Raw genomic sequence first — 72,089 nt, forward strand, 5'->3', positions numbered from 1 at the left:
TTTGTATTTTGAAAAGACTGCTTCAGATTTCAAGGCAATAATGCATGGGATGATCCCATAATGCATGCCCCCAAAAGTTATGCTAAAATATACAAAGTTAGTATGATACTGAGGCGGGCTGTAAAAAGAATGGGTGTCACATTTTCCAAGCTCAAGAGTAACTCAAACATAGATAATTAGTAGAAAAAATGTTCTTGCAGACACAAGCCCAACTACAGAAACAGAGCCTTACACATCTGATGGCTCATGATAGTAGATACTGACCTCACCTATATTTGAACATATTCACCTGATGATTTCTGTAGTGCTGTTTTACAGTCAACTTGTTCAAACATTCTCCACTTTATTGGTCTTTTGTAGTCCTCTTTTTTTTTGTTTGTCTCTGTATAATTTTTTCCTGCTGCGTACTGCGATGTGGCTCCAGCAAGTTACGTGAAGTTGAGACTATTTCAATTTAGGTAATATATGAAGCACAATCAAATACAAACAAACCACATATATGGTTTCTGACAGTTTAGGCTAGTAGTTTTCAGCTCAAATTAAAGTTAAGTAAGAAGCCTTAATTCATGTTTTTGTCTAACTAATCAGACTTAGTTCACTCTCTCCTGACTTTTTGTCTGCAATCCTTGTTATAGGAAAAAAAAATTTCTCATTAGTTAGGATAGTAGTAGTATATTACTAATGAATTACAATGTTTCCATTGCAAATAAATTCTAGGCAGACATGGGAAGAGAGAACACTTGTGCGGAGATGCCAGGGCTTTTAAAATTAAAGATTAGTTAGAAATGTTGGTTTGGGGTTTGGTTTTGTTTTTTTTTTTTTTTTCTCAAAAGTAATAGTTTTCCTTTTGATCTTTATAATTTCTTATTTCTAAGGTATTCTTATTTCATTCACATTCTTTCCCTTTGTACCACCTGTTTTTTCCATACATTGAAATACTGTTGTTAAATGTATTATACTGCTTAGATCCTCAGAGACTTCCTGGCTTTTGCTGTACTGACATATGCAAGCTCACAACACTACAAATAAAAGGAATTGCAAATAAAAGGGGAAGTTTTTGAAAGTTCTATAATTTATGACTACCTGGCTGCATTTTCAGTATCAAAACTATCTCCAGAATATCTTACTTTCTAGGGAAGTCATAAAGCACTGCTCCATGTTGAGTTTGTACTTAAAAAGAAGCTCATTTGCATTTTGCACCACAGGGAGTTACTTGTAAACTTCCACACAGCAAGGTGCGAACAGACTAGTGATAACAAACCATGAATTATACAAAGATGTAATTCAACTCATAGAATCACCCCAAAGCCTAAGTGCTTATCCGGTACTTATATTTGCACAAAACTTCTTTGATTATAAAAAATAGGCTACGTAATACATTTGTTTTATCAACACCTTTTAACTTAAGAGATGAGTTGAAATAGCATGAAAACTAGCCTTTGCCTGTGAAGGTGTGGTAAGGAAGAGGGCTAGGAGCTAGCCATAGTGAGTCAAATTCCAAAGTGCTTATCCCCTCTTTCTGGTGACCAGTGATATGACACAAGGAAATGGAATGAAGTTGTGCCAGGAGAAGTTCAGATTGGACATTATGAAAAGGTTCTTCACTGGGAGGCTGGTCAGTCACTGGAACAGGCTCCCAGGGTAAGTGGTCGGAGCAGGGAGGTCTGTCAGAGTTCACAGAGCAACTGGATGTTGCTCTTAGACATGTGATTTAGTTTTAGGTAGTCTTGCGAGGAGCAGAAAGTCGGACTCAATGGTCTTTATGGGTCCATTCCAACTTGAGATATTATATGATTCTATGAAAGAAGGCTTCATTCTGAATTGGACTCACAGAGCTGGGAGAGTTTTTCTAAAATCCAGTTCAGCCAGCAAAAACTATGCCTTTTCTAGTTCATCTAGATTTTATCTATTTCAGGTTTTCCAATTTGTTTTTATTAAATCCCAGTGAATTTTGCAGTGAAAAATAAGTTGTTTGTGTTGCACCTTTGGCAGATCCATCAGAAACAGAAAAAAGTCTTCCAGAAATTCACAAACCCCAAAATAAAAAAAATACCGGAACCCATTTAAACTTGTGATCTTACCCCACCAAGTTCATAATATGATCATAGAATAGTTTCAGGTGGAAGGGCACTCAGAACATCATATAGTTCAACCTCTTTCTCAAAGTCAGAAGAGGTTGCTCAGTGCTCCCGTCAGTCACATGGAAAAAAAGCTAAAGATGGGGATTTCACAGTCTCTCTGGGTAACCTGTACCAGTACTTAATGAAGATACATCAGAACTTGAGACAGTCCTGCCCTCCAGCACCTCAACTGTGCCCATTCAGTTTAATGCCACCTACAAACTTGAATACAGTCCATTATCCAGGTTTTTGATGATGTTAAAGAGTATTGACTCGAGAATCAGCTTATAAGGAATGTTACTCATAGCTGGTCACCAGTTAGGCTTTGAGCCATTAAATACTACCCCCCACCCCCCCCAAGCTGATAATCCAGCCAGTTTCCCACACCTGGAGTTGTTTTTCCAGTAAATACTGCAGAAGTTAAAGTCCACCATGCTATATGGGCCTGTGGTCTTAAGACTGCTTCCAACTGTTTAAAGAAGACTTATCCATCCATCCATCCATCCATCCATCCATCCATCCATCCATCCATCTATTTTTGACTGGTTGGTCAGCAGCAGACACTTACCAAGGTGGGGGTGTCCACAATGCTCCTCTTTTTGGCAATTCCCTTGCTTTTGACCCATAAATTCCTGACAGGCTTATTGACTGGTCCACAGGCTCCTTTGCATGGAGGATTTGTATAAACTCTCCTTCCCACCTCCCTATTTCAAGAGCTTGTATTTATCTAGCAGCACTCCAGTGTGATGTGGCTGATAGGAGAAATAATAAAACTAAATTATTTATTTAGTTATTTAGTCACTTATTTACTTATTATTTAAAATTACTTAAATAATAAAACTATTCGGTAGATTTAAATTTGTTCATTTCTTGAGTCATACATTACTTTTAAAGTGGCTATTTCATTAAGAAGTGTTTAACAGAAGGTGATTGTTTTAGTGTAGAATGAATTCAGAGAATAGGTCATGGAGAACTGCCAGAAGACAGGTGGACAAGGTATCAGAATAAAATACATACATCTTATAATTTTCTTATCAGATTTAAGATTTATTCTATCAGATTGTATCTGAGGTAATTTAAGCTGTTTTTAGAAGTGGGGTGCCAGTAACCCAAAAATAGAAGTCTCAATTTGAACTACAGACACTTGCGTTGCCCCTGAAGGAAACCAGAGCCAAAAACCAGAGTCAGTTCTAGGAATTCAGAGGTAACATCATACAAAGAGTTTCAACAGCAGAAACCTTATTTGGCTTGCTCCCCATGTCATTGGGTTCTTAGGGATAGTTCTTAGTGTTCATAAATTCTTTGCTCACAGTTAGGCAATCCTGAAATCTGTCTTCTGGTTTTAATAGTATATCAACTGAAAAAACATATTCACCTCCTCTACATGACCATTAATCTGATGCTTGAAAAGCATTGGAAGAGTATGACTGGAAATTTTTTTCTGGGAGAAAACTTTGGCTTTGCTCTGTGGTTAATGGTCAAATGATACCTCTCACTGACAAATGAGCAGATTTTATAAAAATCTTAAGGGATTCTTTGAAGGATAAATAGTTATTGGAGAAAATTGGCTTATTCCATTAAATAAAATTAAGGAATAGAAAAGGTAATATAACTGTTGATTCAACAGAATGATAAATGTGGCAATTGGGGGAAAAAATGAAACTATTTAAATTAAAGGGCAGCTCTGTCACAAGAAAAAATGAATATAAACTGGCCAGAAGGCAAGAAATACTTTAACCATCAAAGCAGAGTGGTCCAACACATCTTTCCGATAGGAGTAGCAGAGACAAAAATCCTGAGTTTCAAAAATGGAATTTGACCCTTTATAAAAAGATTAAAGGACAGTTACCTCTGTTGACTGAGGAAATTTCAATAATTTCTGCTAGAAAGTTGTAGGTAACAATCTGTTGTTACAATGAAATCCAGAATAGCTACCAGTATTCCATAATCACTAATAAACTTGTACAAAATAGAGACAATAAAATTAAAATTACTTAAATTAAATTAAGACAGCCCTGCCAAATTGTTTAACATGAATGAAAACAGTGTAAAGTTGTTATTTGTGGAAAGTGACTTGAGGCTTTGAATATGGCCTTCTTCTCCACCTCGGACTTTTGATAAACATATGTTGATTTTTGATTGAAAACCTGGAGTTCAAAAATGAATTAAGGATAGACTATTCAAAAATGTTATATTGAATGTTAACTTATTTTTGTTCATATCAATTTTTCTGACAAAAATAGTCATATGGGATTTCTGTTTTATTATTTTTTCTGCTGGCAAAAAACATTACAAATTATATGAAGAATGACTGGTTCTCAGAAGAAAGCAGACAAATAGAAATATTTTTTTAAATGCAGAGAAGTTAAAACATTGTCTTCCATAAACCTAGTATTAGCCCATGAACGTGTAAACATCACAAAAGGGTACTAAATGTATGAAATAGGAAGAAAAGCTTCACGGGCTGTATTGGCTCTATACTAGAACACAGGCTCACCATTGGTCCGCTCCTGACAATTTTTTAAAAAGCCTATGAATGAGTCATTTTCCTTCTCTTCACAATCTTGACAACCTCCATTCCCTTCCATTATGGCTGTAATTTCTTGCTGTAACTGAAATGCAATACATAAGTGAGAGGAGATGACTACCCATTATCATATCTTTCTTCAGATGGAGGCGAGTTTACTGCAGTTTGAAGTAAAATTAACCAGGTAGTAGACTTCTTGCATTTTCCCATTACATTTAGCTTCCTGAAGCTTGAGAAAATCTTAGAAAAGTGATTGAGAAGAAGTTTCTAGCACAAAGAAAAAAAATAATTTAATTGTTAAGGACTATGAACATATGGGCTAATACAAGGTTTTAAGATCCAGCTGTTTATGACTAACACGAACTGCGTCTATGTTACACGGTAATGTGATTACAATGAGCTTCCTACTGAAACAAAGCTTGGTCAGGGGTTACAAGAAACTCCAGCTACGAGGAAGCATTGTAATCTAATTGCACACTTTCTGTGTGCTTCCCACATTGTTTCTGCTGGTAACCAGTGACTTTCAGACAAATGGTGTTGGTAAGTATGTGTAGCAGCCACCCAGTATATCCACTACTGGCCCCATGTCATCATTTTTTACTGCTGTATTTCCACTGTGACAAAGCCGTTAATGAAGCCTTTAGGTACTAACAGGGTGCAGAAGAAGGGTAGAGCTTTCTCTAAGCTCAAAATTAACACATACCTACAGGTGTTATTGGCTTGAAAATAATACAATGTGCTAACAAAAGGAAATATGACAGTTCTGTATGGCAGACAGAGATTCAAATGCAACTTGCTGGCCACTGATTTTTTGTTTGGTTTCATTACAAGTTGAGCTCTGTGCATTTGATCCACAGAAAACATAAATCTGTTACAGAACATGCTTTCTAGCTGAAACAGCAGCTACTTCATCCATCTCTCAGGGTCCCTCAGGCAAACCAAGCTGGCATCTGACACATTTAAGAAAAGTGAAAAAAAGAATTAAAACACAGACATTAATAATTAATACAGACAGAGAGGAAAGATTAACAGTGGGAATGGAAAACCATTTCCTTTTAAATACAGATAAGGGATAACCATTGTGCTGTTAATGAACTGTCTTAGGTACACGGAACAGTATCTACCTATTCGCTTAAGTACTCAAATTACCTTAAGGTATTTATGTTATTTGAGTAACAACTTCTAAATTCACAGCAACACGAAACTGAACGGGACCCTTTGGATTGTGGAAATCCATGCCTTGATACCTGAGGCAACGATGATGGGTAATCCTTTTATGAAGTGATCAAAGTCCTCTTAAAAACTAATTTTATTGTTGTTATTTTCATCTGGGGAAGTTGCCTCTACAACTGCTACTGGATAGTTGTTCCAGAACCTCACTCCTTTGATGCAGTAGTGAAGTTTTCAGCATAATTTATTTCTAGCCAGTTTATAACCATCTGTTCCTGTGCCAACACTGTTAGCTCAAAATCCCTCTTTCCTCCTCCTGGTACTCACTTTTTTGACATGTTTAGAGAAGCAACAATCTTATACCTTTTTCCCAGATAAACCAGAGCAAGTTGTTCTGATTTTACATCTTGGTAGCTCTTCTTTGTGTCTTTTTCCTTTCAAATTTATGTTTTGCACCTGAGGAATGAGAACATGTACCCCATGCTCCAGACACTGCTGCCTTCTATTGCCTTGTACAATGGCATTTTATGAAATCCTCTTACCAAGCTTGCAATTCCATAGGGATCTTCCTGCAGAATTCTGAAATGAGGTTTCAGCTGCTTGGGTTTTCCAACTTCAGAAGTTCGTAGCTCTGAACTTTGGTTTCCTTTTCACAGTGTCAATTTTCATTCTTACACATTTGCTCCTAGTAGTCCCCTTTCCTTTGATTCTGTAATGAGAATTATAATGAGAGGTGAAGAAATCGCTTCATTTCAGGGCAGGTGGACATCACCTTTGTCTACTTACTGCATTCAAAAAATCTTTCTTTCTAGGGTACACAGAGTGGTCCATCTTCAACTGGAGGGTGAGGAGAACACTTTTGTCCAGTGAACTTCATAGCCAGCTGGTGGCAGTACTCACCTGACAAGAACTTCAAACCCACTCAAGTTGAAGAGGACATAGATGTCAAATGTCCCACTTTTGTAGCAAAGACATTGACCTTCAGACTGCTGAGCAAAAGGCCACATCCTGATATTTCTCCAAATGAAGACACTCTAGGATGGTTTTCAGGTTCCATATCTTAGGTTCAGAGATATCCTCAGAGTCAAGGAAGGGAAGTGAGTGCCTCTAAGAGGCAGAATTCAGACATGTCCTTCCCTTTGGCAATTGGTGGGTTGATGTGTTCTAGCACTCAGCAAACAGGCTGTTATGTTGAGTGGAGCTTTGCCTTCCTTAACTTACCTGTACAGAGCCAACATGACCATGTTAACCCTGGGAGTTCAGAGCTGGGTGCATAGGTCATAGGCACCATAATACCCCACAAGACACTGTGCTGAATGATTAAATCTTTGTAGTAAAAATGATGGAATATAGCTGCACAGAATAAGGCTCAATGCCTCTTGCTACAACTTTTAGAAGCATTTCCTTATTTTCCCTGTTCTTGCGTGGCAAACAAGATTTACAAGTCCTGCCTATTCCTCAACATGTACTGTTCTGATTGATAATAGCAGATACAAAAAAAATGTATGCCAGGCTGCCTATCTCATTCTCCCTTTGTTCTCACAAATACCATACTTTGTGCATAATTTCCAGTTGACTCACTATGAAACAATGTAGAAATAGGAATGTTGCCAATTTTAATGTTGTTTGCACATGACATAAAATTTTTATTTGAGTTTTGATTTTATTAATAAAATATTCAGTGCAGTTCCTCTTAGATGATACACTGGCAGCAGACTTGATACACAGTGGAGTTTATTTCAGTACAGTCAGAAATAATAACCTTTCCTTAAGAGAAGAAAGTGCTTTATGCCCACTTGCCTACTTCCCACTTACCTTATTTTTTCTCTTTAGGCTAAACCATGAAACTTCTGAAGTGTCCATTTACATGTTATTCACATAAGCTAAAGAACAGAATTTTGTTTCCAAGCACAAGAATCCTAATTGCCACATTTCAATAAAAGCTACCATGGTTGTTGTGAGAATCCCAGGATAAAGACGCTGTGCTGCATAGTCTGAGGCATGGCAGCTTGCAATAAATTACAAGTGAGCCAGATCCTCAGCTGGTATAAACTGCCAGGGCTCCACTGGTAGAGAGAGGATGACTTACACCAGCTGAGGATCTGGGGTTTGATCGTTATACGGTAAGGGCACTGCCTATTTGACATGCAAGTATGAGCTATCAGATTTGTCCTAAGGGAGGTTCATGCACGTCCTTTGTTTTCTACTGCCAAATTCCTTTGACATTCTAATTTGGGTCCCTGAGATAATTTATAACATAAATACTGCTGAAGATAAGGGAGCTTTGATTCCATTTTATATGTATAGCCCCTTCTTGGAGATAATTTAATTTCTAAAGCAGTAATAATAACATCTCCAATAATGATGCTTTCAGGGAACATGGCCTGTGATAAACTGTCACCAAATGAGGATGACAGTAGATCATCCTTCCAGATTATGCAGTGTTCATTTAAGACTGCAAGAAACTGAGATGTGTGCAAATGAAACTGTATTCTGCAATATTTGATTTATATATCTAAAGCAACAACTCCAAAAATACATTCAGAGGAAAACTCATTTTTCCAGAATCTAAACTGTTGTCCCCAGAACTGATCATAAAAATTGTAAAGTTTTCTTCATGTTTATGTTTATATTCTACTTATATATATTTATATTGAAGTGGTGCTTGGAAGCTCTTGCAGAAAGAAGCTCTCTGCTGCAACATAGATGCAAAGGCACAAAGTAAAACAAACTCTCTCATAAAGACCTTACTGCTTAAATTGCTGGGGAAGAAAAAGAGACCTTCGCTATGGAAACCGGGTATAGACAGATTAAGTGACTTGCTCCAGGTCATTCCTGAATAACAGTTCAATGCCTTAAGCATGAGGCCATTCTTTTGTTCCATTTTGGGTCAGGTATTTGTAAAATGAAGGTGTATCTTTCTTCTGCTTTTTCTACTTTTTTTCTTTTTTTTTTTTTTAAGCAATCTACACGAAACCAGAAAAGCAGAATATTTTCAGAAGAACCTGTGTTAGGTGTTCCAAAATATGTCTGTTTTGACAGGACTCGTTAAAGTGGCTTTCAAGCTCTTTTCAACCAATATCTCTTCTTGGAGAATAATAAACTTGTTGTCTAGTTGTTGCCTAAAAGCCTAAATCCAGAGGTAGATAAGTGCCAGCAACACTTCAAAACAACAAAACAAGAACAAAAAAATCTGACTTTCTTGGAATTGCACTTTATATATACTTAGAAATGCTTCAACACATTGGGCTTGAGTATCTGACTCGGGGCTGGCACCAATGCCTTTTCAGAGGCTAGAAACAAAATATTCTTTAGTTTAAGTTCTCCAAAGTGCTTAGTGTGGAGACATTCTCTGAGCATACTAAGGTGCAGACTCAGAAAAAGCAGTGGTGGCCAACCCTTTAATTTCCACCAGAAAAAGAAGTACCAGCTTTTTCACTCCAGGTTCAGTGCCCATCTCAGAATGTCTGAATCTGTGCATCTCATCCTTGACCACAGCATTACAGGTAAATGACTGGTCTTTTCTTTTAAGGAAATACCATAGTTTCCTCCCATGAGAAACCTTTATTTTGGTGGTTATGCTACTCTGGTAGTGGAAGAATGCAGGTTTGAACTCTTCTGTCTGTGGAAGGGGTAGAAACTGGGGGTTCTTGGTAGGTGGGGGTGGCCCAGTACTTTATAATGCAGGGTTGGTATACTAAAATACACTTTCAAAATATCAAAAGAAAAGCACTAGTCACTTACATGAAATAAAAATTCTTGCTGTATCTTTTTGGAGTAACTTTCTGCACTTTTGGACCATGGGTGGCTGGATACATCTAACCTCACAGCAGAGAGAAAGCCTGTACCCTTAACTACTTCTAAACAGCAGCATGAAGGTTTTGTGTAGCTCCTTCTTAAATCTGTATCTTTTCAGATTGCCTTTTTTTAGATTTCTTGCTGTACGGGGATATTAATGGTGTGAAATAAAGTGTCCTAAATTCCATTTTGGGAGCTGGGATTCCAAAAAAGGAGCAGTTGAGTCTTTTACTGAATTGCATTCCAAGGGCTCTTCTGTACTACTGACTTCTTAAACGTGGGTCAGGTTTCATGCAAGGGGACCTTCGGTGGCCAGCTGAGCCATTTTATGCTTTGTTCAAATGAACGAATATTTTCTCTTTTTGCAAAACAGGTGTGAAGTCTATAAAGCGGTGGGGGAACAGCTGGTAAAACACATGGGTCAAGTGCAGATATTGTGGTAGGTTTCCCCTAAGGAAAATGGCCAGTCAGCGCTGCTTGTACTTGCTGTCTTCAGGAATGTGCCAGTAAGCTCCAGTGAGACCTGCAGCAAGTAAGTGCAGAGCTACACATCATCCCGCACGAAAGGGTCTCCTGCCAAATTGCAGAGGAGACAGGCAGCCTTTTGTGTTAGTCCCCAAAACCAGGCAAGGCACTTTCTCACTCACTATAGCAACTGTCACTGCGAGAGTGATGACAGTGGGAACTAAACGGCCACAAGTGAAACTGAATCAGCTCCTCTGGAAGGAGAGCAGCATTCCTAGCATACTTCCAGGGCCTCAGGCCAACAAGGAAAAAGATCCTTTATCTCAATATTTCTCCCTTTGGCTACAGAACTAGCTGCACTAGTAAGCTAAGTCCTCTCCTTGTCCACACATCATTTTGACAGCTTGATGCTCTCTACTCCCTCTTCTTCCTCTCCACCACCAATTTTAGGAAAGCTTACTCTAGTTTGAAAGAATTCTGGAAAAAAAAAAAAAAACCAAAAAAAAAACCACAAAATAAATACTTTAAAATTCATGAGAATTCATGCCTGCCTCAGTGCCCAGACCATATGGAAAGGTGGTACCTCACCAATACTCCCAGAAACAGCCCTTTGAATGCCTGAAGGATGCTCTCTTTCTTGAATACAATTTTGATTGTGTGGCAGTAGTGGAAAGGTTTCACTAAGGAGAGGGTATATCTTCCTTCCATCCTTTCTTCTGTCCTTCCTTCCTCACTTCAGTCCTGCTCCAAGCTCTAAGGCCCAAATCACTGAAGGTTCTTACATAACCAAAAATTATTTGAAAATTTACTTCAGTATCAGCTTCTTCTTCAGGTATATGTCTAAAATGTACTAAGTGCAATGGCAGTTACTTAAATAAAAAGCTCTTAAAAATGTACAACTGCTCACAGACAAACCTGGTGGAGAAATTACATGGTCTGCCAGGTTTTCAAAATCAGTTTCACAGCATAGTCCTTGGGTCTCCTTTCGGCATACAATACACTCCCTGCTCAATACTCTGAAAGTGTAAGGACATCTGAAAGGATAACCTCAACTAGATTGAAGCCCATATGAAAATATCCTTGCTGTCCTCCTGTGCACAGAAACCTACTATAGGCAAGGCTCAGATCCAGCATGAGTCCGACAGCCCTGAGTGAAGAAGAAAACTTTTTCTTTCCCTCATCTTTGGTTGATGTGAAAGAGAGGGGGAAAGAAACAGTCAGTCATGCCTAATTTATATCTCTCATTCTTTAGAATTAGCAGTGACCAGCAAATTAAGCTGGACTGATATGCAGGTAGAAGGGATGAAGTGTCTTTTGAAGCAAGGGGAGTAAAGACCTAAAGCTCTGAAGACTCTAAAGGCACATTTAGGAGAACAGGGCAGGCAGCTGTGAGAGGGATAGCTAAGATGGGCATGGAGAATGGCTCTTGAATTACCAGGATTACCCACATACACTAGGGCTTCAAGGAAATACTGGTAGGATGGGCATCAAATAGATTCCTTGTGAACTATTTTGAGGTTTCCTAACTACATAAATAAACTTGAGCTCCCCATAGTTTTTTTTGTTTCTGTTCTTTCTTTTCAGTCTAGTTCTTCTTTCCAATATACTCAAGTGTACTTCTACACAAGGAAGAACCACTTAGGAAAAATGAAAAGAAAAGGCGCTTTTTTTTTTTTCTTTTTTTCCCCCCCATAATGGTGTGTGAGTATTCTTGAGACCAGATTGTGAAAATAAACACAGTGCTGGCTGCTGCCAGTACCAGCTAGCAGAAAGGTTGCACCTCTTGGTTTTAGTTTGCATAGACAGGAAAAAGAGATGGCAGCTGGTACATGAAATGCCTGTGATGTGGGAGACGTTTGTTCCATTTCCGTGGATGTACGCCCTTTTTTCCGTGTGTCTCTCTCAAGCATCAGTAATAAAATCTCCTGTATACATCCTTAGATAGTAGCAATATGCATAAGTATAGGATCCAAACAATAACCAGAGCAAAGATTAAGTGGCAAACCTGGTTTGAAACTCTGTTCCCTATTTCTTCTTCTCACATTATCTCATTTTTTGCCCTTATCTTTCACCTATGGCAACCTTTACTGAACATAATTGTCCTTGACTGATTAACACTATATCCAACCACCTCCTATCACATAGTGATCTCTACCTCTATCTCTCTCTCCTTAAATTCATCACAATATCAGATAATTGAATGTAGAAAGCTGAGATCCTCCAGCTTTTCCACTGAAATGTGCATACTCATTGTAATGTTTGCCAGGGCTGATGTTGGTAGAACAGGCTGTGAATTATTCTTGGCTGAGAGATAATAGGAGATTTAATTAGGTTAGAACGATTTGGGAAATAACCTTATTTGTGTAGCAAAGAAAGTAGAGAGACACTCAAAAGAACAAAGCTATAAATTACCACATTAGCAATAGCTTTTGAATCATTGATAATTACCTCTGCATGTTTTCAGCCCTTTTAGTTAGCAAGCTGGAGTTAATTTTTGCAAAGGTTTAATTTAACTCCAGCTTTTGACCTTAATGTTTGGGCAAGTGGTCCTTACAGACTTTACTTTTAGTTCAGGATATAATTATGTTACAGGCAAATAAGTCTGTAAGTAGGGTAAACTGCCTTATAAACTTACTATTCATTAGTTATTCTGCAGTAAATTAGTTCCTACATACTCTTCCTTACAGTCAGCGTAGAGAAGACTATGTCTTCATGAAAGTATCTTAAGCTGCATCATATTTCCTTAGAGTAAGACTGTAAATGGGCAGCTAATACAAAGAAAAAAATGTCTTGTAAATTCACCTTTGTGGTCTTGTATTAGTTTGTTTGTGGATCCAGTGCTTTCTGTTGACCTCCCAGGGTTTTAAGTAAATGCTTAAGCTGCCTCATTTTATTTCGTATGAAACAGGAAAAATCAATTCAACTGTTTTTCAGTAAATGACCAGAAATTCTTCCTGTGCATGGAACGCTTGAGTCTATCGTACCTGAAAATTATCAGCTCTTTCAGTGCCATTTTGTCAGAACTGTGGTCATCAGTCCCTTCCCTCCCACCTCAACACATGAACTAGATCTCTCAAATTACCCAGAAATGGTGCACGAGTGGAGCATGTTGTATGAAAACTTTTCAACTCCTGAACTTGATTTTTCCTTTAGTATAAAATAACCTGAATTTGATTACTTTCTTGGACAGAAGTTTAAAGGTTGAAGGAGAAACAGGAAGAAATGTTTGCATTTTCAGTCAGTGGAATTCTTTGGAGAAAATTATCTAACAATGCTAGATTTGTAAATAGGGTTTTGGAAGTTATTATTTCAAATCAATAATGAGATATTATTAATGTTAATAGATTTTTCCAACACTAAAATAATATTAACTTTGGAAAAGATGGTCATGCTGCTTTAAGATTTTTTGGATTTTTTTCCTGCTCAGGAGAATCTAAACAAAAAAAAATATTCTATATTGAATATGTTTTTATTCTGCTGTCTATCTTCAATTAGACTTAAAATGTATTCTCTTCTTTCACATTTCCTACTCAAAAGTCCTCGAAATTTTTCAGTTCCCAAAATTTTTTACTTTCAGTTTCATTTTGAAGTGAATACTGCTGGAAAATATAACTTTCTCCTCTGCTCCCCTCCAAAAGAGTTCTAATTAAATTCGTATATGTATGCTTATTTTATACTGGAACAAAAAACCAATGAACTAGCAGCCTTCTCTACAAGAATACCTGTTCCCTAGTTGCCTGACCTTTGTTCCTGAGAGAAGAGTACACCACTAGCAAGTTCTTTAGCATGAAGCAGCAGTTGAGTAGGGAGGCAGTGAAGAAAATGACCACCCAACTAGAAGCAGATGATAGCACACAAATTCAAAGAGCTATAAAAACAAAATAGAAAGAATTTTTTAATACTTTGAAAGTCTTCTAATCTCCTGGTGGTCTTGATTTTTATCTCAGTTACACCAAGGAATGAATTGACTCAAATTGATCCATCTCTTATGCAGTAATGTGGATCCAAATTTGTGCCACAATATATTAATAACTCTTAATTCTTTACAGTAATTAATGAATTACAGTAATTCATTATAATGCTGTTAAAACAATGGTATAGTGGTCACAATTCCTTTAGCTTTTGTATTGCTTGTAAAAATAGTTTATCTTGTGGGAGACAATGGTCATAAATTAAATACATAATGATATAATAACATTAACATCTAAGTGTTATCACCTTTAGAGGAAAGAAATTATTAATAATTTTCCCTACAGAGTCCAACAGCACTCTACATTTGTCTCGGAAAGGAAAGGCAAATGTAACTTAAAACATACAGGTTCAAAAGACTGCGAGAAAAGTTAGTGGAAAGATTCCTTATGACTTTTCTCATATTTGGATCAGGGCTTTAATGAACTCTCAAGTTTTCCCAATGTATTATAACTACACCATGTCTCTTCTAGATTGCCTTTTCTTATCCTTTGCAGTGCTGAAGGCATTTCGATGATAGAACAAGTAATGACAAAATGCTGTTTGTTGCTATTCTGCTTTCATGAATGAGTTAAAAGATGGCAAAGAAAAGTTATTGGAAACTTGCTTTCACACAGTCTTTGCTTGACAGAGCTTTTTCATGTCACAGAGGTTTCTCTTACATCAGAGTTAAAAATCTGTGTCTGCAAGCCTTGGTGAATGGAATAGCACAAAGTACATAAGTCAGTAGAGCAGCAGTTGTTCAGCACTGCTCTTTGCAAAGCGTGCAGGGGGCTTTCCTGGCAATTTTCATGGAACACTAAAAGCCTTGTACAGCTGCTTCACACAGTCAGTGCATGCGTTAAAATATAGGAAAAGGAGAGAAAGAGATGTTATTCTTTACTGCTGTTCTGAGAACATCATACATTGGCACCACACTGCATTTTGATTATATTTCATCACAGGTTGCTTGATACTATGTCATTAGGCATTTATTTCCTTAGGGCAAAAGTGCATTGGAAAAATGGGCAACAGAATCCCAGAATGGAGTTGCTTTGTGTTAGGTATAATGTAGACAAAGTAAGACTGTTCTTGCCCCAGCAAGCTTGCAGCCTAAAAGATAAAAGAAGAAAAAAAAATAATTTCTAAGTCCTCTCAAGGCTAATAGGTAGCAGAACTGTTTCCTGAATGCTGTCACATGATACTGAATGTTTCCTCATCTTCGCTTCAGATTTAAAAAGAAAATTCACACCTCGAAAATTTCTCAAAAAGATGAAAGCATTGCTGTGCTATTTATCTTGCAGAAAGGAAAATAAAAGTGAACTAATTCATTTCACCCTGCCAAAATATCTGATGCTGGGTTATAGGCTGCAAAAGCATACAGAAAGGTGTTACATGAAGGTATTGTACATTTATTGTATAAATGTATTCAGTTATTCAGCTTAAAATTTGTTCATCTGTTAAAGGTAAGACAAAAAGACAACTCGTGTTGGGCAAGTTGTGAATAAATTCAAATCACTGACAATAAAAAAAGTTTGGAAAATTATATGTAAAATGTGAACAAAATATAAAAAAAGGTAGGATGAAAGAAAATGGAGTTGAAAAGAATTTTAGGGGATCGTTTACCAGATCTCTCTCTACTAGAATGAGAAGGAGTGGTAGCCGTATGAAACTATCATAGAATCGTAGAATGACCTGGGTTGGAAAAGAGCTTAAAGATCATCGAGTTCCAACCCCCCCTGCCATGCGCAGGGACACCTCCCGCTAGACCAGGTCGCTCAAAGCCCCATCCAGCCTGGCCTTGAACAACTCCAGGGATGGGGCATCCACAACTTCCCTGGGCAACCTGTTCCAGTGTTTCACCAGCCTCAGAATGAAGAATTTCTTCGTTATATCTAAACTAAATCTACCTTATTTCAGTTTAAAGCCATTAGCCTTTGTCCTATCACTATATGCCCTTGTAAAAAGTCCCTCTCCAGCTTTCCTGTAGGGCCCCTTCAGGTACTGGAAGGCCATTATAAGGTCTCCCCAGAACCTTCTCCAGGCTGAACAACCCCAACTCTCTCAGACTATCTTCATAGGACAAGTGCTCCATCCCTCTCATTACCTTTGTGGTCCTCCTCTGGACTCACTCCAGCAGGTCCATGTCCTTCTTATGTTGGAGGTCCCAGAGCTGGTTACATGCTCTGGGTACATGCCTCCAGGTAAGGTCTCATGAGAGCAGAGTAGAGGGGGAGAATCACCTCCCTTGACCTGCTGGCCACGCTTCTTTTGATGCAGCCCAGGATGCGGTTGGCTTTCTGGGCTGCAAGTGCATACTGCTGGGTCACGTTGAGCTTCTCATCCACCAACACCCCCAAGTTCTTCTTCTCAGGGCTGCTCTCCAGCCATTCTTCACCCAGCCTGGATTTGTGCTTGGGATTTCGTCAGCCCAGGTACAGGACCTTGCACTTGGCCTGGTTGAATTTCATGAGGTTTGCATGGGCCAATATCACAAGCCTGTCCAGGTTTCTCAGGATAACACCGACAGTGGGACTGACGGCGTCCTCAGCAAGTTTGCTGATGACACCAAGCTGTGTGGTGTGGTCGACACACTGGAGGGAAGGGATGTCAAGTTCAAGTTACTAATAACAGCAGTTTGAAAACAAGTCAAAATCTGCAGTAAAAGAGTTAGTTTTCCCATTTCAACAGGAAAATGATTTGGTATAGATTCAAAAAGATAATAGTAATTGACAGTAAGACTTAATGTACTTTTTACAGAAGGAATTTCTCATTTACTTAAAATGAGCTGTCAGTAGTATCAGGATGGAAGTAGAGTGAATTATTTCAAAATAATCTTACAATGGATCTCAGAAAAACAAAAAAAAAGAAAACAGAAACCTTTAAAAGTTCTCATAGTTAAAAATATGAAGCTACACAAAACAATATGATGATGACTGCATACCGTAATATTAACTAAATAGATCAACATATAATCAGTAAATGAACTAATGTATTTCAAGATTCAGCCACACCTGAAATAATACATTTTAGTGTAAAAACATAATAGCTTTGTGCACTGTCAGTAGTCTATTAGCTTTTTTTTCAATGGAGGGTGCTACAAACAAAATGATATATTTTTTCTCTGCAGCATCTGATGCTTGAAAACATGAAAATACTAAAATGTTTTTGATAACTTTTTAGTGCTATATTGCTGGAAGGGCATAATGCAGCATTGCTTGGCTACTTCCCAGAAAGCTATGAAATTGCATCAGGATTGTGTTAGAAAGGAAAGTAAACTACAATCAAATGGTTTGAACTAGTAACTGGGTCATCATTTGCTCTGGCATCAGTCACACCGAATAGTGCCAACACTCTGCATTTGTGGGCCTGAGGTACTTGATTTCCACAGCTAAAGGTGGCAGGAGCCCTGCAGTTCTGCCAGCCTCAGCTTGAACAATGCTGTCATGGGTGACTGGCTGGAGTGGAAATTTGGTCTTTGACAAGGTCGTTCAAAATGCAGTGGAGATATACTATGGATTTCACAGGTGTACAGCAACCGTCCCAGCTGTTTTCCTGGATATCTCAAACTATATATTTGGGGATGTAAAAGTTTCTGGAGGGGAAGAATTCCTTGGTTTGAGGAGAATCAGTTGCTTATGATCCTGGCAGACTTGGGATTCCTGGGAGAATCCAGACGCTGTGCTTGCACTGCAGTCATAAGCTCTGGACAAGTATTTCTGCTGAGTGAAATATTTGGCATCATGGGTGTTAGTGTGACTCTCTAACAGTGGGAAGTTTTTAAGATGCGAAAAAAAACAACCCTGACATCTATTTGGACAGTACTTTACTGGTGCCAGGGAAGCATATTTTGAGAAAGAAAAAAAAAATTGTAGTTTATTTTTTTAATCTGAATATTATCAACTATTGCAATGTAAGAAATTATAAGCATCAAACAGCTCTTCTAATAAGTTGTCAAGTAGTAATAATACTGTGACTGACTCTTTTCCAGCTAGGAAGTGAGAAGCACATTGAAAAATCTTTCTTGGCTCCAGAAACAAGCTTACCTCTTCTTTTGATTTTCCTAGCAATAAAACAATCTTGGACTTAATGTTTATCTTAATAAGCATGAAGAAAAGAAACATAAAAGCACACATAAAAAAACAAACCAAACCAAAACAGTCAAGCTGAATGGTCTTTGTGAATTACATCAAGACTTAAAATTTCTGTTCCATTTCTGGAAATGTGTTGTATCCTGCCCTAGGCTCTGACTTTCTTTGGCAGCCTCAGTACCCCATTGCTGGATGTGTGGCAAGTCAGGCACATCTCCCATCACCACCCAGTACAGAAATCTGCTTGCTGGATCAGCCCAGCCACATGCAACTCTCCTGATTCTTCTGCCCTTCTCCCAGAGCTGATGTGGGGTAAGCATCAGCAGGGGTGGAAAAAGTAACTACCGGCTGAGTTTGGTGTAACAGAGCTCCTCCCAGCTTGGCAAGGTGTAGGCTAATTTTTGGCTTTCCAGGCAGAACTGCTGACTGCAGATCACAAAGGTCCTAGGTTAAATCTTGGGTGTGTTATTGAGCAGAACACAAACACAGTAAATCCAGCCAAGGAAAGGGGACTCTGCTAATTGCTTCAATTCAATCTTTGTGTGGCTACCAAGTGGCTGACATAAAGAGTAGTGGACTCAATACAGCTCATTCTGCTTTAACACCAGTTCTTCCATTCATTATTTTCTTTTCCACATTCCTTTGTTTTCTTTCATCTTTGACTATGGTCTAATCTCTGGTTTCTGCTTCCTGTCAACAAAGTGTAAAAAAGTGTATCTTATATATTATTGAGTAGCTTTGAGATGGTTTGTTGTTTTTTCTCTACCCCTAATGTACTCCGGAAGCTCTTTAGTTTATTTTGCATTCTGCTCAGATGCACAGTATATGTTAGATGCCTAGACTGAATTTCTCTGGTTACAGACTCTTATATATCCTGATTTGCAATAGTTTGCAAGAGTCAGCCCTTTCTGAACTCCATTAGATAACACAGAACCTTAGTGATTATAAGGGAACAGCTGGCTGTTTCTGTACGTCTGCCAGGAATAGTATGTGTTTCACTGATGTACTGAAGTGCAGGAGATTTCATCAAAGGTTAAGTACCAAGTTCTCATACATAAAACTTCAAAAACTGACACAACAGGTTATACAAAGAAACCATTTAGCCATCTCCTCTCTGGCAAATGTAAGAAAAGAGGAGTAGAAGGAATCTTTTTCCCTAAAATTTCTTACCAGACACCTCTGAGTGGAAAATTGGATTGTTTTTAATAACTACTTCTGTTAATATAAAATTTTTAATATATTTAAACATCTGGCTTCCACAATCACCCAACCAACCCAGCCAAACCTTTTGCTCATGTACTATTGATAAAGTATTTCTTTTAGATTTATTGTTTCTATTCAGTTATTCTGTAATTTCCCCTCCCCTACCAGTTACCTTTTTTTTTCAAATGCTTAGTAATTGTTAGTTTGTGTTCACCTTTTTCATATTGTTTGTGATTTTGTATGTCTTTCTCATGCTCCCTATCACCTCTGTTCCAAGCTGAAGAACACTAGTATTTAATTTTTTCACACTCTCAAATTACACTGCCACTCTGAGAGAAAAGGCTCTGTTACTAAAAGGAATATCAATCAGTTTTTCACCAAGTATTTTCATTTTACATGGGCAAAAAGGTTCTGCAAGCTTTGGAATTGCATAAGTAAATACAAGAATATGGTTGGTTGGGATTTTTTTCCTCAGATACTGCTGGTTCTCCTCCCTTGATTTACCTGACTTATCCAGTTCCCAATGGCCTCTCTCATTTCGCATTCTATGACACACCATTTACCCCAAAATACACCTAATCATGTGAAGAAAAGTGAAATTGTAGACAAATATATTTCATTTTAAATGTGAACGGGTAATCATGAAAGTGTTATTTCCTAAAATAAATATAATAATAATAATATAATAAGCTAAATATTTTTCCAATTATCTGAAAGAAAAGATCAGTGCTGATAATTCAGATATTGATAATGAAAAACCACTGCATACTGCACTGTCTAGATTGCTTGATAAGGTGAGTGCAGTCAAGCATGTTTCCTGACACAGTACAGGCAAGTGGAAGATTCATGTTCGAAAAACAAGGAAAGGTGCCATTACAACAAAATGTGAAATTGTATCTTTGGGAACAGTGATTCTGAAAAGGCTTTCAAATCACTTGCATAACGAAGTCTATATAAACATCCTATGCAACAATATAGCTAAGAAAGGCACCTTAGCGCTTGCACTGAGAAATTATTCAAGGCTTGGAAAAATATCTTTGTTGTCAAGAGATTTAAGGAGTTTAGTCTATTTACTTTATAGAATAATAAGCTAACAAACAAAATGGTGATTGTATATAATTGTTAATCATATAATCATAAGGAAAAGAGGTAGTGAAGACTCTGTGCTTGTGCAGATAAAGATATAAAAAGATCATAAAACTGGAAATAATATTTTCACCAGAAGGAGAGCAATTGGGATAAATTCCCCAGTGGATTATCCATGTCTTTAAGACTTCCTATCTAAATCACATCTTCTAGAAAAAGAACACAGACCTTTAAAAAAAAAGTCTAAAGTCTTCATTTAGGAAAGAATGAGTTTGGTTCTTTTTCCTATATTATGAAAAATATTAGACTGAGTCATTGAAATGGTTCCTCTAAATGATATAAAAAATTCTTGTGCTTATTCCCCCTTAAATTTACACTTTTACCTTCTACTTAATATCAGTAATATTATTAATAACTAGACTCCATCTCTACTGCCATCACCTTTTTTGTATGACAGTAGTTAACCATAAGGTTCAAACTCCACATTTCTCACTTCAGAAGATATTTTTCCCTGTGGGATAACAGTTGGCTAGATTTGGTATTTTAAAGTAATTCTGCTGAGTTTGTTTTTCTTGCTTCCTGATTCTCAATTTGAAAGGTCTTCCATCTTGGTCATATTTCACCCAGAAAAAATATTTTTCAATCTAGAGAGTACAGACACCTCATATTTAAGCTTGTCCCACAGCTATCCCACCAGCAATCCCTGACACATGCATTTCTGGGTTTCCACAGTTGTTTCACACCTTGCCTCTTTTCCCTTTGCCCCCACTCAGACTTATCAAAAGAAGTTCAGGAAAGCATCAAGGACCCGTGCATATCAGCACATTGCTTTTCCACTGGTGTGCCAAGCCAGCTCAAATATTTCTTAATTGAGACCAATACAGAATGTGTGAAACTTCTAGTGGAATTCCTCACACTGGGATTCAAACCACAATTGAGTACCATATGCTCCATGAGAATGCTTGTTTTTCCTCTTTCACTTTGAATTAAAAGGAAAACCACAGAAGTGGCGTAGTAAGAAAAATCTAAAAAGCAACCCCAAAACAATGTTCATAATAACCCAAAAAAGCACCCAAGAAAGGACCCATTTCCCAGAACTGATATTTAAGTGAAAATGTTTTCATCAAATTGAACTAGAGTTAAACCTCAACCAATTATATTTAAATGTAATGAAAAATAAATACAGCTGAGCTATTAAGATAGCTGGAATAGCTAAAGGTCTGTCAGCACTTCCATTATAAACCTAGTTTGTTCAGGGGATTATAAGTGCTGTAAAAATGTGTTCCAGGCTGAAACTTGGCAGACAAAGGTTGTAGTTTTAGAGACTGGGATTTTTAATTTTTTTTTTGTTGTTTTTTTTTTTTAAAAAGGTTCAAAAAAGGATTGGCCACTTTTAAGTTATAGGATGGGTAGGCTCTGGAATTTTCCAACACTATTTTTGGTGTTCCTATAATTCAAAAAAGGTCTGATTTTAAAAATAAGATGATGTAAGCTATTATTAGTCCATGATGTGAACTAACCATATGCTGCTTTTGGGATTTGTACAGGGGTTTATTTTTAAAAGGCAAGTGAGTTCAAATGCAGGTCACTAGACTAATATAGTTTGTTTGACTCGTAGGGTGGGATTTTTCAAGCGCCCTCAGCAGTGGCCTACCTCAGCTCCCAAGAGCTGACATCAGTGGTGTCAAAAGCTTAGGACTTAGTAAACCCCCACTCATTAGCTGGGATAATGACAATAAACTGGGACACCCGCTTATTCTTTTATTATTCATCTCTCATGCCTTCTCCTTGTGATAGACTGGCGTTTCATCAAAAATTCTCAGTATGGGATAGCACAGATTTATTGATATAATTTCTTCCCAACCTCCTTCTCTCTGGTGGCTTATAGATATGGTAAACCAACTGAGCATCAAAAGAGTTTCCCTCCCAGCAACCACTGCTTAATCAGCTTCTGCAAGGGGTACAGGATTAGCTGGGGTGCAACATACACTTTTAGCCTTTAACAAGGAAGTGAGTGAGCTCTGGTCATCCACTTCACTCTACAGACCACAGCATGACAGCAACACTACACACGGTGCAGATGCAAAACTAGAAAAGAGATGAGCCCTGAATGCAAAGTATTTGTGACAGTTGTCCAGGAACGTGACTAGCCAGAGAGAAGCAAGGGTACTTCTTTGTAAGCATGTGTGAACAAGCACCACTGCAAAAGTATCCACGATATCAAGGAACATTAACTTTCATCTTTCATCTTCTTTCTGACCATGGAGGACAGTGGATGTGTTCACCCAGAAGGACTGAGAGTGGAGGCCGCTGCTATCATCACAAATATGAGTCAGGGTCTCCAAAGGACTGAAGACCTCTGTTCTGACATTTAGAAAACCCAAACTCCACAGGGTCCTTTCAGCACTTTCCCAAGCTCAGCTGTAGCTACAGAGCTGTTCCACCTTGTTTATGTTGAGAACATACTATTTTTTCACAAACATGCTTCAAAACATAGTGTTTCTCTGCTCCTAGGAGAACCAGCAAGGCAATGATTTCAGACACAGTACCAAGATCTGGCAGGAAATCAGCATTTATATTCAGGCTTGAAAGGGGCAGACCAAGGGTTTGAGCCACCAGTTTTAGAAGTGTAACCAAACTACAAAGCTATTGATTTTTCCAGAATAGAGCTTTTCTTTCTCACTTTTTTAAATGTAGTTGTTTGTATGTGGAATTATTTCTGTGTCAAGTTTCCGAGGGATCACAAGCAATATTGTTTCTTCATAGTGTGAAAGAAAAACAGGTTGCTGAAATAGGAAAATATATTATAAAATTGAATTGAATTGAATAATTTCTTTCTGACTAACACTAGTTAATTTCCATGAGACATTAAATCATATCCTTATTTCCCTATTTATTTACACAATGGAGTATGCTAACAAAAATACTTCTGTTTGGTTTTTTTTCTTCAACTTGCTCCTTTATAAATAACTTTTTATTTCAATCAATGTTTAGGTTTTTTGAGATGTGGGTTTTAAAAAAAATTTACACAGCACAATTCATAGCAGTTGGGGTGAGAAACCATATTTATTTGTACTACATATTGCTAATAACTCAACAATTCTAAAATACTAATCTACTCCTTTTCATACTCACAAGCTATGCAGGTTTTCAGGATCAGACTTGGTAGGGAGGTTGTTCTCATTAAGGAGAATAAGGAAATACCGGCAGTGGGTCAGTGTGACTGCTTCTAGTTCACTACATAACTGAAAAAAAAAAAAAAAAAAACCAACCACAGGAAACTGGAAACAAACAGAAAGCACAAGTTAAAGCATATCACAATCAAGCCTTGTCAGCCAAGTAATATTTTAATACTTCTCTCACTGTCACTGAACAGTGTATGCTATATATATTAGGATTTCTTTTGAAATGTTTAGTTGCTGAATACTGTATACCATGACAGGTTTTTATTTTTTCCCTGCTGGGGATGGAGGGAGTCATGGGTCAGATTCGCTGGGTATGACCCAGTGCCTGTCTGAAAGGCTACCACAGATTTTACTTCAAAAGCCTCCAGTGCAAGTCTTCAGGAGGGCATAAGCTCAGAGGAGTAAGATTTGCTTTGCCATGCTGAGTGTCCTCCAAAGGCAAGGATTTGCCATGTTTTAGCAAAACACAAGGGAGAGCACATCTACAATCAGCCTGAGATTTGTCTTACCTAGAACCGCCCAAAACCTGCAGGGAGGTCATATCCCCGTTCTCCACGCAGCCTCCCTGTTTCCATATTGACCTGGTGGACTGTGCTCCCAAAAGCTTTGCAGATGGATTGGACCTCTGTGTCCCATTCTTCTAAGGGATTGTGAAGGGAAAAAAGATCTAGTTGATCGTCTGGGCTATCGTCGTCCCACAAGTCTGACACACTAATCTCAGAAGTCCAACATACGATCTCAGATGCTATCATATGTACAGTCTTTGTTAAAAGTAATAACCCCTTTTCTGTGTAAGACATGTTGGTCTACAAGAGGGATGATCTAATCCTGAACTCCTGGAATCTGTAAATGGAACATTTCCTTGATTTTCTAAGTATAAAAAAAATAAGTCTTTAAAAGTGCGTTTGTGTCCCTCAGCATGAAACTACGGCTGTTTCAGAAAACAAAATCAAATTCTCACACAGTGGCTTGATGAACATAATCATCAAAAATAATATGAAAAAAAATTATTTTGATTCCTTTCAATAAGATCTTTAATTTGTTTTCATCACATTTTATTAAATGGTGACAGTGGTAATTTAAAAATGGATTTCATTCTCTTCTCTGCCAAGTACTGGTGAAGGGGGCCGCACTGTTTCCAAACTCAGGAGACTTGTGGTGTGCTAGGGATCAGGCAACTGGGGTGGGGAAGGGAGGACAGGCAGCCTTTTCCCTTCTCTTAATGCAGAGGACAGGGAAAGGGTTTGAACACTGAGTTTTGGATGTAATCAGAGCAGCGCTGCTTTGAGCACAAGTTCCCCTGTTGGCTTGTCTGGGAACCCTGGTACTCTGCGGGGACCACAGGTTGTATCAAAGTAGTGGGCAGGGGGGCAAGTGGAACAAGGGGGAAGAAGAGTTAAATGAAATCTGTGCCTTCTCCATATCAGAATTCCTTCCCAGGGATGATTCTGAGGAAGACACATTAAAGGCTGTTGAACATACAAGCCTCAGTCAGAGGATCGAACATAATTTTAAATCTCCCTTCACACTTCAGCTTCCGTTTCAGTAGGTCCCTTTAGCTGAACTCCAAAGACCAGATGATGAGCTGGACTAAGGGAAGGAAACTCTGAGTCAACAGCGGCTCATAATTTCCTTTTCAACTGTCAAAACATACCCATACCCTCCTTTCCCTGAACGTGCCTGGCTTCTCTTGAGACTCCTAACTCCATACTCCATTATCTTGTAAGGAAAATGAGATTAATTCGGATCCTTCCTCAATGTGGTTATGAAAGGGGAAATTCCTTAAACCACTCACTCAGAGCAGAGCCTTTTAAGGTTTTGCATTTGTTGTGTGAAAGAAAGCTGAGGAATTTTCAATATCGGAACACCCCACCCCTGGGCTGCATCACTTCAAAACCAAATGTTCAACTATTTGCAGCTCTATTGTTAGATTGCTTTGTTATGTGATACACTCCCTGACTGCATGCTCCGTGACACTGGGAATCATAAAACCCCCATTTTGGAAATGAACTCTGGTATGTACATAACCCACATACCAGGGAGCAGGGCTTGGTGGCACTCAGAGCACTGCCTGTGTTACGAGGTGTTAGTGAAAGTTTTGGTCTCTTCAGCCCCTTTTATTGGTTCTGCAGTGGATTCCTTACTTACAGATGTTTTCAAAACCAGCAGTTCCAAGGAGAGTCTACTTATTGCCAAAAGTTTACAGCTGAATTTCTTGGCATTTGCAAGCAATGATTTCATCAGAACATGAAATAAGTCAGAGCTGCTGTTGAAAGACACCGTTTTATAATCCAGCATTGTAAATTTAAGACTTTTATTTGCTGCAGAGTTTGATTTCCATTTGTTCAACTCTCTGATAGGTGTATTGCTTGGGAACAGATATAGAAGTTTTACGGGCCCTTTGTGCAATTTAAAACCCCTGTATAGAATACCATAGTGTGCTGCCCATTCACATCATTAAAGACTTTTACAAGAGTATCATGTTCACACTTATATGTACTTTACTTTAGCGACCCTCCCCGTGCCATGTTTGAATTATTATAAATGGGCCCATGCAGAATGCTGCCTCAATAGCTGAAGTAGGGAGGCTTTGTTTAAAATTCAAATAATAGCTGAATGGTGTCTGTTTGTTCCTGATCAACACTCTGCATACAAAAAAAAACGTTGCACTTTCTTAAAAGGCAGCAAATGTGGACAAATATTAGCTTTTGGAACTAAAGGGGAAGTTATTCATTCACTCAGCAGTGCTTTGCAAGCTATCAATCTTCCAGGTATTTCTATTAGCTTTAATCATCGAGGTTGTTTGTTTGGAGCAATTTCTAAGAGAATAAAGGTACCTTTGGCTCTTATCTCCTGTCATCAAAGCATCCATTAGGAAATCCAAGCCCTGTAGGCAAGCTCAAGGGATTACTCAAAGAGGTTTTCTTGAAACAATCAAGAATTCCGTGCCCTCTCTTCAGTGCACAGGAGTTCAGTTGGAAACCATAATCTGAAAGAGAGGTTTATCTGGGGCTTAATACAATTTGAACAGGATTTTGTTCAAGGCAAACCTACAGATAAAAGCACCTTGAGTATGTTGAAACAAAGATGAGCCTGCATTCCTTGTGGTGGTGTTTCTAAGTCCAATGGTCTGTCAACAAAGTGGTGGGAAAAGCTCTAAAAGTCTTACAATTATCACAATCAGTAGATTGGGCCACTGAGAAGATAATTAATAGCTTTTTAATAAAGGAATGCTGATTTAGCATGAAACAGTCAAAAGCTGGTTCAGTGTTGGGAGTGGGAAGGCTTGCCAAGTAAACAGGAAGTTTGAGGATGGGGAAAATGTAAAGACTGGGAACTTGTTAAGTAAAAAAAAAGTCTTGAAGATATGGGATGAGCTTAAACTGGAAAAAAATGCTGAAATGCACATAAACCTATATTTCCACAGAATTTGAACAATTTAATTCTTCAGGTGCAGGAATTTGATTCAGCTCAGTTCTAATGGAAAGAGAGGAGATGTGGTCAAAATGCTAATGCATCTTTACATTTAGGATCCCTGGGCTTAGGAGGGAGTCCACTGTAGTACACCTAAGATTTGAGTGACTTGGGTTCAACTTCTGCTTCGCCCACTTGAGTGCTTTGCCCTCTTTGGTTTTCCTTCCCTGGGAAGGAAAATGAATGCTTTGAGAGCAACTGACAAAAAGCCTTGCATGAAATTTAGATATTGTTGTACTACTGCTGTTCCCAAGAGTCCCAACTCTTGTGAGTTAGAACTTTGTCTTTGGTTCTGTAGGAACAGAGAGGAACACAAAGCCTGGGTCTGCCTTGAAGAGCTTATTATAATTAAATGGGCCTGACTGAGTCACACATAGGCAAGTAGGAAATTTTTAAAGAGAAGCATTGTGTTTCAGCTTCTTAAGGTAACAGATAGAGTTATGCTTTTATTTAGACTGGAAGCTTTTCAGAGCATGGAACCAAGGAATGTATGTGTCTGTGAAGGTGTCAACCTATATAGGGAATGAAGTGGACACAAGGTATTTGAAATTTCAAAACGGTTTTGACAAAAAACTGTTAAAGAAACTTAAAACTAATTAGAATACTCATTTGCCATGAGGGTGGAGTTCTTTTCAGGACTGAAAGTGAATTAAAGGGTAGGAAACAAGGCATAAGTCTTAATGGTTACTTTCCAAGATGGAGAAGAGAGAACATTATGGTCTCTCAGATACGAGTTCTAGAACCTGTTTTATTCAACTTCTTCGTCAATGACTTGAAAATGGGAATGAACAGCAATATCTGCAAGTTTGAAAATGAAATTAAGATCTTTTGGATAGCTGAATATCATGCCACTGGTAAAAAACAACAGGAGTATCTCGCAAGTGTGTTTGGCTGCAGTTAAAAATAGCCAGCAAGACATCAGGTATCACAGGAAGGACACAGTGCAGATGCCATCATTTTACGTATTTGTAAAACCTTTGGTGCACCTACCTCCTAAGTGCTGTATGTGGTTTTGTGATCTCAAGAAGGACATAGTGGAATTGGAAAAAGTACAGAGAAGAGTAAGTAGGTGGTGGAAGAGCTTTCTTACAAGAAAAGATTAGAAAAGTTGGATCACTTTCATTTCAAGAGGAAAGGCTGGAAGGGATATAATAAACTTCTGCAAAATCCTGATGGTATGCAGAACTGTTATCTGGAAATATTTTTTATGCAATATCTAATTAAAATTCTGAAACTTATGGCCATAAGAGGTTGTGGGAGAGGACAGTTTTAGCAGTTTCAAAGTAGATTGGATAAATTCATGGACAACAGATTCATAAATCAATGCTGACAAGACCAAGCAGAGATGTGTCTTCTTCATTCCTTAGAAACAAATTATGATGGGACATGGACTATAGAGTGTAATCAGGATCATGTTCTCTTGCAAAACATCATCTTATATTGCCACTGTCAGAAGCAAAACATTCAGTTAAAAGGACTGTTGATCTGACCCATTATAGCATTTCTTATATTCCAACATTTTTTCCAGTGTTGATACTTATCCTAATTGAAGTAATATGCCACATACACAATACTACCTCCCCAGAAATGGATACTCTGACTTTTAAACCCTGTACTTTAATACTGTTTCATTTCCAAGAGTAGCACATCAGTGCATAAATGGGAATTACAGGCATCTGTCAAATGAACATCAGGTTAGGAAGAAAGTGAATTTCTCAGGGAAGAAAACAATCAGAATATTAGATTTAACATAAGCCTGATAATTTGTCAGGTTGTTATTCAAAATATAGACTCAATAAAACCATTGCATATGGTTCAAAAATCCTTCCTTCATCCTAACAAATTTACACATCTGTAGAATTGTAAAATGTAATTAGCTTTCATTGACTCAACATCCATCTGTTGTCAGGGATATTTTTACATGATCCCGTAAAAGAAGTCTATTATAGGCTATACAGTCCATCTATAGAACTGAATATGGATGAGTTACAGAGAGAAACTCTCCATTTTTTAAGGCAGTTCATGCTGGTTCTGTCTAGGCTCCATCCTGATTTTCACCTGATTCACGATAACTCTGTCTGACATGAAACTTCAGTCTTCGTCGAATCTCTGTATATGAACCCACTCCAAAAGCCTTGCAGAGGATAACGCAGCATCTTGCAGCACAAGTCTGGTTACCATCAGCAAATTTTCCCTTCTTCTTTCAATTCACAGTATGCAAAAATGTAAAATGATTCAGGAGAAAACTCCTCTTTTAACATTTACCAGGAAAAGATCTGATCCTGCAGATATTCACAGGCTGACAGAAAGCTAAGCTTCTAATATGTAGCAGCACACGACAGTTCTCAGACAAGGTAGGAATTTTGAGACTGACATCAAAGGCAGAAGACTAACAAGGGACTTTTAAAGTATTTCCTGTACTGAGACTAAGCTAAACCCTCCCACCAGGACTGGCTCTGTGCAGAGGCAGAGCAGGCAGTCATTTCAGGAAGTGGGTTATCGACAGTGGCAAAACAGCTAGAGTCCCATTTCCAGCTTTTCCTGTGACAGAACTTGAAAAGCCAAACTTAGCTGCTACTGTCCCCAAGGGAGAAGTCAAGAGCAGCATCTACTGCCATGAGGGCACCGGACCTTCCTAGCAACAGTTAATGTCTCTTTATCTCCCATCCTTCAGCTTACACAGTAATGAAAAATCTTGAGCCTTCTTGTGCCATGACATTTTAAATACTCTGAGAATGTAGTCAAGGGCAGAGCCATTCTACTTTTTCTTGCTCCTCTGGTTTATTTTTTCTCCTTAAAACTTTTTCTTTGTATTTCTATTACTTATTATTTCAGGTTTATTTCACTGTCTTTTGTCCTAATTACTCTTAAGCTGACCCTACGTATTTTAGAAGATAACTTCTTTGGTTTCTTCATAGATTCTTTACATTATAATACCTTTCAAGACAATGGAGCTACCATGAAGAAGAACTCTTTAAACTAATGTGACTAAAAATAAAGACTTGGAATTTAAGTTACGCTTTTGTTCATTAATTCTATTTCAGTTCCCTCAGTTAAAGGCACCAAACTTGGAGTGTTGATGTGGATGCGATTAACTCAAGATGCAAATCTCAAGTGAAACTTGAAGCCTCTTAGCCTGAAAATTAGCTTCAAATCTTCACAAAATTGGCCTTTGTTACCAGACATTTATGCCAAAACTGTGCAAGTAAATGTTTAAAGTATCTCATAATTATTGAGACTGCAGAATTTTTGAACTTTCCATCTGGATGACATTTTAGCTTTTGATTAAAAACTTGAAAGAAATGGATATAGTTAGTCCTAAGGTTGTCTCAGATTCACCTCAGATTCAGTTCCCTTACTTATTTGGTGTGTTTTTATTTTGAGAGGGTTCTTACTAACATAGGCATGGAATGATGTCACTTTAACCTTAGACACAGAAAGAAGAATAAATGAACTTCCAGAGTAAGACATCTTCCTCTGCCTATATAAGCTTTGTATTTCATGCTAGAAGCACCTCTCCACATTGACTTTAGTGGAAGTGTAAAATGAGTCATATCCCAACTTTGGTCTTTCAAAGTGCACGATTTCCAGAGCTTGCCCTTTTAATCACCGCAGTCATTTGGAAGCGCTAAACCTGGATAAGGCAATTCAGACCTAGCTTTCTCTTCTGGATAATATACTGATGGTATGCGTCTGTTTTTTAAAGAGACTAGTTACGTAAACATCTAAAAAGCAGTGTTTAATGTAGGAACTGTGACTACTCCTTCTCTGTGTGCCCAGCTCAGTTGTGAATACTTAAGCATCTCAGTCCCATTTTAGATGCTTAGTGTGTTTCACCTGGTTTCCAGGCACTCTCCTGGATGGACACAAGTTCTCACAGGTCCTGTATTGTACTGGCTGCCTGCCCCATCAGGTCATCTGGGGCACTAGGGCATCTCAGATATCAGTACGTACCCATGAACAGAGAAATTAATTCAACATTTGGCCCCTGTCAATCAGATTCTGTCAATTGCACTTAGCTAGACATCTTGGCATGGCACTGAAAACCTTTTACAACAGAAGACATTTCAGTTTCTAATAACAGGCATCTTCTAGTAAAGACTTTTTCTTTTAAAGTACTTAAATAGTGCTACAGATATTATTTCAAACAACAGTTTCAAAAACATTTTACAATGATAAAAAGATTATTTTATAGTATTTAAAAAAGCTAATGCTTGGGATTTTGGCCAACATTTTTTTTTTTCTTTCTCTGAACCAGTTTTCTCATCTGTGTGCCTGCTTGATTGAGATTTGCCTTGGTCTCTAAGAAAGAAAGAACACTGGGGCCTCCTACAGTTTACTTTTTGATTGTAGCTTGTGTTCAAGTATCACACAGAAACCACCGCCGCGACAAAGGGGCACATCAGTGAAAGTGCTTTATTAATGCACATAAACAGATATTACCCTTCACAAATGTAGTATTTATCTGTCAAAATTTTGATATATACAATTTGAATTTCTGCTTATGACTTGATTAGTGGAAAGAAAAAGTCACTTTTAGGATGCAGTTTATCTTAGTCTAACCTAGGTGTCTAAAATTGTCCAGATGAATGGCAACCTAAGTTTCTATATTTTTCCGTTGACTATAAAGGAAGTCTAGACAGCTTGTTCGGATGTAAATGTCTATACTGCAGATGTCTGAACTTAAGTGAAAGGAATTTAGGGAGTTTACCATCCAAAAACAAGAATGAGGATATCATATGGGGAAGGTCTGAGCCATACAAATATTAAAGAACATGCCTAGCATCACAGATGATACCTGAGTATCCATGCCAAGAATGGAATATATATCTGTCGAATTCCAGGTCAATACTTTAACCACAGATCATCTTTTCTATGAAATGTTATAAGTAGGTACATAAAAATTTTCACATCTTAAAATAATGCTTCCAGCTAGCACAGAAAGATTTTGGCCAACCTCCCAGCCATACCTTCCATTCCCACCTACCCACAATATCCTTACATAAGCATTCAAAAGAATATTTAGGTTTTTACTCATTTAAAGAAACTACTAAAGATCCAAATAATAGAGTCCATTCGGGGAAAACACCACAGTATAGGATATAAAAGTTACACTTAGAAAAAGTTGCAGTTTTATAGGAGAACAGAAAAGACTGCAGAGAGAGAATTTCATCTCTTCCTCTTCACGTTTTTTTAACTAAAGCCGTAATCCCAGGAAAAATATCTGAACAGATGTTTTCCCTTGAAAACATTCCAGAAAATGAAAGCACACATGGCATACTGATCTGCTACTTCCTTCAACACATTCTCGTTCAGAGATAACAAATGTACCATGTGATGTTGCCATAGTAGCTACTTGTATTTTACCACTGACTAAAGCTGATGAAAAAGTTAATGTATCTACTCATACTCTGGGCATTGAACTGGCTGCAGTGGTGGATTGTGCCTCTAGCATTTGATGTAATTTTTCTCCTCTAACATTGCTCTGTGTGTTGTATTTTAGAGCACGTGTGCTGAAGCACGTTATGCAGCAAGCAGCCATTTAGATTGGATATCTTTTATGTCTGGAGTCTCTGATCCACTAAGGTCACTGAGCTCTGCTGAGCAGGAGCAGCACCTTCAGGCCAGTGAGATTGCCAATAGGGAAGTCCCTCTGTTCAGGGTGGTCATCTGGCATGGGGAACACCATTCTCCTCCGAGCAACCAATCCTTCTCCAGGGCCCTTCTACAATTTGTAGACCAGGCACAAGGACCATGTTCAGCACATCTCAGGGCCCTTGGCAGATATTTAAGCAGCTTCAGGATCTGACCTGGTCAAATGACCAGGTTATTTGACCCTGACCTGGGCTTGGATTACTTTAAATTAGGAACTACAACTTTCTATCGCCTCCCTGTCGTATATTCTGTCTGCATGTTTTTCAAACAGGCTAGAATCTCTATGAGTGTTCCATTAGTTTATCCAATGGAGCTGATCAGTCTTAACGGTTCTTTTGAAAGGAATACCATAAGGTAGGGGACAGGTATCAAGCAGAAAAACCTCACCAAATAACGCTATTAATAATGCTGAAAAAGTTCTCATCTGAGGCAGAATAATTAGCAAAAGAACTTATATCTCATCTACTTGAGAAACTGGTGTGATCACTAGGAAATAATAGAAATGTTTATAGAATACTGTGGAGAAACTTGAAATACTGCAAAACAACTGACAGCAAATATTGTAGGACAAGAAAGACATTGTTAAATAGGAAACATGACTGAAACAAAGGTATTTAAGGATATGTGTTCCTCAGGAAAGCTATAACTAAAGCAAGAATTGGTAGATCAACATATTCAAATTCTAACATTGACTTTAAAGTAGACTAATGAAATATGAATATAACCACATACATTCAGAAGGCAGTAAAGCTTGTCTGTGTAAGCATCATTCCTGAAGAGAGCTGTAGCACAAGTTCTGTGCCTCTGAACCTAATGATGAACTTGAATAATGTATAAGGTCATTAAATATTATTTGTCATTGTAGCAGAAATGACTTCTTTTTCCAAGTACAGCAAGGAAGACAAATGGTGCTAATAATGATAAGACCCAACTGTTTCTTAGCCCTTTCCTTTACAGAAAAAAACCAATCAAATAAACAGAAAGACAACAGGAAGACTATTTTAGCTTTACTTTTTGAAAGTTCATGAACTTTAGAGGTATTCACAGAAAACTATTAGAGATTAACCAATCCTAGTCTGATTCATTTAAAAGAAATGGAAAGATACTCATGGGTACAGCTATAACTAAGGTTGTCAATATCAAAAGGACAAATTAAGTTAGCTACTTGTCCTGGTTTCAGCTGGGATAGAATTAAGCCTCTTCCTAGTAGCTGGTACAGTGCTGTGTTTCAGATTTAGTATAAGAATAATTTTGATAACACACTGATGTTTTTCAGTCGTTGCTAAGTAATGCTTATACTAAGTCAAGGACTTTTTAGATTCCTATGCTCTGCCAGTGAGGAGGTACACAAGAAGGTTGGAGGGAGCATAGCCAGGACAGCTAACCCAAACTGGCCAAAGGGGTGTTCCATACCATAGAATTATAGAATATAGAGTCATAGAATGGTTTGGGTTGGAAGGGACCTTAAAGATCATCGAGTTCCAACACCCCTGCCACGGGCAGGGACACCTCCTACTATAACAGGTTCCTCAAAGCCCCATCCAGCCTGGCCTTGAACACTTCCAGGGATGGGACATCCACAACCACTCTGGGTAACCAGTTCCTGTATTTCGCTACCCTCACAGTAAAGAATTTCTTCCTAATATCAAACTAAATCTCATCTCTTTCAATTCAAAACCGTCACCCCTCTTATCACTAGACTCCCCGATAAAGAGTCCCTCCCCATCTTTCCTATAGGCCACCTTCAAATATTGGAAGGCCACTATAAGGTCTCCCCAGAGCCTTCTCTTCTCCAGGCTGAACAACCCCAACCCTCTCAGCCTGCCCTCATAGAAGAGGTGCTTCAGCCCTCTATCACCTTTGTAGCCCTCCTCTGGACTCACTCCAGTGTGTTGACCGGACCACACAGTTTGGGGCCATCAGCAAACTTGATGAGGGTGCACTCAATCCTGCTGTTCATGTCGCCAACAAAGATGTTAAACAGCTCAACGAAAGTGGATTAAAAAAATGTATATTTCTACTCCTGTAAGCAATTTTCTAAAGTAACATATAAGATATTAAAATAGAGAAGATGACAATAAAGAATTATAAAATAGCACACAAATTGCTTAAAAGAGAGAGATGGCAATAGGTGGTGCTGAAAGAAGCATCATCAAAGGGTTCAGTGCCCAACAAGTGAGTTAATGATTAGTACCAGGCACAATGAATAGCAGAATAGTGTCAAGGACCAGAGTAATAGACTAAATTCAATAGCCCAGGCTGCAGCTATCTTCGGGACTAATAAAAAGCATCTCTGTTATAAGCCAGATATTAATCAACTGAAAATGACTGAGGAGAAAAACTCAGACATACATTTATTAACAAAAGGATTACATTACCAACAAGCTGTTCCTGTGAAAAAAATAAATGAGAGCCTAAGTTAAATCAGCTAAGATAGGTAAGTACTTGTGCTGTTTTACAAAATGATACAGTAAATTTTTCCTCATTTGGTGGGGTTTGCTGCTTTATTCTGTCAAAATGAAAGCTGAAAGGTTGGGAGAAAATAACAGTGTTTTCTATTAATATATGAAGCAATTCAATATCATGTTGGGAAGAACAGTGTGGCATGAGAACAAGTAGATATAAATTATTAAAAATTAATTCACCCAGAAATACACGAGATTCTAGAGCAGTTTTCCAATGGTAGTAATGGGAACAAAAAATGGAACTGCATATAAAATGACACTGAATTGGATTAGGAAAAAGGTCATTCCTAAAATGCTTGCCTGCAACAGCGTGGAAATAAGCTCAGTGGTCCCAGCAGTCCCCTTGTATGTATTACTGTTTATGATTTTGTACTGAACTTTTTTTTTTTTTAACCTTAAAGTGGTCACGTCTTCACAGAAACATATCTATCTCATTGGAAAAATTTCTTTGAAGCCAGTGATATCATTCAAAAGGCTGTAGGGAGAAAATCAGACCTGAAGTGAACTGTCAGAATTCCAAAGGGAATGCAAAATTCATAGAATAGTAGAATGGTTTGGGTTGGAAGGGACCTTAAAGAGGGAACATGTAATTATAACAAATGTAAAAAACATGACATATTTTGCAAAACATCATTCATCTTTTCTGAGCAGTCATAATAATTATAACATTATAATCAACAATGTGTCATAGTATTACTGAAATAGAATCTAAATTTATAAATGGTTTTAATGTCGTTACCCAAATGAACTAAGCAACTTACTTAAGCACATGAGAAAAAACCCACGGTTCCATAATCTCCAGAGAAGTGCTTTAAGAGAACTATGTCTTTTCTCTATTTTACTGAAATGTGAGCCAAACTAAAAATGATATTAACAAAAGAAGAAATCACATTTCCATACAGGAACAAGACTAGGCAAACCAAAACATATTATATTAAGCCTTCATAGACATAGTTGCCAAAAGAAATATGTACTACCCTTTTCCCTAAGAGCTGGGTGCTCCAACGGAATATGGAATATTCAGTGAATTGGAGAAGGCTGTGTTGGGTTAATTTGAATACTAAAGCAGAATTCAGGGGAGAAGAAGGAAGGCAGAGGAAAGGTCTTCCCTCAGTATAGGTGCAGCTACATTAGTGTTTTAGCTTGGAAGTGAGCCTCCTCATCCTCCCCGTTATTGTGCTTTGGTTTGCATTACCAAGTGGTCTCAGAGTGTGCAAACTGTACTCCTTTTGGATGAAACTAAACTGGAAGATGTACTTCAGGAGTACATGCAATGCACGTCAACAGCTACCGAGTATTTAAGGTACACGATTAGACTAGAACTAGTCCGAAGTAAAGCCCCCGAAATACATTCATTGCTGGCATCAAGTCCTCGGTACTATTTTACTCCACAGATACATATCTATTAGGTTTGGTCATACCACTTGCTCAATAAAGACATATTCTATGCCTCTAGCAAAGTACTTTTTTGGCTTTGTTTTTGGGGTTTGTTTGGTTGGTTGTTTTTTGGTTTGGTTTTTTTTTTTTTTTCTCATGGGGAAATGTAATGACTGTATAGCATAAAACTGCCCAAATTTTGTTTGAAAAGAAACTACAATCTCCATGCAAATGCTTTCAAGATGGGGATCACACAAAAAGATGCAAATCTGTGGGCTAGGTTAGAGAGAAAAGATGCAAGAAGATGGGATACAGTTCAGACAGAAGGAACAAACTGGGAGAAATGGAAAAACAAGGTAAGGAACACTAAAGCAAATGACATAGGTGGGAAACAGAATAAGTAAAAGGATTATGAATAGAAATATTAACAATGCATTCTCCTTTCCCATGTAATTAAAAGGATAGGAGAACTGTGTTGCAACTTGTTCCATAAAAAAACTTTTTTTTTTTTTTTTCCACATGAGGTAGCTACCAGGAAATCCTAGGCATCCTCCTTTTCCCTTACATAAAGTGGGATCTGGAAAGCCTGGACTGAATCTAGCGAGAGCTAGCTCTTCTTCCAGTCTCCCACATGAACACATAGGCTCGCTGATCTAGAGTAACACTTCCTCATGTTCCAGTTCGTAAGGTAGGCTCTTTCAGGAGAATTTTTCTTTTCGTAATGTGCAAGTTTGGACAAGATGGTCAAAGAGTTCTCCCACCTCCAAGTGCCCAGTCAGTAGTCAGTTGCTGCAGGTCACAGATGTGGACAGCATAAGAGAGCCTCACACATGAAGGAGCAAGATCTTGGTATGCCAGTAGCTTCTAAAATGGTAATTAGTGGCTTAATAAGAGAAGAATTCAATGTTAGTCAGCTGGAAAATAGTGGTAGAAAGATGTGGGCCTGTATGTTCTAGGAGATGGTGGAAAAAACTGGAACAGTTTGCCCAGAGATGTTGTGGATGTCCCATCCCTGGAGGTGTTCAAGACCAGGTTGGATGGGGCTTTGAGCAACCTGGTCTAGTGGGAGGTGTCCCTGCCCATGGACCTTCCAACTCTAACCATTCTATGATTTTATGACATGCTTGACTTCCAGATAATGGAACAGTCACAACTGTTTATAATTCCTTCCAGCATGCATGTGAGCAACTGCCTATATGAAATTACAGCCCGTAACTGTGTTCCACTCCAATAAAATGGAGAGTCTTCAGCTATATCTAGTCAGAATAGTGGTTCAAATTGTAGGCCCATGAGACAACTATAACCAATTACTTTCTACATTCACATTCTCTTTCTATTATAAAGTAAAGGAAATTCTATGACAAAAAGCTGTTAACGGGGAGTTAATGACGGTTAATAATTACTTGTGACCTTTCAGAACATCTAGTTCAGTAAAGCCTCAGTCTCTAAATCCAGGAGATAAAGAGTTAAGATACTTCACCCTCTTGCAGTGATATATAATGCCCCAGTACAGCCATAATATATATACTTTACTCTCTCTTTGATCTACTGTGAGATGTGTACAGCTTCCCTCCAGTCAAAAGCTTTGCTTCACAGAAGTTCAGTGTGTTCAAGAAAGACCTCCATTCGGTACGCAATTAACTTCACAAACTAGTCTTTAAACCCATAGGCATAAACATTTCCAACTTATCTGCTGACAGCTGCCACAGCAAGAAGTCCCCAGCAATCTGTCAGAGACCCTACACGGTGTCTTAGTGATGTGCTCTGAAACTTTCAAGTTACTTGTGCCTCTCCTTCAACCACATGGTACCTGCATATCAGCCAAACTACAGAGATCGCCTTCCTCCACCTTCTTACTTTCCATGGCTCATCTCAGTTGTCTCATATCTCAATCACAGCTAACCTTTCCTTGCACGCTAGCCTTGCAGCGGGTACAGCCAGTGCCCCCTGAAAACTCCCAGCAGCTCTTGCCAGCTGAAGAAAGGCAAAATTAACAAAAGTCACGTAGCTGTTATGAAAAAGAGGACTAAAAGCTTCCCAGTAAAAGACATTCAAGCAACTCTTGGCATATTTTCAGTAATTTGTTCTCAAAGTTGTTTACATCGTAATTTTTTAGAAATGTGAGTTTTACCGAACAAGTCATTCTGGAGGAGCAGCCTGTACGATAAATGGTTTTGTAACTGAGTTAGAATGAGGAAAAACCTTAATTTGCTTTTTAGTTCATCTCATAGGTTGCTGAGAATTCCTAGTTGCTGTATACTTCTTAGCTCTTTAAAGTGTTTTTAAACACTTTTAGTGTTTAATTAGTATTTTAATGAATTAATATTTTAAATGGCCACATGAAAACATACAGAGGTGTTGGTAGACAAGATTAGTAGTTCCTCCTGTCTTTTCCACCTCCTTCATGTTTTGTTATTTTCTATTTCTGATAAAGGGCAGAATATGTCTAGTAGATATGAAATATTCTTGGTGAAATAAAAAGGAGACTAACCCATGGTGTCAATATTGTTATTCTGTACAATAACTACATTCACATAAATGTTAAACAATTCAATAATGTGCCAGGCAGTGTTTATAAATGTGCACAGAAATGATAATCCAGATGAGAGCTGTTACATTACAAGATGATTATGCTTTTTTTACGTACTTGATAATTAAATAGACCCTTCTTCTTTCAATTTAATAGCCTGGAATAGCATATCATTAGCAGTGCTTTCAATTTAACCCTTGTAAGCTGGAAAATATTGTCCTATAATTAGCTCAGGGTTTTTAAATCCTCCCAGCAAAACAGTGCATATGGGTGTCTAGATGTTAAATGAAATTACAGTAATGCACAATGTGAGCCTTTTATTGAACAGGGTTGGGTTTTTTTCAGTTGTTTTTTTTTTTTTTTCCTTTTTTTTTTTCACCCCCAATCAACTAGGGTTATTATGAGAGAAATAAATAACTTTTATAACTTCACTGCCTATAGCAGTTATTATTTCATGCAGTCTTTCTTGAGGTGGATTATCCAGCTCATTTCCAAGGAGTCTTGAGGGCAGCCAGCTGAACTCCAGGAGTAAAGCTTGCCCTTATTTCTCCATACAGTACTACTATGTAGCACAGAGAAGTGATTTGTGAAAATGTGCCAAGGGCTGCATTGATGTCATTCATTGGAAAAAGTATAATACTTCTCTCAATGTGAATCCCTCAACTCTTGTTAAAGTTAGTCAGAAGTATAGAATGACAAATGCTCACACATAAAGGATAGCAATAAAATATCTTAGTTGACCTAAGTTAATGCTTAAGAGTTACAGGCTGCCCATATTAATAGTCCACTTGAACCATACAGGGCTTCGATACACAAGTGAGGCTAAAGGTTGTAAATAGGGCTTTCCTGAAAAGAAGGAAGCCCTGTGCTTTCAACTCTGTTCAGATCTTGTCTATCTGTGAGCTTATAGAAGCAGCTCCCAGCATGGTGCTTTCTGCCCCAAGATGCAGAGTGGTCCAGAATCAGGAGGAGAACTGGCAAACGGTTCCCTCACCCCAGCACTTACCCATGACATGCTGGGCAGGGGAGCAGGACGTGCAGCTCTGAATGCTTCAAGCTGAGGAGGTAAATGTTTTAACCATTAGATTAGTTTGGAAAGAGTAGGATGAACTATTTGCCTGTTTTGAAAGAAAGTGAGCCAGTCATTTCTATGGAAATGTATGAAGTTGGTTCCTGGAATCTAGAAACAGCTTTTGGCTCTGAATTCTCATTTCACATAAGCACCTACCACAGAGCTGCCAGTGGGCAAGGCGGGGAGAAAAGGTGAATAAACACTCTTTTTCTCTCAGGCATTTTCTGTTTGCTAGCTAAGACTCCACTCCATTCTGTGTACTAGGCATAGTGAATCCTATTTTTAGGCACCCAGGTCTACCTCTTCAACTTAGATACTTTATGCAGTAATTTCAACACCACTGGAGTAGAGGTTTCCCAAGTTCAGCAGCACAGTGCTTTGTGTTACAATGGCTGAGTCCAGGCCTGAGTCCTTCATTACTTATTGCACAGAAAGTTACAATTCTGTACATTTGTGAAAGGTTATGCAGTACTTATTAGCACTCCTTCACTGTGAATCTAGTCATACTGGCCAGCTTCGCTCCATATTGCAGTGGCATTAGTATGCAAGAACAGTGCTTTGTCTTTCTACCGGTCTCCTTTGCACCAACATGTGATACCTGGTTTGATTGCTGCTATTATCAGTGGTTGATCAGGCTTTTGCATTTGTCCTCCTAAGAACCAAAGCATACTCTACTTTCTGCCAGAGTCTTCAAAGGTGTTATTCTGCCACAAGAAAATCAAGGTCAAGACAATCTGGAAGAGATGAGAGTTCTGATATTGTTATGCCACAGTAAGGGACAACAGTGTATGTGTGTATGGATGGAAATTGGGGTGCCAGGACAGTATCTATTTTAGCCATATAGGACTCAGACCAAGATATGACTACTCCTTGGCCAACACTTTGCAACTCCTGGCTTACTGAGATCTTCGCTCTTCAAAAATCCCAATGGCATGAAAGGAAGAAGTTATAAAATGAGGGTCTGTTCCATATAAGCCTGGAAAAAACTGCTCTTACCAAATTATCAGTAAAATCATGTGGCCGCTGCTCAACACCAATTTAGTAAGAAGGAATGCCAAATAAGGACTTCAGAAGCTGTACTTAAAGTGAAGCTGTCTGAAGTAGATCTATTTCTAAAACCATGCTATGTACCTATTACGTTTTATATTTATTCTATTCCTTTTACTTTCCTCTGGGTACTACAGATGCTTTGTGAAGCTTCCAAACTACAAATCAAATCCATCCGTACAAAACAATAAATAACAATTTTCTAAAACAGCTTTATTTCATGTTAACCTCGACACCGAATACCAGCAGCACCAATTAGCTCTTGCTATGCTATCTACTGTATGAGGCCTAAAAATTTGAACACAGTCTTTCATCTGTTAGCATTCAGGAGGCTGATAAAAATTTACTCTGCTTTTAAACAAGCTGTACGTGACTTAAATTTACCTCATCCTGGGGTGTGCTATAAATAATGTCAATCTGAAGAGGCTGTGAATTCTTTCACAGCTTTGTTTCAGAGCTATTCATAACCGTGGTTATCAATGACTGTACCACAAAATTTCTGTCATCTTAGAATTTCAGTCACGGCCAGGAAGTTTGATGGATGGTTTCCCACTCTTCCCTATTTGAAATATAATTATCAAGGCATAAAAATCACTTAACTGCAACACTGGAATGTTTAAGCATAACAGTAATTAGTTCTTCTGTAATGCTTTCCATCCACAGATGTACAACAGAAATTATCACTTCCATTTTATAGTTGAAGTAAACTGAGGCAAAGAAGGAACAGAACAGGGAGCTTTTTACACTGGGTTAGAAAGAAAGCTTTGAACTAAAAACAACTCTTCTCACTGCTAATCCATGGTCACCCTTGTTCATGCTGGTTAGAACAAGGTCAGCCAGAGAAACTGTAAGAAAACACTGTTGGCCAGACTGTCCTTTCTGTTGGAATAGCCTCCACTGAAAATAGTACTACTACTACTTAAAAAAAAAACAAACCAACAAAAAACATTGCTTTAGAGAGCACTCATTGAGAAGTTTGATACATTTTTCTGAAGAAATCAAAGTGTTCAAAGCTGGCTGGCCAACATTGCACTCCAGCCAGGAATAACAGAATAGGACTCTGGCTCTTTTCTTTTGTTGTTTTTTGGAAGCAAGGCCGTGATTGAAAGCAATGGCTGGGGGCATTCATATTGTACCACTTGAACTGAAATTCTTGGACCAGTGCAAGATGAACTAAAGCAAAGGCATTTGCCAAGAATGTTTTCATTAATAAAGAACAAAAGCTGGAGGTTTGCGGCCAACTGACTACTCGGTGGCATTACTCCCATCACCTGCCAGGCAGCATTCAGGACACCCAAGCTTTTGGGTTCTGATGGGGGGCTGGTTGTAAAGGTACTACCAGGAGTGGAGTCTGAGACTGAATTTGATTCAACATAGGAAAACTTGCCTGCTCAGGCATGGACAGGATTGAAGGCATATTAGCTTTCTTCGTGATTTCTTGGGTAGTGCTATCTGGTCATTCTCAGCTGATGGAGCAATTAGTCTGGTTAATTTTCCTATTGTGTTTGATACCAGAAGAGATGTGTAGATTTAGCCCCCAACAGAAAGCATGAATATGGGAGGGAAAGACAGTTTAATAATACATATGTGGCCAGACACATGGGCTGAAGACCACATTGGCTGAAGACCAGCCTGGTACAGGCTGGTTAAATAGTAAACATATAGTCTAAGCTATTATGAGTTCTTCATTTTGAGTTACTAACGATGTCATAACTGAGAGCTCTCAGATGCAGCTTTTCAGCACTTAAACTTGTGTGGTTTTGCAATGCTTCACATCTCCCAAGGTTATCCCACCACTGCTTTGTCATATATGTGATAAAAGTTACTCTATTATTTTTCCTGGTAAAATCTTTCCTTTTCCCTTGCACAGTTGATAAAATATTTCCTGCACCTAACTACTAAACAATACCATCCTCTGTTTTATCTAACCTCATATTCAAACAATGGACTGACTAATTTCTAGTGCCTCAGTAGCATTTTGCCAGTGTGGTTCTGTCATTCTAGGAAGGAAAAGAAACAAGAAGAAATCGTGAAAGTGTGATATGTTTTTCTCCCACATAGAGCAGCCTGAGATACAGTACAAAGAGCTCTCACTCATGATGGAAGGGTGGAAAACTTATTAATAATTTTCTGTCACTGGTGAATTCAAAATTCCTTCATCTGATGTAGCATGAAGGTCTTAAGATGGTTTAAGATTAGCATTTTTTTTCTTGTTTTGAAATATCCGTGTGAACGGCTTTGCCAAGAAGAAATCCTTAAGACAGCTTTAGAGTCTTCTGGCACCACAGGATGTGTTGGAGTCTTTTATTTATTCCCTTATGGACCTGAGCCACAATTCCTGTATATTTCAAGTGAAAAATATGCAAAACTTAAAAAAAATAAATTAAAAATCCCTTTTGACTAAACAAAGCACAAATGGTTTGAAAGACAGAGCACTACTTTCTCTGTAGGAATCTGTAACTGAGTACCCACCTACAAGCATATGATGATGCTGTTCTCAGCAAAAAATGTGCATGTTATTTTTAACATAGGTAGAAGTCCACATGCTCATTCTCCTTTCTATGGGTAAAAGTTGGTGGTAACTGAATGGGTGCAGACTACTGCTGTACAGTCGTACTTTTCAAAGGAAAATTCTACATGTAAGTGTCATTACGCAAGGAAAGCTTGGGTGAAACGTAATGACATGGACTAGATGGTTAGTTAGAGCACTGTTTTGGGAACCAGTGACTAGCCACAATAACCAGCGTTTAATCAGATGTTGATTAGGAAAAAAATAACAAACACCTGAACCTTTTTTGGTCACTTTTAAAAGTGAGATTCTATGGGAGAAAATATCTGCTAATTCTGTGAAGGATTTGATTTTTTCATGGGAATTTCTTGAGCTATTTAGAGAACTTGTATACATTTGAAAGCAGAAAAACTCACAAAAATCTTCACCAGGAAAATGTTTACCTGTTGCTTTTCACTAATTCCTGATCTTGGAGCAATATCACATACCCTTGTCTTTCTTTTAGTGACTGCAAAATCAGTTTTTCTTAAAAGATAACTCTGGAGCAACTGCTCACATTTCCTTCTTTTAATATAAATTAAGGTGCTTGTATTTGGCATTTAGCTGGGTAATTTACTAGAAAAATACCGTTTCACTGATTCCTCCCTAGAGGTCCAGACACAACAACATTTTGAAATGTTAGAAAAACGGGCATTTAAAGTACCCTGATCTGAATGGTGATTAAAAAGTGGTGAGAGAGAAACAGTAAAGGGGTGAGGCACTACTAAGAAACCTACCTCTTCTTTCTAAGAAGTTGTTTTACCACATAGAAGAATATAACTTTATTTGTTGGAGTATGAAAAAAATATTTTCCAGCTTGCTCCATCTTTGCCCTGTTTAAAAAAATCCCCCAAAATAAGATCAACTGAAAACTATGAAGCCACCTTACCAAACAAAAATATAAGTGCTCATATGAGTCATACCATACTACACATTCCTATCTATGGTAAAACTTAGAAAGAACAAATGAGGAAGAACCCAATATTTGAAAGATATTTTCCTTTATCTGGGGTGAAGCCATTTACCTGAAGTCAAATTGATGCTTCTGTAAAGGACCAGCAAGGACTCAACAGCCCCAGTGTAACACAGGTATATTAAAAAAAAGAGTTCAGTGAAAATACAAATAAATTGCTATATGGCCCAGAATGGACCCAATGCTGTGTCAAACCACTGACCCCTGTCCTCTTCTGTCTATGGCACTGGGCAGAGCCAGCCCCGGGTACAACGAAAGATGGATCACCAAAGATCTATTGCTCTCAGGACTAGAGTATGATTCTGGATTTCCTGTAGGTGAGCGAAATACCAGATAGGATATAAATGGGATTTCTGAGGCTCACTCCCCCACCCCTGAAAGACAAGAACAAGTAGATATACCTCCCATCTACCAGTACAACAGAAAGAGGGCAAACTGGAAAGTTTCTTCCTTAGCAAATATATGTTGAAGGCTGATACTTGAAGAACATTTCAGACAGAGATTTAGGCATGCAGGGTGCGTAAAGAACCTTTGAGGGAAATTAAGGCCCAGAAGGGAGTCCAGCATTTTAATGAAAAAAACCTTGCTTTTGCAAGTATTAGAGTGCAATATTTGGTCTCAGAACTGCATTAAAATAAAGTCCAGAATGGACAACCTGTTTTTTCAAACAAGCAAACAGACAGCAACAAAAAAGAGACAACAAAAATTTTGCAAAGCCTAAAATAAAAACAGAGCAATCTGAGCACTTGGGAATACAAACTTGGCCCCTTGCATCTGGTAGTGGTGGAATAAATTCTTCATCTCCAAACATTTTGAACGGTCAAAAGTTCAAGTTACATATTGGTTAGTGTGTTTCTTTAATAAGAGGGCTGCATATCCGAGATAACAAAAGTACCATGTGTTGTGGCAGATACTACAGTAAGGACTATTCTTACTGAACAGCAGAGAAGATAATCACATAGACCTTATGTAAATAAGCAGAACACACATTACAGCTACAGTAAATCTAAGCAGCTTTCAATTTACTCCTTCCTTTGCTGCCTAATTTTTCAAGTCTTTTGCTTAACCGTGCATTTTTCCCTCTCCTGCTTGACTACTTCCTGCCTTCTTTGGTTTAACTCTGCTGTTCTGCATAGGAAACTGGTCTTACACAGAATCTATATATAAGTATCCTTATGGTATTAAATTTCATTTAGAAAACAGTTCTGTAGTACTGCACAAATTATAATCAAATTCATCAAGTTGATAAGGCAAGCACAATACACACTCATCCAAAAAACCTCCCTATGGCATATTTATTTTTATCTTCCACAAGCGGTATATATGTACGCATATCTGTGTGAGAGAAGTGTTTTTATGTGCTCATGACTGCATGTTTGTGTGTGCTAAAATACATAACTGCATCTACTTTGCATATACACATTGGTATCTGGGGATAGACAGAGCTAATCACACCTAGAAATATCATTTACTTAGCATTGCTGATGAATAGTAGAAAAACTCTGAACAATCTGCACGCATGTATCCTAAAGTGGATCGTATTCACGATTGCCAGACCAACTTACAACAGCTGAAAATCGGCTGAAGGTTGTAAGAGATGGTGTGATTGAAGATACCAGATAAAAGACAGGAGGCCCGAGTTCCGTCTTCTGGTCTTATACTTACCTCCTCACATCATTAGCAAATGATTTCACTGTCTCTCCACTTTGATAAAGCATTCTCCTTTACAAACCGCAATTTAAAATCTACCTGTGAATAGTGACATAAAAGTGAAATATTTATTATAATTATGCAGGTGACCAAATATCCCATGTGGACATCCTGGCAATCAGGTAGCATCTGACAACTAGAGCCATAAAGGAAGAATAGAACAAACCTTAACTCTCCTGACAAAGATTAGCTTCCTGAAGCATTTAAGTCCCATCACACTCTGTGAGAACTGCATGGTACATCTGTACTTTGAGAATCAGATCCTGATTTTACCCAAGTCCAAAATTAAAAAAGCAAACTATTGAGGGAACAGAACAGTCACAGTTTGGCCATGTTCCCACAGCAAAACCACTGGTTTCAGCTGGTTCCAGCTGATTTCAGTGCTGCCTCCTACATTGTGTCCACAAAGGCACTATGTGTGATGTTGATATTTGTTTGTTGGGTGCCATCTTGTTCCTTGGGGAGCTAGATAAAGGCAAGTGACTCCCCCTGTACAGATCACTGAACAAACGTTTCTGGCATTCAAATTTTCAAGCTGTAATTTTGATTTGATTTGAGGTAATTATCTACCATAGTTACTGTAACTCTTCAGTGTATTCAGGAGCTGAGAATTAGATCTCTGGGGTCTGTAATCCTATTTATGACACTGGGCTCATTAAATCAGCAGTAAGGGTGATGTCAAAATCAGCAGATTAGAAGCAAAACCCCTCGCTATTGCAAATCTGCACAGTGCCAGAAACTTGGAGGCAGATAGACACCTGCTGAGGCACTGGTTGGGCAACTTCGGAGGAAGCCTGCATTACTGAGCAAGGAAAAAAAGGTGTTTTCTTTCTGATGTTTCCAAAGAAAGCTTATTTTTTAATTCCCTTTCTCTCATATCTGTCTCAAGCAGGAGGATACTCCTATGACTTTGGGTGAGGAATTTTCCAGTATATGGAATGCTAAATAGTTCATTTTTTTTAAATGGTGAAAGAGAAACTGAACTAATATGTGAGATATAAGCAGTAATATTGTTGAATGAGACATATTTCAGTGTTGCCTATGAAGTCTAATCAGAATGGTACAACTTCAAGTTGTTCTTTCTTGCTTCAGTGAAAGCTATATTTATATGTGTCTATGGAAAATTCAGTTCATGTGACTACGTTGAATATGCATGATGTATATAAACGGATGAATATAGAATATAGAAAAAAAATCTCTAAAATAATTTCTGTGCAAGTAAGGTTTCATGTCATTATAAATCCTGGGAACAAACAGATACATATTATAATAACACAGAGTAGGGCATCAGCTTAAATATGGCAACTACAAAGAACCATTCAAAATATGATGGTCATTTAAGTAAGTATCTGCTCAAGAAATTACTTTTCTCTCTTCACTTGGCTCTGCAGTCTTTTGTAGTTACTTACTGACGGATATCTTGTTTCCCTCTGTATGCGGGGGAGGATGAGTGAAATGAAATGCAGTGTATCAGCACAGAAAAAAATAACAAAACAAAAAAGGTATTTAACTGCAGAGCTCAAAGATGTGTGTGTAGCACAGCAAGGTTGGACAATGCCATATTGAAATGTAGATCTCAAACAGGCAGGGATATGCAGGGGCAAAATATGCATATGGGTGCAGAAAAACAGCAATAGCCCTGTGTCTGCTTTGTGAGCCAGACACGGGCCACGTCTCTTGGTGTCTGCTAAAGCTGGTGTTAGGGTTTGTGGAAACTAGCTTTTGCCACAGAATTAGGACCACTTCAGGAGGAGGTCTTCATATATGCTTTTTCTGTATCTTCTGGTGGGAGAAACGAGCCCAGTTCTCCTCCTTTCTCTCCTCCTTCTTTCTCCATCCTAATATCATCCCTCTTCCTACTCCTTGCCAAGCCTTAGCTTTTCCCAGCGGGGATGGTAATATTTAGTTTGCTTTTATCACTTTGAAGTGTTTCTGAGGAGACTGAGTTGCATTCTTTCATGCTACATCTTTATCTCTTCGAGGCACAAAAGCAGAAATCACTTTCTTTCTGTGGTTATTCTTCCAGGCACAGATAATAGTTAGACTAAGTCTTTGAAGAAGAGTCCTTTAGTGACATAACTGTGAAGTTGCAGTATGAAGGGGACACAAGCTTGTGTGCAGTCTGCAGATTTCATGGGTGATGCACATTCAGGCTGGCACAGCCTCCAGGGTGCTCAGCATGTGACAACAGGGTTTTCTGGCTTTTCTCTCAGCTAGCAGGAAAAGCAGTGCTGGAAAAGCTCCTTCTTTCCCTCTCATGTTCTCAGTACACAGAGGCAGAGCTAACCATTTCTGCTGTTTCAGCACAGGTATTGCGGTTGCAACATAAATTTGGGAAGGCCACATACAGGTTAGAGAGTTCCCATCCAAGCTTTCCTTCACACCCCCATCAGTGTCTATTACCAGATGACCCAAACAAGCTCCTAAACATTCACACATTGCCAAACAAAACAACATGGTATATATGCACAAATGTGTCTCCATAACCACTCGTGTGATGATACAGAAGAGGGAATCTTTAAAATATTATCCTATTAACTTCAATTAACCTTTGGAACCTGATTATTCCAAATCAAACACAATACCATGTGGCCACACAAGGGGCACCCAAGGAGAGGTGACAAATACTACAAAGAAGATAAAAGATAATTTAACAAGAAGCAAGTTGTAAAGGGTGACAAAGTGTTATTTCCATAATAAGCTTATCTGAGCCTGGGTAAGTTCCTGAACAGGGTGTGGATTTGGCAGTAGTAAAGAAACAGGCCACACAAAGAATGTCTGTTGAGCTAATGAATGCCACTGAAGTGGTTGACTTTCATTTCTCTGGTTTGGATCCTTGCCACCTTTACTCTAATGTCAGACTTTGTTTAATTGGCAAATATGCCTTCAAAGGATTGCAGAGCCCTCCATACTGCTCCACAGGCTGTTAATATTTAATTGTGATTTGTTAAAGGCATACTAGCACTTGATAAAACTACGTGTCTGGGTGCTTTATTGCAGCGCAAACCAGCGGCAGGACTTTATTTGTTCTTTTTTTGGGGGAAGGAGGATATTGTCTTAGAGAAGGGGAGAGAAAAACATAATTTTGTTATAGTTTTCCATTGTAAAGTTTCTTGCAAAGAATCACAGGCATTGTTGCAAATATATTTTGGAGGAAGTGATTTTCTTATCTATCTTTACTTCACTACAAAGGAAAGCAATTAATTCAGTGGGAAATTACTGGTATTTAAACAAGACAGAGTTAGCTTTGCCTTCTGCACTTTCAAATGTGTTAACAAATTTTGGACTTGGAGGAAAAGGAAGTTATTTAATTTGAGCCCTTTTGATGATCACTCTGAGAATACAGCAGCAAGAATCTTCCTGGAAATTGTCCATGTGTATTACATTTGACTGAAGTTTCATTTCCATTGAACTTGCAGAAAGCAAAGTATCTAGGACACAAATCAAACAAGTAAGTCTGAAGGACTATGTTGCATGAAGGACCTAAAATCATAAGAAAATGCCTACATAATTTCTAAATATCACTGTGTTAACTGAATGCAAAAAAAATATCAGTGTAATAGTCTTTATTAAAACAAAATGAACAGTCAGGCATGTGATACAAATAGCAATGTGGAAATGAAAGGTAAAGAGAATACCTGGCAAGACGTTTTCAGTCTTGGCCCAAAAATCACCCATCCACACCCATTTCTTTACTGTGAAAATCCTTAGTTCTTTTTAATTAAATAACTGTTCTATTACAGTAGCTTTTTATCTTCCTAAAAAATGTCAGTCAGCCAATAAAAAAAAATCATCAAAGAGGTTACTTAACACCTGTAAGCAATAATTTATGTTGATGCCAACCCTTTGAAAGTGAAGGGGCACATTACCTTCTTGACACATGTGAGTAATTTCCCTTGAGTTCATTTCTGTTATTGCCATGTAGAAAATAGGGTTTATCCACAGAGAGTAAATATGCAAAAGTCTTATTTAGAATCTGTTTTAAAATACATCCGGTCAAAATGTGGGACAATATTTCTGCAGCTACTTTGGCATTTTCTTTTCCACAACATCCGAAGCACTTGGAAAGTTTAAAAAGTTCCTCTTATCAATAAAGACCAATCCACAATCTGATATTAGTTATACCACTGAAACCTCACAGGAGTCATTTGTCTTGATTTATTGAACTGTTTTCTTGCTCTTTTTCTCCTTGCGAGCTTCCAAGGATGAGGGAAGCTAGTCACCCTATATTATCTCTGGTTTAGCTGATGACCTGCTGGTCAGTTTTGACCTGTTTGACAATTTGTCTCCAAGAAAGCAGGGAACAGGATTCCTATTCCTGCTCCCGAGGCCTGTGCAGCTGCTCCAGCCAGGCAGAGGTGCTGGGGCTGCAACCTCACACATGGTCATCCAGCACAGAGCTGGTAGCTACCCCTGCTATTTGCAAGCAAATAACAAAACTACGATCCAGAGCCTGAGGCTCAGGTGACTGGTTTATCCGAAGCCATGCAAACCAGTTTGGTTCTATGCTACTATTTTTGTACACCGAAGGGAAAGTAAGGCATTTATGGTTATGCTAATCATTTTCTTCATAGTCCTTAATGTGGGGACTTTGAAGCAGAAGAATCGTCATACCAGCTCAGATGCAAATTCCATCTAAACCAGAGCTATAGTTTGAAAACTCTGTATTCAGCATTAACCTGCCTTTTTCATTTATTCTTGGACTAGTCCTGTTTCCAAATCTAGAGACATTAAATTAAATAGTGTTTCTCGAAACTGCTATCATCACTCATTGTAAGTTTGTCTAATCTGTGATAGATCATCTGTTGTTCATCTGTGTGTCAAATCACCTAAAAAACGGTTGGTCATTGTGATCTCCTGTGGCAGCAATTTCCACAGAAGTATCTTGCATTTTGCAGAAAGTATTTCTTCTGCGTCAGATGGACATTTGACACTCTTCATCTCACTGAATGTCACCTTGCTTTTTGCTCTTGGACAGGCAGAATGATATAGGAATGGGACAACTTTTATGAGATAGGTAAATCAATACTGAACATGATGTACTGAATGAAAAGTAATCATGCCACACAATAGTGCAAAATTCAAAAGCCAGCATTCCTAAGTATCAAGAAACACTAATTTTATATGAAGTGTCTTTTTCTTAGTCTGCTTTCCCTTCAAACACTTGGACAGACACACTTCTCTGGGCAAATGCAGAAGTTACTTAGGATTCTTTGCATTACAGTTTGCTCAAGGCTCTTGAAAAACATGCCAAGACACCCATCTCCCTGAAGTCAATAGGAATATTTAAAGTACAGAGTACTATGATTAAAGGTGGTAGTTTTCCTCTGAATTCAATGTTATATTTTGAACTAATCAGCTGAATCTATATCCCCTTGTCCATTATGAAAGTGCTACATTGTGTTATGGTGCACATTTTCTCCTTTACTGCGTTTTGTATCACTTCTGTTTGAGCCAGTTCACCAAACCCCACTGGCTTACCAGGTTGAGAAGAAGGAAGAGAAATAGAAAGATGGCACAAATGAGCAAAAAAGAAACAAATTGAGAGCAAAGAGAAGGTAAAAACCACTTATATTTTACCTCCTTTCCTTTTGGAAAGGTCTTCTAGATAAACCGAAAGAAGTAACATATTCCAATTTTTGACACTGATTTGCATGACATTCTCCTAAGTCAAAGAAGGAAATATTATCTTGAAAAAATGACTCTATGATAAATGAACAACTGATTGAAACAAACATACTCAAAGAGAAGTTGTCAACATTTCTCTCACAAAAATTGGCAACACATTTCTGCAACACCCTCTTATATACCTTACTTCCATTAAATACATAAATGACAGTACAGAGGCTACCCATGCCATTTGGAAGTCACGGCGAGCACATTGGAGGCTGCGGTTACTGTTCAAACCGATCCTGACAAATTGAAGAAATGGCCAAAAGCAACACAATGAAATGGGAGAAAAAAAAAAAGGCAACAATTGAGAGAGGACATTGAAGACAAACAGAAAATCAGGAATAACTAGTTAGGCAACATGCTAGTTAAAAAAAACAAAGTTGAGGAAGGGAGGTTAGAATGGATCACAACTAAATCCAGGTGAAAAATATGATGCTATTAACAAGTAACAGGTTGTGGCAAGTTACACAGAGGACAAAATTATTCTTTATCCTGCACACATAAAGCCTCAGTTGGAGTCCAGTTTTGACTACCTCACTATACAGACAAAGTAGACCAATTGGATAGAGCCAAAAAAAAAGAAGAGAGATAAAAAGATACTTAGAATGAAACAATATTAAGGCAAATATAGAAAATAGGTTTAGTCTAGAAAGGAGAGGACTAAGGAAAGATAATCCCCATCATCTAAGTATTTTCAAGCTGAGAACCGTCTATCAAAGGGTTTGTATTCTGTGGCTGTGTAAGAATATGTGACCAAGAGCGTTTCACATAAGCCTGCACCTAACTGGTGGTGAAGTTATAAGGAACCTGTGTAAGCAAATGACAGGCAAAGCATTAGCACCATGGGGTGCCACTTGCAGCCTTGATATCTGGGTCATTTAAAGCTCACTATCCAAAATAGGTGTGGTTACATCCTATAATGAGGTTCAACTCCCAACCAAACCCATTGCTGATATTAGAAAGGCATTCTATTCCCTTCAATTTCAAACGATTTTATCTCTTTCTGGTTGTCTCATCTGTTTCTTGTATTTCTTCAGATGTAAGAGAACAGTCAACATTTCCCTCATGAAGTTTTACTCAAAGCTTCTCTAATTCACTGAAAACAAAGTAAAGAGAGTTAACACCACAGGAATCACTTGCTAAGTTTAAAATTTGGTCTATATTTGAGAAACAAAATACTCTCTAATGTTTTTGCAGTGGTTATAAAAAAAGCTTAGCCCTCTTCTGAACATATTAAATGCCATTTCCAACTATCATTATGTACTGCTTAAGTTCTAGATTGCCTATCTCACTTTGAACTTGGCATAACTAAGTACAGACAGACAATGTGTAGCCCCAAAATATCTTGTAACTAGTGAGATAACGCTGTGCTGAATTTAATTTTAAGAATGTCCTAACTTTATGTTGAGAATATTTCACATTCGCTTTGGCAGCATTTGATTTCTGAATGTCCCTAATGACATATTTAGAGTGTATCTAAAATAACTAAGAAGAAACTGAGCCTGATCTGCTGCCCAAAGGAATTGTACTTTCTAAGCTAGCCTCATCTCCCAGCTCGTGTCTTTTATACCACCAGCATCCACATTTTTGTTTTGGTTTTGTGTCAAGGTTAACCATCCTGAGTATGGTAATTTCCATAGGGAAATGCCACCTTCAGTCTTTTGTCCTCAGGTACCAGAAGTAGCTAAAATTTCTAAATTCTTCTCATTCCATAGTGCCAGTTGCAAAAAGTCTCAACTGCAGAAGTCCACTGAACTACAGAAAGGTCATAGGAGGATTAATAGTGATTTCACATTCTCATTGTGAAGTGGAGAGATGCCAACATAAACTGAAGTGGAGTTTGGCTTTTATCCATGCCCATTAGCCACGAAAACAAACATGGATTCCACAGAGCACAGGGAGATTGTGTTGGGAATAACAAGGGTGTTGGGGGTTAAAACAGGTGTAGGAGTGATATCATGGCATGGTCCTAAAACCATGGAGCCACTACCCTCAGGGCTCTTGGCAGCTCTGATCATGTCTTTGTTCAATCCTGGGTTAAAATTTGATATTTTTTTTTTTTTTAATATTCTATCTTCCATTCTTCTTTGCTGGAAATAAGAACTCTTTCTTCCATTCTTCCCCATGTGAGTATATGTACCCCGCGGTAGTTCTTCCTGTCTCCACATGAGATTGGTATTTCTGGCAAAGTCTTCGCAATTCCTATATGTTGCTGTAACTGTCTGCTCTGTACTTTACTGCTGCTTACTCTTTTACTACTCTTGTTGCTCTCATATTTAATTTAGAAAGGCAGTGACCTGAATTAACTCAGTAATTTCTCTGAAATTTGGGAGTGTAGAAGAGATTATGGTGAATGTAGTATTTAAGGTTGACCAGGTAATTATACTTTAAGTAGCAAAAGAAGGATTTTTGGAAAATACCTTTTTTCAGGTATAACGCATATATATTATATGAGTTTGAATAATACATAATGATGCTAGATTCAGAACAAAGAAAAAGAGTCTACATTAAAAAAAATAGGAAAACAGAAAAAAGAAAGATGGCGCAAGTCTGTTTCAGTCTCATCATTCATTTCGCCATTTATTTCATTAAGTCTCTGAGATAAAAGGGCCTATACACAGTTGATTCACAGGATAATATAAAGTTCAGATAAGAAGAAAGAGGACAAAGCCAAGAAAAGTGCATGTGAGACCATAGTACATTTGAAAGGCTGACTATTGTATGTGGTTCATAGAAATTAGAGGGTGAAATAAAAAAAATTAATTTTCTCATTTTTCTAAATAATATTTGACCTTATAGTACTATCTTGCCTTTTAAAAGTTTTCTTAGCCCAATTAAGTATCAGAGTTTAACTTTGTCCTCAGATAAATATGAAAAGCAAGCTGACACGGCACAGTGAGCATGATTTGACACTACTTTTTTCATTTTGAGATTTTGTTTGTTTGTTTGTTTGTTCTATCACCAGGAAGGCTGAGGTTTACCTAGCCTTTTTCTTTCGAGAACAATATGTTAAGGGCCACTGTTTTCAGACAACCTAGGAGGTTTACGAAGGTTGTTTGTGTGATAGGGCTGTTCCAGACTTCTGTAACCTGAAACCCTGGAGTCTGTTGTTTTCAGTGTCTCTGGAATGAGTTGGTCCACAGAAAAAGAAAAAAAAAAAAAAAAGCTGCCAGAATGATTCTGTCAGCATAAAACATTAGACAGTGAAAAATGTCATAGCTGTTTTCGTATAGAAACCTCAGCCTGTCTAGCACTTCACCAAAAAAAACCATGACAAAATTTGGAGATGTATTTAGTAAGATGTAAATGTAAAGAAAATCAGAGCAAGACCCAAAGTATTTTAAAATATAAGCTAAATTTATCAAATTCATTTTTAGTGTGAGAATATTAGATGCAATTGTTTGTTCTGTCAAGCAATGACTCTTGGTGTGAAGGGAAAGATAAATTCTCTTAATTTTGAGCTGTCAATACACCTTTCACTGCCATGGAAGTTGAAGGGAAGGGAGGGAATAAATGCAGCAGAGCAAGGGGAGAGCACCCAGTGGTGGAGAGCTGGATGACCATACAAAATGGTGAATGGCTCTTGTTACTTGCAGATCATGTGAAGGCAACTGTTCGTCAGACCTGGGTCAAGCCCAGTCTTGGCGGATGGCTAGAGCAGGAGCCTTGGGTATTTTAGCACACTCTTCAGGAAAGGCAAAAAGCCTCAGGGATTTGGTAGGGATGGTGTCCCTGGATAACTTTCTGATCAGTATGGTAGAGGGAATGTGCTCCTGTCTCCACTTGTGGTCTGAAACACATCTCTTCCCTAAGAAGAACTTTTCTTCCCCTCAGCAAGTGTCATGTTGTGGTGTGGGCAGCAGGGTTGGCTGGGACAGCCCAGTGCCCCATGTGCTCTGAACAGTGAGTGAGGTCATGGGAACAGGCTGGCTTAGCTGAAAAGCTGATGGTCTGCAGCACATCTTGCAGGAGATATGTTGGTGGACTTGGGCACCAGGAACTTGTGGCAGGTAGGTGCATCATACCTAAAGTTGGGAATATGCAGTCTGCTTGAAGACATGCATCAGAGGCGTGCCGACAAGTGGGAGGCTCCCCACCGGAGTTTCAAAAAGGTGCCACCACGGCAGTCCTCAAGAAAGCACTAGTGCTAGACAGAGTGGACCGGTGGGGACTCGGCCTCGTGAACTTTTATTATGGGCACTGTAAAAGCACAGAGCAGGTCACAGACGCAAAGCCTCACACCCAGCTTCTGCTTCCCACGAGCCTGGGAACACTCGGGTGCGGCTTAGGGCATGTGAATGAGGGGAACCCTTCAAATAGAGACTGATTCTGGTGAAACAAGTGAAGTAACAGCGTTGTAAAAAATCCATATGGGAGCAAAATGACTTGGACAGTCTCTTACACAGCTTCAGTGCAACTCAATAAGCTTGTGTTTCAATGTAGTATTTGTTTGACTAAATTTTTTTCTCAGATGCAGACCTTTTAACACTTAAATTGTAAGAGTATAGGTACTTACTATTTGGGAGGTTATTGAACTAATTCTCCAATAGTCAAAACAAGGAACAACTGTGACTTGGAGTTAAGGGACTCAAAAAGCTCTTCTTTCTGCAAGATCAGCAGCCTGTCAGCTGCAAAGAATTACAAGCATTTTCAAGGATTTCTGCAGAAAAGAAAACATTAATAAAATGATTAACAGATTTTTTTCCCCCTCTTAATATGTTTAACACTCAGCACCTTTGCTTACCTTTCAGCTTAATGTCACTAGTTCATTTATTTTTCTAATGACTGCTACAGGATATCTTGGTACAAAAATAGTTTACAGTGAGGCCTGTTTGGGAAGATCTCAATATACTGAGTAGCTGACTGATATGGAAGCTAACTACAAGCAAAACAGTGTTTCTTACCTGCTGGAGAAGAGGACAAGCTTTGCCCTACCAAAGGCCACGATGGGAATTTGTCAGAAATCTAAGGCTTGCATTTAATTTGCATCCCGCGGAACAGCTTGCACCTCCCTTGCAGCAGTGGAGATGGGACGATGTGTTCTTGACAGTACTCCTCCATCCTGATCCAAGGGGCCAGGGATGCCACCGAACCCAGAATATTGTGTTCTGCTCGAACGTCCACTGAGATCAAAACAGAGCATCAAACACCTCTGAGGCAGGATTCCCTTCTTCATGATTTCCCACTTCAGGTTCCAATTCACTATAACCAAACCTTCTTCTTTCAGCTGAACTGGGAGACTGATCCATGTAGAAAATCTACAGTTTAAAATATGCTCCAGTGTTAGGCTCTCTTCAGTGAGATCATATAAATTGTATATGAAGGACAGTTACAAAACCATTAAAAAACTTAGATACACTCGGAACTTTTTAAGGTCATCTATGCTTTTAAGGATTAGAAATTACATGGATGAGTGATGGATATGTTGAGCTGTCTAATTGCTAAATGATTGAAAAATCTTTACTACTTTGTCAACTGATGTTACTATTCTATCTCGTCTTTTTTACGTGAAATGGAAAAAAAAAGTTAGCATGTCTCTAATTATAATTTAAACCCTTACTAAGAGATGGAAACAGTTTTAGTGTTCAATTAATGCAGTAGCCAAAACATTGAATTATATTTTATTAGATTTTGGTGCTATTATGAAGCATAGGAAAGAATACAAGCCTTACTAATTTACTAGCATCTGCTCTAAAAATGCCAAAACCTTAAATTTTTAAAGGACCTTTCTGAAAACATTCATTCCACTGTACAGTGAAATTACTGCCTAAAGGTAAAGTGATGTAACAGAGTTATTGCAGAGTTATTACTCACATAGGCCTTGATTCAGCAAAGCGTTGAAGTATATCTTTAAAATACGAATATCACTCTGACTTCAATAGGACTATTTATATGCTTAAAATTAGGACATTGCTTAAGTGCACTGCTGATTTGAAGCTACAGAAATCGACTCAGACTTAAGGGCATGACATCATAATTTAAGGGTTACATGTTATAGTAATTCAGAGTGGGATTCACCTGAATAAATGTAAACATTTACACTGTAAGCATTGACATCTGAGCTAATTGTTTAGAGTACCAAAAGTACCTATTTCCTCTCCATTTATGATAGAAGGAGCTTGGGGAAGTTATTAGCTTAGATATAGACATCTCCCACTACAGATGTCCAAAGTTAGATGGGATGAACTTCATTCTTGTCTCTCTTCTGTGTTATCCTGATTTCTTTATGATCTGATATAAACTAAGCATTTGTCTCTTTTAAACTAAAAAGACACATCGAAGAGCCTGTCTGTCTGAGGTTACATCAAAATGTGTTCCCATAAAGCAAGAGCCTTAACATTATCCTAACAAGAATGTACAGAAAACCATGTGTTTGTTTTCAGAGTGTTAATGACCTTCAATTGTCAGGAAGCACCTGATTTCCCAGGAGCTGGATGACATAAACCAGCAGGAAAAGAAATGCAGAAATGAGACTGCTATACTCAGAACAGACTTTTTTATTGCTTCGTCTTGGTTTCTATGGCTTTTATTTGTTATGAAGCTATATTCTGCCCCTTGCTTATGAATTCAACTTTTAATTATGCTGATTATATCAAGGTCCAATTTGAAACCTGATTCAGTGCTGTGAACTGGCTTAGGTGGAATTTAAAGCAAACATCTGTGGTTTGGCTGTTGAGTGTTTCCACAGAGAAGTCCAATGCTTACCATAGCACCTAAAAGAATTTGGAAAATCATGATTTCCTAGTAAAGGGCACAATCTGCATGATGAAAGTCCTATCTTAAGATCTTTCAGGATCATTTCTTAGTTTCTATATTAATAAATCCTGCCATTACCTGTCTACAGACACCAAAAAAATGCCCTCAACACTCAAAGAACTATTTAAATCCATCAGACTCAAAGCTGTGCATACCAGAATGTAACATCCTTCAGCTAATACATCTAAAATCATCTGTGAAACTACAGCTATGCATCCAAATGAGCTCACAAAGACAGTCAGTGAAGGACTATGGAAGAAAACCTTTTCCAAATAATTGGCCTTTCTTCAACCTCTTAATACTTAAAACATACACAAAAGATGGCTTTTGGCATTAATGTTTGTGATGACTCTAAAAATCATGGACTAAAAAAGAGATGTTATTTTCATGGCATATACAAACATTTTTACGTTCCCTGCATTGTAGTTCTGCATAGCTAACTCATGTCACCATCTGTAACTCACAGAGCTGACAGCTTTTATCACTTTCTTTCTGCTAATATTCCTCACCGATAACTGCCCTTTTCTCTCCAACTGGCTAACTGACTACCACAATTAAGTTTAAAATAGAGTTGTTATTATTCTCAGCATGTATTTAACTTGCTTCTATTTGAGCACTAAAATGGGGTTTGCTCAAAGCCCTTGTTTTTCTGCCCTCTGTAGCAACAGTTCAATTAATTTTCTGCACAAACTTTTTTTCTCTAACACCCTAATACCACTGTGGATGTGATAACACAATTTTTTCACTTGACTCATTCAGTGTAGGGGACTGTTAGACTAAGAATTACTCTGTCTGCCAAGCAAGAACATTCAGAGGAAGGTAATTAGAGGTGTACAGTATTTTTGAAGCTGAGTAAAGAAATTGCAAATGTCTGACCCCTCGGTTTCTCATCCATATGGACTTGTGTCTTCTCAAATTTTCAGTCATAGCAATGAATGAACTCAACACAGCCAATGATAATAAAATTGCTTTCAAGCTTTTCCTAACTTCAAGTAAAAAGCTAGTAACTTTTCTAAGATTTTCAGAATTTTATACGAATTCAGAGCACTAAAGGTTGGAGTTAAGGGATCAGTTAATAAAAAATTATAATGTATCATCAGAATTTAATAATGATGAGTTTAATTTGTTTTTTCATGTCTTGCCAGTCCTTCCTGAATACCTGTTTCTGATTCATATGATGACTATGAAGTTCAAATGTAAGTAACATAACAGTAAATTTGAAGATTATTAATAAAAAAAAATATTAATTTCATGATTTTTTTATGTTTTGAAAATTTCTAAGACTTATGATTGCATTGCTATAATATTGATTCAAATTTAAAACGCTGCTAATTTGAGGGCTTTTAATTCATCATTGAGGGCTTTATAACTCGTTCCTCCAGGAACCTCTGTAAAGTTTGCTTCCAGATCTAAACGTAAACAAAGCTTAAGTTCTCAGGATGTAATCCTTTGGACCTTGATTTTATTTTCAGCTAATTTCAGTAAACATCTTTCCCTCAGACAACTTTGTTCATCCTTCTGGCATCTCAAACTTCACAGCATAAACAAAGAAATAAACAATTTCCCAGATAAACAAAGTGGCAGGAATGGTGAAAGACCAGTTTATTGTCGAAAGGTGTAAGCTAGTGAAGTATTACAGTTCAGACTTGCCTTGGACGTAGTTAACGGCTTCAGTTATACTACTAATAATAGTTAGTAATTATGATGATTTGATTAATTAGATTACCTCTCTCTCTTTTTACGAAACAGCAGAGAGAAAGTTACCATTCTGGCCTTCTTGGAGCAGGGAACTACTTCTCAGACTCCCATATTTCAGCTGAATGTCCCACCACCAGCCAATTGAGCAGCAGCTCTGTAATTCTCCTGTTGGGAGTTGATTGAGCTTGTACTAATAACATTGTTTGAGCAAGAAAAACATGGAATATGTACCCTATCATAGAACAGTTTGGGTTGGAAGGGACCTTAAAGATCATCTAGTTCCAACCCCCCTACATCATTTTTGCCACAAACAAGTTAACAATGAGGATTTTCTTTATGTAGATACTACTTTGTCTCTCAATCAGCATGTGAATAATTATGCAATACTTGCTCACTCAGAAGCAAAGCATAGTAGCCCAGATGAAGACCAAAGGACATTCACCTGGAATATAGCAGATCTGTGTTCATGTTTCATGTCATACATGTTTTACACTGGAAGCCTGTTTTCCTGCGCCTCAGGACTATGGGACATCAGCCAGGCTCTTGATCTGTGCAGTTTTCATCTAATTGTAATAGAGCCTGAAATCTCTTTTTGACACTGTAAAGCTTTCCAAGAGAAATTCCTTCCAAACCTTTCCTTTTCTATATAAAGCTAGGTTTTGAACATTAATCTTTTCCAATGAAAATCCACATAGTCAAAAATTCCTGATCAGTTCTACTGCAGTTAAGTTTTTTCCCTCCAATTCTCATAAAAATCACTTCCTGGAGAATTATAAAATATAGCTAGCCAGTTTTTAATCTAATCTGGCTTGGCTTTCAGTATCTAAATAGTACAAAGTTTGCCATTGTGTGTTTCTGAAAGAATTATGAACTGCGGTTTTCCCTAACTAAGTGAAAGGATGTCTTCCTTAATTTAACTTTCCCTGGCATGTCCAGCAAACAATGATTAATGAAAACCCTATTTTAAATTCTTCTTTACAGAAAGCTTTTTCTTTGCTCTGTACTCAGAGAGAAAATTGACCACAAGCTTGTCTCCTGCAGAAGTGGTTTCCTCATCCCATAACTCTTCCAGCAGAGGACAATGCCTTTTTCATCCCAGTAAGAGGTAGGTTAACCAGAGAGGAAAGTGTGTCCAAAACTGATTAAAAAAAAAAAAAAGAAAAAAAAAAGAAGAAAGCTTCTGAAATGATCAGGAAACAACCTTGCACATAACACAGTTTGTAATTTGGTGTGAAATGTTGTAGACCTTACTTCTTCTTAATATGTGCCAGCTTCTTGGTTACCTTAAGATGGGTAGCAGGATGGATATCAGAAGAGTTACAAAAGAATTTTAATACTTAATAATCTTGCCCACCTATTTAAAAGTAATTTCTATTCTCAGGAAAAAAAAAAAAAGGTGTTATAGAGAAGGGTCTAAAATCACACCACTCGTGTCAATAAACGTAATTACAAAAAATGAGGCATGTACACTGCACCTATCCAGTCATTGTCTTATGTCAGAACTCTTCTAAGAATGCTACAGAATAAAATGCTAATGTAAAACCTCCATCAAGAGGTATGAAAAAAGTAGGAATTGCAAGCGCTATGTAAGTGTTGAAGTGGTGTCCCCTTATGCACCTTATGAAGTTTGGACTAGATGACCTTTAAAGGTCCCTTCCATTCCAAACCATTCTATGTAGACTCTTTAATGTGTGAAAAGGTATTTTCTGTTTACCTTCCTGTTCATAACATTTCTTTACAGATGGTTTTAAAAAGTCAGTTATGTGGCACTTGGATAGTGATTTTTGGTGAATTCAGGCATTGAGAAATCTAGCTGAAGCCTAATTAAAAAAGAATTTTAACCATTTAAAAATTTCTTATTCCCAAAATTGATTCATTTTGAGGATCTATGATTTTTTCTTATGTTGTCTATGAAACAACTATAGCTTTCTATCCATATTCATAAGAATGATATATGCATACATCAATGTAATGGTTTTTGTAACCAGACTTTGCCTTAAAATTGATTCCCAGGCATTCAATTGAATCCAAAGGGAACTGCAAAGAAACATTTGACCCTCTCATTTGAATTATTTCCTGGTGATTTGGATGAGCTTCCAAAGAGAGGTCATAAGCATGAAATAACACCCACAGCGTACGTGAATTAGTTCTGCAATATTTTTAATTTTGTTTCTGACCTTAACTCTACATTTTCATCCCTTAGTTCAAAAATGATTGTAAAACTAGTATCTGGCAAGAGCTGGATTACCCAATTTCAAGGTGTACAGCCGATTTAGAAAAAGTAAATTCCACGTACATTTCCACCTTCTGTCTTGTTTATGCTTTTTCTTTTCTTCATGTCCAGTTTATGGTGTTCATCTCCCCTACTCCAGCTTTCATTTGGAGATGACTGTGAAATCTTGTTGCATATTAGGCTCCTCAGCATTTGAAAGCACTTTTTTGGTGTATTTGAGAGAACAATTAAAAAGTATAATCTGCTGGGGTGTATTAACGTTGAAACCAGTCAAGGCCTCAGAGACTGACACAGAGACCTTGGCATATAAAATCTATGTCCTATAACTTTGCATATGGCTAAAGGTACTGTATGCTACAGCAGGAGCAATGTCAGGTTTGCATCAGAAAGTATTCACCAAGCCAAATCATGGGTTTTTCAGCTATTGGTTGAAGAATAAATCTGAACAGGAAAAAAATAAAAAAAAAAAGAATTTTCAAAACCAAACAAATATTTCAAGTTTTTATGCAAACAAATATATATGTCATTTAATTTTAGGGTTATTTAGCCCAATTGTTCAATGTGAGTTCTCTTTAATTTAGGTCACTTTTTCTAAGGAGTAACCCTTAATGTTATTTTTAAAATCCTTCTTACCTCTCCTTTTTGTTTTCTTGATTATTTCCTGAATTTTACTCTGATTCTTAAGGAGTTTTGGTACTCCTTAAACTCAATTTTGGGGTGGAATTGGTATTTTTTAGATTTTCTATGATGAAGTTCTGGATTTAACTGACTCCTTAAGATAAACTGATCCTGTGAATAGTTTCCCTGAGTAAGTGTAACAGTCTGTTATCTTTCACTAGTGCCAGCTTTCACTAAAGAAACAGCAGGACATTTCAGTTATATACATAACTTGTCCAATTTTCCTCTTTTTTACAATAGCTTTTTATTGAATTTTGTGAAATTCTACATGGGAAAATCATGTTGTTTAATATAATGTGATCCATGCATGGATAATAATGTTCCTACAAATTTTGGTATTGCTGTTGAGCAAATTCAAATTCAGCTGGTACATTATAATATGTTCAGTATTTACAATTTAAAAAAATGAACCTTAATGCCTTGTCTAAGCAGCTTAAGAAATGCTAGTAATCTTTACACCAAATCACTCATGATCTACAGACAACAACTCTTATCTCTGGAAGAAAAATCTCATTCTCAAGGATGAGGATAAATCCGAGTCATCTGGTCTAGTTGGCGCCAAAGTTAAGAAGAGATATTGGAAAGATTATTACCCTATAATTAGGGATTTATAATTACCTAATTAAAAGCCAAATCCTCTCAGGCCCAGCCCAAGAGTTTCCATTCAAACAAGTAACAGGTCCGAGTAACGTGCACTAATTGGAGGGTCCAGCTGATGAAGGCTGTAATCTGGAGAGCGGCCTGGTTTCTTCTGGTCACTCATTAATGACATTCTACTCAGTGTGAGGTCACTTTGCCCATTGCTTCAGTGTCGTGACACCTATTAAGAGTGACAGAACAGTCCTTCTCTTACTGTACTCCTTTTGGAGGTCTAAATCGCTTGATATTGTACCTGCTAAATTGGACAGGTTACATTTGAGATGGGGTAGAAGAGAGATCCATGGGTCACTCTAAGTTTACAGGGTTTGAATTCCAGCAGTGTTGAGTGGATTACACCAATCAAATCTAGGTTTAGGACTATGGAGAAAGCCATCTGTTGTTTATATTTTGAATCTGAATGCATAAAATGTAGGGCGAATCAATCATCTGCCTAAAACATTGACTTTCTAGCTAAGAGTGAACAGCTACCTCAGCAAAAAGGATGCTTTCTGGTGGAAGGAAAATCCAGCTATTGATTTATGTGGCAAAACGTCAACCGATTAATCCTATCAGAGAACTTTAATTAGATACATGCTCATTTGCTATCCTTGTCCCAGAGCTACTCCTGTGTAAAGTTCTAACTGGCATTTGGACTTGCTGGTGTCAGCACCGCACAGCCAGTTTGCAACGTGCAATGTCATCACTTACAGAAATACTGAAATTATGCCAAAAAGCTATTTAAGCCTAAATAAATTGATTTCTACTAAAGTTTAAAAATAAAATTAAAATTAAAAATTAATAATTGTAGTTGTGCTTTGTGGTTTTTAAAAGCATTTTATTACACAAACCCACAAATAAAGGACAGATGGTGCAATCCATATACATTTCAAAGCCTGTATTAGAAAATCCAATCATGGTTCTCAGTGGATTCTCTGGATGAAATACAGATTTGTCAGAGTGATAGATAAAGTAGCTGAAATCTACCCATACAACTTGAGACAGAACTGCAAAGTTGTACACCTCTCTCCTTTCAAAATACAATCCCCCCAGAGCAAAAAACCGAACAGTTGTCAAATACAGAAATCAGGTCAGACAAGACTTATACAAAAAAAAAAAACAACATTTTCTCTCAAAAAGAAGAGGTGCTCTTGCCATCTTTACTTTCCAGAAGAATTTGTATGTAGGGATTTCACTGAATTTTCAAATACCTCAAAAGAAATTCAAATATTGGCAACTGAAGTGGATCACCTCAATGCCTCATGCTGTTTTTTAATATCCCACCTACTTGTTCTCTTCTTTGACTTTAATAAGTAGGTTTAAACAGTGCCTTTCTCCACTCTTTCAAACAATGTTGAGGGATGAGCTTGTAAACCTCAGCATCATATCAGGTGTAGCTTAAAAGGAATTATTTGCCGAAATGCTGATCATAGAAGTGCTTCTTTCAACTGAAGTTTTGATCAAGGATCAGCTAATATGTATATCAGTTGCTATCGAGGCTTGTATGCTGACAGACTTATCTGGCGATGCCCTAGGTGGAGTAAACTTTTCATAGCAGCAAGCACACCCGTAGTGTGTTTTTGCCCTACTCTGGATCACAGGTAAGAAAGCAGTTCATTCTCAGTGGATGCCAAGTCTTTTTTGTTCCTCTCTTCAACTTCCCAGTAAAGGCAATCTAAAAAATTGAAAGATCAGATTGTCGATAAATGAAAAGAGTGGTGAAGCCTGAGGCATAAACGTGGACAAGTCGCTTCAAAAGGGGGAAAAAAGTAAATTAGATTTTACATTTTAAAGTAGAGAAGATGGAAAGCCTTTGCTTTGAAAGGTGAGTACTGAAAATTCAGGGATAGATTTGACTCATGGAGGTGATGCAAAATTATTTAGTAGCAAGCCAAATAAACTTTCTTCAAACTAACCCATTCATGTGTCCGTGGTGTTTGAGCATGTTCAAACAAAGAGACCTGGAAAACACTTCATAGACAGAGAAACTGAAAGGGCTGCAGTAGCTCAGGTCATAAAGAAGGCAATTAAATTAGAGAGGGAATAATAAAATAACATGAAAATAAAGAAAAGCATTACAGAAACTTTATTGATGTTTCAGATTCCCTACCTTTTCCCCAAAGAGTGGCTGTCTCTTCCTTGTCCATTCTGTACAGATGTTGTCCCAGTACTCTCAGTCCTCTCACTCCCTCATTGCCCTTCTTGGTCCCCTGTCATGCATCCAGCCTCTTCACATCCTGGCTTTGGGATGCACCTGCATTTGTCAAATAGTTATCTTCCAGGTCTCACAACTGCTCCCGTATCTGTTCCTCCATTTATCTACATTGGATATGTGCCAGCTCACTTCTCCGGTCTTTTGCTGAAATGACTCAACCAGCTTTCTCCCAGAGGAAACCCAGCTACAAGTCATAGACCAGTGCACAGCAAAGCATGTTCCAGCCAGATAATATGAACATTAATCATGCCAGGTTTAGCTTTCTCTTCCCAGGACAATTCTTATATCTCTGCAGGCCTTGCCATCTCAAGTGCATGTGCACTTAGCATATGCACCACACATTCTCATGTGGATGCTATAAAAACATCATTATGACAAATTCTCACGTTCTTTCATGCTCTCATCTAAAAGTAGTTACTAGGAATTAAAGTCGCCTGTAGTCCAGAGAAGATCCAGGCCAAGTGTTATTCATACTGAGTAGACAGTCTTCAAGCCAACCCTAAGAACTTGAATGCAAGCAACCTTGCTCCTTCGGCTTGAAAGCCACAGATAGCCTACTGGGCCAAAAGTCTTAGTAGTGCATAAGCAGAATAGAGTAACTGAAGTCCTGTAGTGCATCTCAGTTTAATCTGAAAGGAATCTACAACGTGTGTTGTACCATGTGAACCTGAACACAGTAGCAGGGACCATCAGGAGATTTCTTTCAAAAGTACATTCTTGATCCAGTGGTAAACTGGTTGCCATTGCTAATATCTAAACTAAAATACTCAGATGCATCCTTTTCCTCCCACAACAACCTTCAGCCCCAGGCTTCTTGCTTAGCCATTAGCAGACTCCTCAAAACAATCATTATTCCTAGCCCTGTCTAGCTACTTTTGCCTCTTGTTATCCTAGCAACAGTCCCGGATTCCCATCTGATCTCTTCCCTCAACCGCTGATATGCAGTCACATTCTTCAGTCTCCACCTTCCATCTTTATACTGAGTTCACCTACCTGTTTCTTCCAGTTTTTGTCCAACTTATCCCATGATGCCCTACAATCATTACTAGCACTCACATCTGACCCAGCTCAGGGACCCCAAAATGGAGGATAAGATCTTTGCCAGAATGTTGAACAAGACCAAGAAAAAACATTTGCCTGGCTGATGACCATGTCAGGTGAAATTTTCTAGAAAGAAATGAGAGGTTGTTACCAAGCTGCTATAACCCTCCCTTCCTCAACAGGATAGGAGAAGAAAATGCAGTGGAAAAGTTCGTGGGTAAAGATAAGGAAAGGCAGATCATTTAGCAATTACCATCACAAGCAAAACAGACTCAACTTAGAGAAATTAATTTAATTTAATGCCATTTAATAACAGGGTAGGATAATAAGAAGTAAGAACAAAACTAAAACCACCTTCTCTCCACCCCTCCCTTCGTCCCAGGCTCATCTTCCCTCAGAGGGGTTCAGGGGGACCGGGAATGGGGGTTGCAGACAGTCCCTAAGGTTTCTTCTCTGCCACTCCTTCTTCCTCATACTCTTCCCCAGCATGGGTTCCCTTCCATGGGGTACAGTCCTTCACAACCTTCTCCAACATGAGTTCTTCCCATGAGCTGCAGCTCCTCAGAACTGCTCCAGAATGGATCCTTTCCACAGGGTACAGTCCTTCAGGAACAGATGACTCCAGTGTGGGTCCACCCTGCGTCACAGGTCCTGCCTGAAAACCTGCTTTCATGGGTTCCTCTCCATGGGCTGCAGCTCTTACCAGGAACCTGCTTCAGCATGGGGTCTTCTATGGGCTGCAGTGTGTGTATCTGCTCTAGCATGGTTCTCCATGGGCTTCAGTGGGACAACCTGCTTTACAATTGTCTTCTCCAAGGGCTGCAGTGGAATCTCTGCACCTGGAGCACCTCCTCCCTCTCCTTCTTCACTGATCTTGGTGTCTGCAGAGCTGTTTCTCTCACATTTCCTCACTCCTCTCACAACTAATACACAGAGGTTTTTATCATTTCTTAAATATATTAGCACAGAGGGGCTACAGAGGGCTACGAAGATTATTAGGGGACTGGAGCACCTCTCTTATGAGGAAAGGCTCAAAGACCTGGGTCTGAGAGTCCTGGAGAAGACTGAGAGGGGATCTCATCAATGCTTATAAATATCTAAAGGGCAGGTGTCAAGAAGATAGGGCCAGACTCTTTTCAGTGGTTCCCGGTGACGGGACAAGGAGCAACGGACACAAGATGGAACATGAGAAATTCCATTTCAACATGAGGAAAAACTTGTTTACTTTGAGGGTGGCAGAGCACTGGAACAGGTTGCCCAGAGAGGTTGTGGAGTGTCCTTCTCTGGAGATATTCAAAACCCACCTGGATGTGTTCCTGTCCAGCCTGCTCTGGGTGACCCTGCTTTGGAAAGGGGCTTGGACTAGATGATCTCCCAAGGTCCCTTCCAACCCCTACCATTCGGTGATTTGAAATTCTGTGATTCTCTGATTTTCACAGCTAATTTCAAAATTTCCAGTTTCAAGTGGGACAAAAGCTTTTTTTGTGTGTTTTTGTGAACTGTTGCTAGTATATGTAAAAATAATTTTAAACACCATTACCATATAAACTGACAAGACTACAAATTAACTATGAGCATTCTTTCTACACTGCTCAGATTTTTCTTCTTGATTCTTAGGAGTGGTAATCATTTAACAGAGATTAGAATTCAGTTTCAGATTATTTCTTTTCCCAATAAATATAATGATTCTTCAGTTCTTCATATACTTTTAAATTTTGTCCGAATGTTTTATTTTTCCATATGTCTTGGTTATTGAGTTTTAGTTAATTTCCTTTTAGTTTAATAATAATTATTTTTTAATGATCTCTCATTTCTCTTTGCTTTTTTAGTTTGGATAGTTGTAATAACTGACAATGCTGTGATGCATGCAATGTATCAGTATTAAGTAATTGCAAAATCTCTAACTTAATTACACTTGTAGAAAGAGTCCAAAGAAATGTCCCATTTTGGAAACATTCAAATAAAAAATTAAACTGATAAATCTGTATGAAAATACAATTTCATTTGAATTACTGATTGGTCTTACTCGATCTAGAACCTAACAATAAAAACATTATATATGCAGAAATAGATCTTTTGAACTAATCTGTTATGAAAACTTTACTTGAAAACACTACCTCACAAAAATTCTGACAATGGGGAAAAGGGCAGGCCCTCCACGAATAAAAATATTTGTTGTTGTGTTCATAGTAGTGACTGATAATTAAATTGGGTTTGCAACAGATGGAAGGAATGTAAGTCAGTTTGTGGCAGAAGGCAGACATGGTAGCTAATGAGAAATCACAGAAGTATACTGCAAACAGTTGAATGAGGTGGGTAAGTGAGCTGCATCTGTTTTGCAAACTGTATTTCAGTTAAAGCTGGGAATATTTTAACAGGAGAATTAACAGTGCCCTTCAGTTATTCAGACATAACGGTATGTATAACAATTACACGCGTTTCTAATAGCCTCCACTATATCTCAAAGGGACCAAAGGAATCTGCTTATGAAAAGTGGTTAAAAAGAAAAAAAATTATACTCTGGCCAGGTAGTAACAAACAAAGGAATGTGATATCTGGCTTGCAAGAACTAACTGAAAGATAAGTATATATAAATAAACTTTATAATGTTTTTACCAGAATGTGAACTGATGATGGAATTAATCACTGATATTTGAACAATTTCTATCAGTACCATATTTGACTGTAAAAAGTAATGCTTGTTCTGTGGGAACAATGAGCCCATTTCTTGAAATGCTGATTAAATTATACGCATTTGAACAATGGTAGACAGTTCTATAGTTCATAAATAACCTTATAATGTAAATATCAAAGAAGTGCAGAGCTATTTCTGTATCTACATGGAGATAAAACTGGAGCAATTCAAGAGGGTGGTATCAAGAAAAACTCCTTGGCAATGAGATGTATTTGATGAATTCCCTGATTATGTGGCAACTGCCCTACTTTCATAGCGAGTTTTTGTGGAACAATGCATGGAAGAAGTCTGAGAATGAAAGTTAAAGCACTTGAAAGTCAGAGCCATCTCCAGCTCAAGACTGAGACACATCAGTCTACAGCCTGATTTATTGTACGGACTAATGGTATGTTAGCCTTTTGCCACTCCTGTGCCTTTTGCCACAAATGTGTTTGTTCAAGATAAATACTTGATGCAGCACTCAAAATAATGGCTCTGATTAGACTGTTTGACATTCAGAAATTGTAGAGGCGGTCATCGCACATGTTCTGCTCTATTGAAAGCACAAAACATAGTCACCCTGCAGATCACTGGCCAGTGTGCTGCATTTTAGTAAGTTGAGCTTTCTGGGCTCAAATGTACAACAGATGTTGCAAGTGCCCAACAAGGTGGGCTCATGACATCTATGCCAGATGTCCTGTGTACCGACTGTCTGAGGCAGTCTCCAAATGAGGTCCCTCATCATGTTACAAGTTTACAACTGTTTTCAGATCCCATTTTGAATCAGATTTGCTTCTGATCTGATTCAGCTGTAAATAAAACTTTTAAAAAGTAGAGGGTCAGAAGGTCTGCGAGATCCACATCTTTCTAACTGTCCTTTACAGTGTGAAACATTCTGGGCAATTCATAAAATCATAGAATCGTAAAATTGTCTAGGTTGGAAGGGACCTTTCAGATCATCTAGTCCAACTGTTAACCTAACTTTCTATCAATTATTTTATCATAAGACAATAAATAATAAGAATTATTATGAATAAAAAGAAAATATCTGCATAGAGAATGATGGTATGATCACTTTTAGCTCTCACCTGGGGCCTGGCATGAATTTAACTGATAGTCCTTAATTTTTGCTCTTTTCTATGTGTATGTGGGGTGTTCACTGAAGCATCTCATATGTATACTTTTGAATTTCTATAATAACACATCCACAATCATACAGTTATGCATGATTCTAACAAAATATAAAAAGGATTTGGAAAATCAAATGAAAAGCACAGTGATCGTAATAAGGGTGACACATTTTTAAGTTGGAAAATTCAAAAGAGAACAAAGACCAAGACAGCTGTATTTTGGTATCTGGGTTGTTCGAAGAGAGGACAAGAATATAGAATGAATAACAGTAGAAAATATTTTGATTCTGCACGTCCAAATTCCTAAGGAGATTTGCTGCTAAAACTACCTAAATGTTACTACCACTCACAGAGTAAAAGCATATCTGTTTTAAAGATAACGTATTATTCAATCACTTTATCAGACATATTTATCAGCTATGTGGATGTGAAATGTCTTTTTCCATACGAGTTTTCTCTTGGCAAACAGGAATCTATGAACTTGCCAATGTAAATTTAACTGCAGGGTTCTAAGAAAATTAGTAACAACTAGGAGTATTTTAAACTATTTAGGTTAACAAAGGTCTCCTATACCTAGATCTAATACAACTTGAAATAACAGTTGACTTTATATTTATGAGACAGACTACAGACAAAGGGGCCATTGCTTACCAATACCATAAAGAAAAATATATAAGCATTTGATTATAAACTTCAATGAGATGTTGTTTAAAATATGAGTTGAGTGGAGGCAGAAGCATACATGAATCATCTGGTGTGGCTGATTTCCCCCACTCCATTCTATTTAAGCAGCTTTACTGTGCCATTGAGATGGGAAAATACCAGGGAAGTGTATAAATTCCAGACTTAGACTCATGTCTCTCAAAATCTCTGGAACTATTGACCCATTATCCAAGCCATTATCTTTCAGG

The sequence above is a fragment of the Numenius arquata genome, chromosome 9 (assembly GCF_964106895.1).
Source record: "Numenius arquata chromosome 9, bNumArq3.hap1.1, whole genome shotgun sequence".
NCBI classification, from domain to species: domain Eukaryota; kingdom Metazoa; phylum Chordata; class Aves; order Charadriiformes; family Scolopacidae; genus Numenius; species Numenius arquata.